The sequence below is a fragment of the Spea bombifrons genome, chromosome 12, assembly GCF_027358695.1.
Source record: "Spea bombifrons isolate aSpeBom1 chromosome 12, aSpeBom1.2.pri, whole genome shotgun sequence".
NCBI classification, from domain to species: domain Eukaryota; kingdom Metazoa; phylum Chordata; class Amphibia; order Anura; family Pelobatidae; genus Spea; species Spea bombifrons.
The window spans coordinates 18033276-18105364 of NC_071098.1; the positions used below are offsets into that span (position 1 = coordinate 18033276).

General features: G+C 41.4%; 1 protein-coding gene across 1 annotated transcript; it reads left to right on the top strand.

Moving 5' to 3' along the window:
* The first annotated feature begins 24452 nt into the window (after window positions 1-24452).
* LOC128469981 (trypsin-3-like) lies at window positions 24453-52922 on the top strand. The gene is made up of 5 exons (XM_053451798.1): window positions 24453-24555; window positions 36145-36304; window positions 36647-36906; window positions 51989-52125; window positions 52636-52922. Exons 1-5 carry the CDS (start codon window positions 24513-24515, stop codon window positions 52783-52785), a joined length of 750 nt encoding a protein of 249 aa, XP_053307773.1. The 5' UTR covers window positions 24453-24512; the 3' UTR covers window positions 52786-52922.
* The last annotated feature ends 19167 nt before the right edge of the window (window positions 52923-72089 follow it).

Here is a 72089-nt window from a genome sequence, read left to right on the forward strand (position 1 = left end):
TTAGGGCACCCTCTGTTAAACATGTAATCTCCACTTGCTATCTTAGTCTTGTTAACCAATTGTTATACCCTTGCTCCTGACCTCTGGACAGCCCTTCTCAACAGAAACCACAGACCACCTTTAGTAGCAGCACATATCAATAAACGAATACACCAAATTTGCATAATGGTCGGTGTGTATTGCCAAAAATGGAAAACAATCCTTCCCATATATGCCTAGATTTTACAAAAAATATGGCATATCATACATATGAAAAAAATGGGAAGCCTGGGTGATGTCCAGATACGCTGGTCACTCCTCCGTTCTTGCTTCGGTGGTGTGAATAGATTTAAAAAAATTAGACTTACACCTAAGCCTAGGTACAAGACTTTGAAGTTGACCCCTCTCTCGTTCTGTCCTTTTCCTCTGCTACCCTTTCCTTTTGTTTCCTCATTGTTCACTTTAGAGCATGAAAAATGATGCTCGAACATATTGTGAATGTGTCATACAAAATATCCAAATATTCCTTTGGTGTTACACACCTGCCCTATGACACTCTTGCCCTGTACCTAACTTTCCTCCTTTTTCCAGCATATGGAGAAAGACATCTTTCAAAAGGCTGAAAGGAAAGGTAAAAAGGAAAAAAAGATACAAAACCATCTCAGTAACCGACTCATCTGGGCCAGCAACCATGTAGGTAAGAAGCCCCATTTCGATTGTATATGACACTATTCGGACACCCCTAAGATGGTGTAACGCAAAATCCACTTGCCTAGAAAGACGAAGGTTCCAAAGGGGAGAAAACTGGATACTTAAGTACCTTGATGTTTGAGAGCATAACGCATACCTCTGACTTAACAACACCCATCTATGTGACCTTCATGCTAGCACATTTCTAGCTCCAGTTACTTGAACTAAAGCTGCACACATACTCTCAGACATGCTACAGAACATTGGGAGGGGCTGGGGAAGACCCGGCTGTCATGGTCCATATCGGTACCAATGACAAAGTCAGTGGAAAATGGAAGGTCCTAAAAAATGATTTCAGGGAATTAGGAGATAAACTGAAGAAAAGGACCTCCAAGGTAGTATTTTCAGAAATATTACCTGTGCCACACGCAACAGTAGAAAGGCAGCGGGAGATCAGGGAGGTAAATGCGTGGCTAAAGTCATGGTGTAGGAAGGAGGGTTTTGGCTTTCTAGAGCACTGGGCTGATTTTGCGCTTGGGTACAATCTTTATAGCGGTGATGGTCTGCTGTGCTAGGGGAGAGGATGGCTAGAAGGCTGGAGGGGTTTTTAAACTAGTGGTGGTGGGGGGGCACAGAGATCTTGAAAATGGAGATAGCGCAGAAAGGAGAGGGGCTTCAGATCAGAACAAGGGGGGGTGGAGATGGGGGAGGGGCAAGATCAGAACAGAGGAGGTATGTATCAATAAAAAGTCTCATAAAATTCAAGAGACTCAGGTTAATATTAAATGTATGCTTGCTAATGCAAGGAGCCTAAATAACAAAATGGGAGAACTAGAGGCAATAGCATACACTAAGCAATATGATATAATAGGCATAACAGAAACATGGAACAGAAACATGGTGGGATGAGACCCACTTAAAAGGTTATACGTTATATAGGAAGGACAAAAAAAGCAGGAAGGGAGGAGGAGTATGCTTGTATGTTAACAACGAGCTAAAGTCAAATATTAAGCATCTTGAAGGCGACAAGGGATCTGTGGAAGCTTTATGGGTAGATATCAACTTGGGGCAAAAAAAAAGGAAAATAACTACTGGTTGGGATATGTTATAAACCACCTAATGTTAATAATGATGAGGAAGAGCAGCTGTTAGAGCAAATTGAGAAAGCTGCACGTCTGGGTAACACGTTAATTATTGGAGATTTCAATTACCCAGATACAAAAATTGGGATAGAGGGACTAGTAGTTCTGCAAGAGGATTCAGGCTTTTGAGCCTGTTAAATGACACCTTCATGCCACAACTGGTACAAGCACCAACTAGAAAGGATACTTGTTTGGATCTGGTGATAACAAACAATGTTGATCTTGTGTCTGACATTCAAGTGGGGGAGCACTTGGGTAATAGTGATCACAATATGGTGTCTTTTGAAATAAACTCAAAAAAGAAATTGCCCATGAGGAATACTAAAACGTATAATTTTAAGAAGGCCAATTTCAATAAGATAATGGCAGCTTTACAACTTATTGACTAAGAAAATGGCTTTTACAGCATCTGAATCAGACGAATCAGAGGGATCCTATATAAGATATAAGGAAGCCAATAAAGCATGCAAAAAGGTGATTAGATGGGCTAAACTAGAAAATGAGAGGGTGATTGCCAAAGAGAGCAAAACTAACCCTAAAAAATTATTTAATAAAAGGAATGGAGAACTATAGTTATGAAGAAAGGTTAACTAATTTAAATCTGTTTAGTTTAGAAAAACTTCGCCTCAGAGGGGATATGATAACATTATATAAATATATTCGGGGCCAATACAAACCATTGTGTGGAAATCTGTTCATAAACAGGACTATGCATAGGACACGTGGTCATGCGTTTAGACTGGAAGAAAGGAGATTTAGACTAAAGCAGAGGAAAGGGTTTTTTACAGTAAGGACAATAAGGATGTGGAATTCTCTGCCTGCAGAGGTAGTTTTATCGGAGTCTGTACAGACGTTTAAACTGCAACAGGATATATTTATATATATATATTCAGGGATATAATCTTTAATTATGGGGAAACAGCTTATTGATCCAAGGAGAAATCTGACTGCCATTTTGGGGTAAAGAAGGATTTTTTTTCCCTGGTTAGTGCAAAATTGGAAAGAGCAAAACTGTATTTTTTTGGCCTTCTTTTGGATCAACAGCAACAAATTAACAGATATAGGAAAGGCTGAACTTGATGGACGCATGTCTTTTTTCAGCCTATATAACTATGTCACTATGTACAGAGGGCAGCAGAGCTTTATTTTGTGTAATAGCATCTGATGATGTATGCAGTGGCGGCCACAATTCACACACACCAGGCTCCATGTTTAGAGGTGAATTTATGCATACTAAGGATCTACCTAGCTTACAAACAAATGCATATACCATTATGCAATTCATGTGTATCGTTGTCATGGCTCAGGTAAGCAGGTCCGATAGGAGCCCAGTAGCAGGGGATATCTGAAGCTCTGTCTGTACCCTGCAATGCAAAGTGACAGACAGGTAAGTACAGAGAAGAGACTGAAGTCATACACAAGGCTGGTTTACAAGAAAAGACTATATTGATGAGTGTTGGAAGATCAGGTAATACATATAAGACTAGTTTATACAGCAGAGGACTGGAGACCTTCAGGCAGGGCATATGGCAGGAAGCCCTCTGGCAATAAGACGCAGACCGCGACAGTAACAGTAGGACACAGTCATGAAGCTAAATATGGTATCAAGGTGCAAGGTCAAAAACAAACCAGGTTGGTAACAGAAGGATGCAATCGAGAGAGAAAAATACAGGAAATTAAAGAGAATGGTCAAAAGCAACACAGATCAGAACCAGTAGAGAACATAAGAAGTTTTTAGCAGAAATACACGACCACGTACAGAGCCACAGCAGTAGCAAAGGCATTAACTGAGGTGCTGAGCAAGTATTTATAAAGAAAGGGTAACACCCAGGTAAGTAGGTGCAGCTTGTCAGGTGATATGATTTACAGGTTCTACAAACCAGAGAGTGGCCTCTAGAGGTTGCAAGTAAACATGAAATGTGTCACATAATTATCACATAGTCTAGGGCAGGGGCGTCCAACATGCAGCCCGCGGGCCGCACCTCGAACCCTGCTACAACAAGAGCCCTGCTACTTACCTGTGGGAGGGTCATTTGTACTGCACAGAGGAAGCGGAACCCAGCAGAGTTCACGTGACATCACATGACTCTGCTCCAGTCCTGCTTCCTCTGTTCAGTACCAGAGAACGCAGAGGGAGGCCGTGCCCCCTGCTGAAGTCTGTGAGTGGCATCGAGGAGCTGCAGTGCAGGTAAGGGGGTGGGGAGGGTGTTTGAATGAGTATGCGTGATTGAGGGAATGAATCTGTGAATGAATGAGTATATGAATGAATGAGTGTGTGTGTGATAGCATGGATGTGTAAGTGCTGGAACCTAGGCATGATGGGACTGTGATTGCTGTTAGCAATCACACTCCTATCATACCAAGTCAGCCAGGACATGCTGAAACATGGCTAGCTGCTCCCCTTGTGTATTGATGCTGCCAGCAGTATGGGGTCTGCAGATCACTTACAGCCACCCTGTACCAGCATGTACTGGCTGACTTGGCATGATAGGGGTGTGATTGCTAACAGCAATCACAGTCCCATCATGCCTAGGTTCCAGCATTTACTGGTTGGATGTGTAAGTGCTGGAACGTAGGCATGATGGGACTGTGATTGCTGTTAGCAATCACACTCCTATCATTACAAGTCAGCCAGTACATGCTGAAACCTAGCTAGATGCCCCCCTTGTGTATTGATGCTGCCAGAAGTGTGGGGTCTGCACATCACTTACAGCCACCCTGTACCAGCATGTACTGGCTGACTTGGCATGATAAGAGTGTGATTGTTCAATATGCCAAGTCATATTGGTAATTTTTTTTTGTCCAGTTGTGGTGTGTTACATACTTTTATTAAAAATGTGAGTTTTTATTGTTATTTTTAAAGATGGGGTCATTTTTGGTTTTGGCTAAGTGAACCGTGAATGTTTTGGTCCAGATTTTTCATTTTGGTGCATCCCTAGAATAAATAGAACTATTTCATTTGTAACTATCCTGAATTTGTAGTCACAACACTTTCTAGGCCCAGATATCAGTGAGAGGAAAAGTAAAGGTTTTGTGTCATTTACTTTATTTTAATCTGCATATTTTATCAATGGCCATATTTTCTCACAGTGAAAAATGAGTGCGGCCCGCGCACGTATACAATTCTGATGGCCCGCTGCAGAACAAACTGGTCTAGGGTGTCAGGCTGGAACCCTGACAAACATGCACAATGTATCTGTCCTCAGTGGCGTCTCCAGCTTTCATATTTAGAGGGGGGCACATGGGGGGCCAGGGACCAAAGTAGGGGGACAAATTAAAAAACGGTACATATACACTATGTATATATATATAGATATATATATATATACACACACACACACACGTTAGACGTGCATTTTTAACTACATAATATGCACTTATCTCTTTGAAGTAAAGACCGTGATTGAAATATGATTTCAAAATAACAGCTAAACTGGCAGTTATTTCTCATTCTTTAACCCCTTAACGACAATCCACGTACATGTACGGGGTTGCCGTGCAACGGGTTAACGACAATGCCCGTACATGTACGGGCTGCCGTTAAACAGCTGCATCGCCGCGATCGCGGCGTTTTCGCCGCGATCGGCGGCTTTGCAGCATCCACGGAAGCCTCCCAAGTGAGGCTGACCGTGGATCCGGGGAGGGCAGCCCTCGGCAGCCCTCCCCGGAAGAAAAATGGCCGCCGCCGCACCGATCATGAAAGATCGCGGCGGCGCCCGGCTAAAACAGCTTAGGAAGCGATCTGAATCGCTTCCTAAGCATAAATGGTGTTACTGACATGCCTCGATATCGAGGCATATCAGCAACACTAGCCCCCGACCCCCGATCACCTTGTGATTGCTCCGAAGAGCAACCACAAGTTCCATCCTATGAATGACGTTGCCGTCATTCACAGGATGGAATTAACAATAGATCTTAGTTCACAGAGGGTCTATCCAGACCCTCTTGTGAACTCTCGAGCTCCTCCTGCAGGTTGAATGCAGGTACTGCATCCAACCATGCAAGGTCAATGGAGCCCAGCTCACTAATGAGTGATTAGTAAAAAAAAAAATAAAAAAAAATTTAAAGAAAATTTTTTAAAAAATGTTTAAAAAAATAAAAATAATATGGTAACATATAAAAATCCCCACTGTCACCAAAAAAAAAAAAAAAAAATTAATAAGCAAGTCCTAAAATTCTTTATCTTTACAAAAATTCCAGCATGGAAAGAGTTAAAATATTGGCATTACAAATGCCCATAGGGTGTCTCGTATTAAAAAATGCATGAGTGGATGGGATAAATTGAATTGGCCGGGTTCAAAGGTGTCCCAAATATGGGACATGGGGGCAGTAGGATCAGATGTCTAAATGGCCAAAAAATACACACCTCACAAAGGCGGCCTTTTACCTCCCAAATAACCCAACAAACCCATGCATGTGGGGTATCACTGCGCTCAGGAGATGTTACTGAACACATATTGGGGTGTTGTTTGACACGGACATATACCAGGAGCGATAATTTTATACCTGAAGTACAACGTGTGTGGAAAAAAATACAAAAAAATTTACTACCATAAAGTTTCACAAAGGCTGGTGGTAAAATTAGTGCATGGAAAGGGTTAAATTACCAGCATGTGAAATACCTTGGGGTGTCTAGTTTTTAAAAATATATGACTTGATGGGGTAAATTGCATTGGCCGGCTTCAAAGATACCCGAAATGGCACATGGGGGGAAGAATTACCAGATTTGGAAAAAAAGGTTTTGAAATAGCAAAACGCTACCTGTACTTATTGCCCCATAACGTGCAGAAAAAAGCAAAAAAACATAAAAACATTGGGTATTTCTAAACTCAGGACAAATAGTAGAATCTATTTAGCAGGTTTTTTCATTCGTTTTTGCAGATGAGTAAAAGTTTTTTGTTTAAAAAGTGAGAAAAAGTAATTTTTTAACAAAAAATCCCCATATTTTATCATTTTTTTTATAGTAAATTAGATGATATGATAAAATTAATGGTATCTAAAGAAAGCCCTGTTTGTCCTGAAAAAAACAATATATAATATGTGTGGGAGCATGAAATGAGAAAGAAGAAAATCACAGCTAAACAGGAACACCGAAAAATGTTAAAATAGCCATTGTCCCACAATATACTACGAGTAATAACCCCTATTGTCCTTAAGGGGTTAATATTAGCCCCTGCTGACAATATATATAAATATTAGACCCTGCTGCCGATATATAGAAATATTACACCCTGCTTCTGATATATATTAATATTAACCCCTGCTGCGGATATATATTGATATTAGCCCCTGCTGCGGATATATACTTATATTATACCCTGCTGCCGATATACATAAAAATTATACCCTGCTGCCGATATATATTAATATTTGACCCTGCTACCAGTATATATTAATATTAGCCCCTACTGCCAATATATATTATTAGTCCCTGCAGCCAATATATATAAAATTAGCCCCTGCAGCCAATATATATTAATATTAGCCCCTGCTGCCGATATATATATAAATACTAGACCCTGCTGCCAATAAATATTAATATTAGCCCCTGCTGCCAATATGTTAATATTAGCTCCTGCTGCCAATATACCGTATTGGCTCGGATATAGGCCGCCCCCGTATATAGGCCGCACCCTAAAAGTTTGGTGCTTTTTTAAAGAAAACTTTTTTTTTCTTTAAAAAAGCACCAAAAAAAACATGCTGCCACTCTGTCCCCCCCCCGAGATATGCTGCCACTGTCCTCCCTCCCCGAGATATGCTACCACTGTCCTCCCCCCCGAGATATGCTGCCACTGTCCTCCTCCTCCCCCCCGAGATATGCTGCCACTGTCCTCCTCCTCCCCCCCCGAGATATGCTGCCACTGTCCTCCTCCCCCCCGAGATATGCTGCCACTGTCCCCCCCCGAGATATGCTGCCACGCGTATTGCGTAGATGTCCCCCGCTGGCCCCGCAAGACACCCGGGATTCTGCTCCGGTAAGTCGGGGGTGGGCAGAGGTAAAACGCATCGTGCGGACGGTCCGCACAATGCGCTTAGACAACCTCCCGTGCCGGCACCCCCCCCCGTGGGAAGTGCTGGCAGGGGAGGCTGTCTGAGCGTATTGGGGAGTAGGATGCAGGTCCCCTGCACCGCTGCGGGGGATCTGTATCCTAACCCCTCTGCCTGGCCTGCGCCCGGGACTGCATGTCCCGGGCGTCGGGCGCTAGACCCCGAATATAGGCCGCACCCCCACTTTAAAGACTTAAAGTGGGGGGAAAAAGTGCGGCCTATATTCGAGTCAATACGGTATATTAGCCCCTGCTGTCGATATATATATTAATATTAGCCCCTGCTGCTGATATATATTAATATTGGACCCTGCTGCCGATATATATAGTATTAGTCCCTGCTTCCTATATATATAAATATTTGCCCCTGCTGCAAATATATATATAAATATTAGACCCTGCTGCCAATATATTTTATAGTGAAAAAATTGGACCCTACCCAAGCATTTCCTTGGGCCCCGCTCAACGCTTCCTTGCATGCAATCACTCCCTCCGCTACCATACTAAAAAAAATATATATTTCCCACACTGACTGCAGATCAGGGGAAGACCGCGAGAGTCAGTCCTGCACCGTTACATTGAGAGGTCCTCGCCCCTGTAATCATCCCCAGAGTCCCTTTGTCCCCTCATTCACTAAACCATACCGCTCTTTTACTTACACCCTGTAGTTCAGGTATAGATCAAATAAACAACACATGGAAACAGCACATGCAACTGAATGAGATTAAAAAAAACTTGTATTTGCAGGTATACATAAATAATGTATGGAAACATAGCATTGCAGGTATAAACCAACAGAACACACAAACCCAGCATTGCAGGTATATATCAACTGGAAATCACATGTACACTCAGCACTGAAGGTTTAGATCAAATAATCAACACATGGAAACAGCACTCCAGGTATTGATCAACTGAATAAGACATGCAAATCCTATATTTGCAGGTAAACATAAATAATGTATGGAAATATAGCCGATACAGATGAACAGAATGACACAAAACCCAGCTTTGCAGATATAAATCAATTGGAAATTACATATAAACTCTGCATTAAAGGTATAGCTAAAACCCCCTAAATTACAGGCATAGATCACTGGTAGCACACCCCAAAGCCAGCCCTGGTGTCCACACTGCCCACATAGAACCTGACCAGCACCCAAATTACACATTGTGTCAACTTTGTCCCCAAACAGCTGAACGTACGCCATGTTTGTCCCATAAACACCTCTCCCTCCTAATCTATCCTATCTACCCCCTCTCCCTCCCAATCTATCCTATCTACCCCCTCTCCCTCCCAATCTATCCTATCTACCCCCCTCTCCCTCCCAATCTATCCTATCTACCCCCTCTCCCTCCCTATCTACCACATCTGCCTCCCTATCTACCACATCTGCCTCCCAATCTATCCTATGTACTCCCTCTCCCTCCCAATCTATCCTATGTACCCCCCTCTCCCTCCTAATCAATCATATCTACCCCCTATCCCTCCCAATCTATCCTATCTACCCCTTCTCCCTCCCAATCTATCCTATCTACCCCCTCTCCCTCCCAATCTATCCTATCTACCCCCTCTCCCTCCCAATCTATCCTATCTACCCCCTCTCCCTCCCAATCTATCCTATCTACCCCCTCTCCCTCCCAATCTATCCTATCTACCCCTTCTCCCTCCCACTCTATCCCCTCTCCCTCCCAATCTATCCCTATCTACCCCTTCTCACTTCCTATCTACCTCTTCTGACTTTCTAACCCCCTCCTAACTTTCTACCCCCCCCTCCCCTTTGAAGTTCACTTACCTTGAGCTTGTCCAGCGGTGAGATCGCGAGGTCTCTGTATCCCTGGTTCTGCCGGCTTCACTGCTGGGCGCCGGATATGACGACATATACCGGCGCTCGGCTTGAAATGCCGGCACTACGAACAAGGCAGAGGCCTCGCGGTCGCGGAGAAGAGTGAGAGGCGCCGAACAGTTGCTGAGAACTTATTCCTCAGCAACCGCTCGGCGCCTCTCACTCTCTCCTCCGGGTCTATTAAAAAAAAAAAAAAAAACGGCGTTTCAATTGGGGGGGCACACCGGGGGGCACAGCATGATGTAGGGGGGTCATGGCCCCCTCTGGCCCCCCCCTGCCGACGCCACTGTCTGTCCTAATGATGTAATAATGTAACTTCTTTACTAGCAGTGTTTGATGGTCGTCTGGAAACTGCCTTACCTGAGAGATTGAGCATAAAATCATAAAAGGTGGTACCTGACCCCTGCAAGATTAGCCGAAAAGGGAGGAGGAGGGTTGGGCCTATGCTGTTGCACACAACAGGGGTACGTGTTTCACATCTGGTGGGCATGCCTGAGAGCTTCCTCCCTGTGGAAAGGAATGTTTGAATTAATAAAGAAGGTCACTTATATTGAGCTCTTCTGGCAACCTTCCACTGACTGGCTACACCTTTTTCATGAATATATTCCGGGGTATCACCGGAAACTTATAATACATATCCTCATAGCAACCAAGCTGGTCCTGGTGAGAAAGTTGAGATCTACATGTGTCCCCTCGCAAGAGGAGGTTGTAGAACTTCTGGAATGTCATAGAGGTCTGGGACACACATCACACGCCTTATTGAACACTCTAAAATCTCAAGATGCAGTATGGAGAGAGAGGCTGATCAACAAGCAGAGTTATGTCTGGGATTATTGTCATACCACTTTATAAATCTTTCCATTGGGAAGTTCAGAGGATGCATACTTATTGGTGACATGGCTGTGAGGGTTAGATGTAGGCCATGGGAGCAAGGGGGCGACATTGTCTGACCTTTTGCGAGTTATTGCAAACATTAACACACAAGCATTCTGAATTGTGCAATTATGTTTTTTTATGTTTGATTCTTTTCACATATCGTTACACTGAAATACACTGAAAATTGAAATACACTAGTCAACCATAACATTATGACCACTCATAATAACACAGATTTTCTTGTTATCATGGAACCCATCAGGGTGGGATAAATTCGGCAGCAAGTGAACATTGTGTATTTTATGCAGCCTGTTAAACTAGGGGTGCTATTTGGGGAGCACAGTCTGTTGAAGGTCCATTTCATACCTTTGCCTAGTCACAGACTAGGTGTAAATGGATTTAATACAGATGGGGCTGGTGCTCAAGTAGGAGAGGATGGAGGGCTCTTGTCAAAGTCCCTTGGTTTCTTATACATCAAATTTTGACAAGAGCCCTCCATCCTCTCCTACTTGAGCACCAGCCCCATCTGTATTAAATCCATTTACACCTAGTCTGTGACTAGGCAAAGGTATGAAATGGACCTTCAACAGGCTGTGCTCCCCAAATAGCACCCCTAGTTTAACAGGCTGCATAAAATACACCCCCTGATTACCCATCTTGCTGCCAGGTTTACAGAGGCTTATACACCTGGAAGGAATATCTGTGTGGTTGAATCTCTGATGAAGTATAAGGAAAGGCTGGGGTTCAAACAATATACCATATTGGCCCAAATATAGGCCACCCTTTTTCCCCCACTTTAGGTCTTTAAAGTGGGGTTGTGGCCTATATTCGGGGTTTAGTGCAGGGATGCGCAGTTCTTATCACTTGACGCTGGGGACATGCAGTTTTTTTTTCATTTAGCCCTGTTGCGGGTAAGCAGCAGGGTTGGGATCCAGATCCCCGCAGCGCTGCAGAGGACCTGGCTCCTCCTCTCCGGCAGCCTGCGCAAACGTTCACTGGCTGCGGCGATGCACGTAGACAACCTCCGCTACCGGCACTTCAGCCTGTGCGTCTCCATCATAGAAGCCCTGGCTGAAGTGCCGGCAGTGGAGGTTGTCTGCGGGCATTGCACAGACGTCCACCGGCCGGCCCCACTAGACAGGGAGTCTGGGGGTGCATTGGTAAGGGGGGCAGAGTGGCACTTCTAGGGGGCATAAAGCATATCTAGGGGGACAGAGTGGCATATCTGTAAGTGGGGCGCATTATGAATTAAGGGGGACCTTAAAATGGCTATTGGTTTTCTGTCTGTATATAACATATGCTGACAAACTGATGGATACCAAAAATGTTAAAATACATATATTCCTGTTCATTAGATAAAATACTGTTTTACCATTCCACTAATGTGTATTTTTTCTTTAAAAGTATTTTTTCCTTTAAAATAGCACCAAACTTTAAGGGTGCGGCCTACATTCGGGTGCGGCCTATATGCGAGCCAATACGGTATCTCCAAGAGCTCAAGGTATGGAATGAAGGTGTATAAGCTTTGCAAGAGCGAGTCCGGGTATACTCAGGTCTTCCAGGTATACCGGAGAAAGGATAGCCTCCTTGACTCTGTAGGTTGCCCAGAACATCTGAGAACCACTGCCAAGATTGATAACTTCTACACGTGTCCCCTTGTTCAAGCATCTGTATTGTGTTGATACAGTAGGTTGTGGCACTATACTGTACAGAAAACTGCATAATTAAATACCATCATTTGAAATACCTTGGGCTGTCTAGTTTTCAAAAAATATGGTTTGATGGGAGTAAATTGAATTGACTGGCTTCAAAGATGTCCCAAATAGGGCATGGGAGCAGGATGACCAGATGTCAAAATGCCAGTTTGAAAAGTATGCACATCCTAAATGTGGACTTGTACACCCTAACAACCCAACAAACCTATGTTCGCACATGTTCACTTCATCAAATCTGGCACTCTTCGAAAAAAGTTTGGACATGCCTGCTCTATGGCTATATTTAACACAAGTTTCCCTGTAGTGACCCAGAGATCTGACACTTCACCAGAAGTCTTCAGACAAAACCCAGAGAGTTCCCAGGAATGCTTCTCGTACTGCAGTAGCAGTGGATGCATGGCTTTTTAATAACGCCCATTAGTACCCACAATTTAAAAAATAAATTGGGTCCATGCTTTGCTAAAAAAGAATTAGGGCTAGCAGCACAGAACTGCTGGGTGTAAAGGTTACATTGGGAGACATCATCTCCCAGAAGACATCATCTCCCAGAAAAAGCTGCATAAACTGCAAGGGGATAAATCCTGTTACATCAGTATTGGTGCCAGGAATTATAGTAAAAGAAGGGATAACTGGCCTATAACGATTAGGAAAACAGCATTCAGATCCAGATATGGGCACTTTGAATACTTAATAATGCCATACGGTCTGTGCAATGCCCCCCGCCACTTTCCATCACTTCATGAACAATGTTTTTAGAGATATATTGGATCAATTTGTCGTGGTCTATCTGGATATTTTAACCTACTTAGCTTCATTGTCGATGCACAGAGACCACTTTTCTAAGGTGCTGATGCGACTACAATAGAATAGGTTATACGCTAAACCCAAGAAATGTGTTTTTGAAACCCAATCGGTGGAGTTTTTGGGTTTTATTCTGTCCCCTACCAAGGTTGAAATGGACCCTAAGAAGATCACAACCCTCCTGCAATGGCCACCTCCCACAGACTGAAAGGGCGTCCAAAGGTTCGTGAGTTTTGCTAATTTCTATTGGAAATGTATCAGGAACTTCTCTAAGGTCATTCAACCCATCAGTCAAAAGAAAGTTCTGTTGGTCCGAAGCCACTCAAAGAGAATTCGACGTCCTAAAAGAGAGGTTCACCTCAGCACCTATATTGGCCCATCCAGTACCACAAAGACCATACGTACTCAAGGTGGATGCTTCTGACTCTGCGGTTGGAGCAGTCCTGTCCCAAAGGGATGATTCTGACAACCAACTTCATCCAGTTGACTTCTTCTCCTGGATGCTGACCCCCGTAGAAAGGAACTATGGCGTGGGAGAGAGAGAAATGCATGAAAATGGCCTTAGAAGAGTGGCGAAATTTTTGGAAGGTACCCTTTATCCCATCACTGTCTACACAGACCATAAAAATATGGAGTATTTCAGAACTGCCAAACGTTTGCAACCCAGACTTGCCAGATGGTCTCTGTTTTTCTCATGCTTTCAACTACATATAACATATAAACCAGGATCCCGTAATACCAAGGCCGACTCACTCTCACGCATGTTTGAAACACCCACATCGCATCCTCAGGAAGAGGACATCGTACTGAAACTGGGACATTTCTTGACTATCACACGATCCTTATGGGACGCCTTCCACCTTCATTCCTCATTCCTCAGATATGATCATTTCCGATACCCAAAACCTGCAATTGAAAGGAGGGTTCTACTATCATGATGATATGCTCTATGTTCCTCCTGAAGTACATCTTAAGGTGTTGCAGCATTGTCATGACACTCCTGCGGCTGGGCATGGGGGCATCACCCAAACCATTATAATACAAAGAACATTCTTGTGGCCTACCCTCAAGGAAGATGTCCAGCAGTTTGTACAATCCTGCAACATTGGCGCCAGGTCAAAGGACTCTCGTAACAAACCTGCTGGTCTTTTATGTCCACTGCCTGTCCCCGTGAAACCATGGTCTGAGATTTCCATGGATTTTATCACCAATCTACCTTCATCAAACCAATATGCCACTCTCATGGTAATGGTAGATAGATTCACAAAAATGGCTCATTTTATTCCAGCTAAACATCTGCCTACTGTGGACGAAACAGCTGAGTTCTTTGTGAAAGAGAGCTTCCGTTTACATAGATTACCGGAAAATATAGTGTCTGACAGAGGGGCTCAAGGATATGGAAAGCCTTTTGCGATGAATTACATATACAACATTCGTTATCCACTGCCTTTCATGAGTAATGGACAAACTCAACGTACGAACCAGACATTAGCGCAGTATCTCCATTGTTTCACCTCTCATCTGCAAGACGATTGGTGTCCACTCTTACCATTGGCGGAATTCGTATAACAATCACATCCATTCCACTACACGAAAGTCCCCCTTTTTCTCTAACTACGGTTTCCACCCTTCTATGCTCACACTTACTAAAGCTCAACAACAATACAAACTACATTCGGATAAACATTGTACCACTGCCCCCACTTACAGACTCGGAGACAAGGTGTGTCTGTCGACTAAGGGCAATGATTATATGGGTACTCTCCCCAGTAGCAGTTGAATTGACTTCTATGATGATTCACACTATTTTACATCTCTTCCAAAACCTTGGACCGTGAATCCTTTTCTTGGCAGCCATCCAGATCCTCCTGTCCTGTTGTCATTGACAACTCTGATAAGATACTGAATTCCGGAAGGTACAGAGGCTCTTCAATACCTCATACAATGGAGGCCTTACAAGGTTAATGATAATTCTTGGGAAGATGCTAGGGAGGCAAATGCTGATGAGTTGGTAAACCTGGTCCTTTGAGAGCTCTGAGGTCTCTCCTTAGGGGGGAGCCTGTCACAGTCTGTGTCACAGTCCGCAACGCAGCTGTTCACCAGAGTACCCATATCTAGCGGGTACTTGATCCTTACCTCCTCCGCTGCCTTCTCTCCCCGTCCTCCAAAAGTGTTGTGGTCCTCGCCGTGGACGGTCCTCTGAGTACCCACGTCTGGTGGGTGCTTGTGTTCCTCCGCCGCTGCTGTCCCTCCCAGTGCTCCAGGAGGTGGGCGCACACACCACGCCCCCTTCTTATCACATACTCCTGTGGAGGAGAAGGGACATACACAGCACTACATCATAGATTGGGGCGGGGCTTAGGACCGCGGCAAGTTTAAAAACTGAGCGCTGACTCTCATTCAGTGCTTGGCTGGGCTCACTACTCTTGCAGTAGTTTACCTACAATCCTTCTGTTGCTGATGCTTGCCTGTTTTTGACTATGTTGATCTCTCCATTCCTGACCCAGCTTGCCTGACCATCCTATTGAAGTTTGTTGCTGATATTTGCCTGTTTATGACTACAGTGAGGAAGATAGACAGATCTATAAAATTAGGCAGGAAGAGGCAAAGAAAGTTATAAAAACTGCCAAATCACAGGCAGAAGAGCGAATTGCCCTATCAGTAAAAAATGGAGATAAAACATTTTTTAGATATATAAATGAGAAAAGGAAAGTTAAACAAGGATTAGTTAGACTAAAAACAAAAGGCATATATGTAGAAGAGGATAAAGGTTTAGCTGACTGCCTCAATGAATATTTCTGTTCAGTTTTTACAGATGAGAATGAAGGAATGGGACCTCAGTTGGGAAAAAAGACTGAATCATTTGAAATATGTGAGTTTATCGAGGCGGAGGTTTTACTTCAGTTGTCTAAGGTAAAGACAAATAAGTCGATGGGGCCTGATGGGATACACCCCAAGTTATTAAAAGAGCTTGGGGGTGTACTAGCAAAACCGTTAACTGATATATTTAACGAATCATTGGTAACGGGAGTTGTCCCTGGGGATTGGAAAGTAGCGAATGTTGTGCCTATACACAAAAAAGGCAGTAGGGAGTGTAATATTGTCAAAAACTGCAGACACTCAGAGATGACTTTTAACAGCAACTTTCTTTATTTTGTTTCTTAACACCACCATATTCCTCCTTCCATGTCCCAGCTCCCAGCAAGCTAATCCTACACTTCCTGTTCCTGTCCAGAGTCCTCTTCCCTTAAAGGGAAAGAGATGCTTACTGTATGTTACATCACCCCCTTTTTTTAAAAAAAAACAAAAAACAAAAAAAACTTTTGAAACATAAACATTACAACATTACGATTATTGGAAGGTTAACAATCCCCAAATAGGATTTAAATTATCATTACTATGCCTCCTCAATTAATCTTGATGGGGCTCTTCTTTCCCTCACAGGATAGCGTCTTGTATGGCTGAGACCATCGTTTTCCAATGAACTATTTATGTCCGTTGGAGCATTACTGTGTGCAGTAACAGCTTCGCCGGTCTGATGTGGTTCAACAACATTTGCTGTAGGTATAGTTTTGAAGTGTGAAGCATTTCTAGTTATGGAGTGTCCATCTCGCTCCGCTGTAACCATGCTTCCTTTTCTGGCAGTTACATAGTATTCTGCTGGGTCATACACTGGAGTCGTCTTATTATGCGGCCTTTGACGTACAACAACTTTATCACCCCTGTGAAGAGAAGATGGCTGGGCATGACGTCTCTTGTCTGCATACCGTTTCATTTTCTCCTTGTTATGCATATCTGTTGATCTTACAGTAGATTTATCTGGTAGTGTATGTGTAGCCACATCAGGAATACGAATGCGAGGGGTTCTGTTAAAAAGTAGTTGTGCAGGAGCAGCATTAGTTGTTGAATGTGGTACATTTCTGTAGTTGCGCAGGAATCTGTACAGTGCCTGCTTCAATGGTATATGCTCCAAATGAGCTGCTTTAATTCTCTTCCCTAACGTGCGCATAAATCTTTCTACGATTCCATTTGCTTGTGGCCAGCAGGGTGTTATCTTTCTGTGAGTGAATCCAAGATATTCTGAAAATTGTACAAACGTATGGCTATTAAATGGAGGCCCATTATCCGTTTTGACTACTCTTGGAATGCCAAATGATGAGAAAATATTGTCTAATTCCGGTATGATACTAGAAGCTGAGGTTGACGTGATGAATGCAATTGCAGGAAATCTTGAATGTTCATCAATAGTCACCAAAATGTATTGACCATTAGGCAGCGGCCCATAGATATCAACTGCAATTTCCTCCCAGACAGTTTTAGGTAGAGGAGACATTTGTAAAGGTTCCGACTTTGAGGAATGGGTAACTAGCTGACATGTGGAGCAATGTTTTATAGTGTTTTCAACCAATTGATCCATGCTTGGAAACCATACTTTTTCCCGGAGAAGTTTTTTTGTACCCACAATTCCCAGATGGCCTTCATGAGCAATTTGTATCACTAAGTGGCGTAAAGCCTTAGGAACAACCAGCTTGGTGCCTCGGAGAATGAGACGCTCCTCTGTGACTGACAGCTCTGCCCTTACATTGGAGAATGATTTCAGTTCCTTGAGATTTATTTCAGGATCTGGAAATTTTGTTCTTTGAATTTCATGCCATTTTCCGTTCTGTAAGATGTGGATTAAGGCACACAGTGTCTTATCATTTGTAGTCGCCGCCACAAACTGAGCAGCTGAAAGTGCCTTTGGTATTGCATGAGTTGTGACAAAGTTGATATAGTCTTCAGTAGACCAATGAGTAGGTTGATTCACTTCTGTGGGATGTCTTGAAATGTAGTCAGCTGGATTACTGTATTTTCCAGGTCTATGAACAATTTTGTAATTATAGCCTTGTAGTCGCAGACCCCACCGTTCAATCCTTGCAGGCATTTTGGCTCGTGGATTTCCAAAAATGGTAAGTAAAGCCTGGTGGTCTGTTACAATGGTGAAAGGAGCTCCATAGAGAAACAGATGAAAATGCTCACATCCCCAGACAACTGCTAAGCTTTCTTTTTCAGGCTGAGAATATTTTTTTCTGTGCTAGTTAAGCTTTTACTGGCATAGGAAATAATGAATGGATCAGACTTGTTAGCTTTATATTGCACTAGGATAGCTCCCAGTCCCACTGGACTTGCATCCACAATCAATTCAGTGCGTAAATCTGGATCAAAATAAGCCATTGTTGTTGTCGAACAGAGTTCACTTTTAATAGCATCAAAAGAGACTTGGCATTCTTGAGACCATTTGAATTCACAGCTCTGTTTGGTGAGTTCTCGTAATGGTGCACTAATTGTGGAAAAGTTTTCAATGTATCTAGCACAGTAGCTGGACATGCCAAGAAAGGAACGAACTTCACTGACATTCTGAGGAACTGAGGCCATTTTGATTGCCTGTACCTTATTTGGATCAGGCTGCATTCCAGCTGCCGAGAAGATGTGACCATAGAACTCCAAGGAAGTTTTGTTAAATTCACATTTCTGTTTATTCAAGGTAAGACCCTGAGATGATAAACACTCAAAAACAGCACGTAATGCACAATTGTGTTCAACCTGGGTTCTACCAAATACTAGAATGTCATCACTGTAGTTGAAAACATTGGGAATATGATGAATTACATTCCTTATAGCATCTTGAAAGATTTCTGCAGCAGAACAAACCCCAAATGTTAACCGTTTATATCTTCTGAGGCCTAAATGTGTAGAGAATGTTGTCAGGTATCTGGATTCCGGGCTCAATTCCAGCTGATGGTAACCCTTATTAAGGTCCAGTCTGGAAAATACAGTTGCGCCATTTAGCAGATGGATAATGTCATTTATTGTGGGAGAGATGTGTCTTTCCCGCTGAATGGCAACGTTTGGAAGGCGCATGTCAACACAAAGTCTCACCTTGTCAGGAAATTTTGGTTTTGGAACTACCACAATTGGAGAAACCCATGGAGTGGGACCAGTGACACATTCAATGATGTCTTGCTCTTCTAAACTTTGGAGTTCTTCTTCTACTTTTTGTCTCAGATGAAATGGAATTCGCCGATGAGCTTGTGCAACTGGGCGAATGTTCTCATCCACATGAAGATGTACCTGAAAGTCTTTCAATTTTCCAAGGCCACTGAACAAAGGAGAAAATTCATTTAGCATATGTTGTACATCCTTGTCATCGGGATCAACTATCGTATGAACGATCTGGATGAGACCCAGGTTCATGGCGGTATGGTAACTAAGAAGACAGCCTCCAGATCCTTGTAAGATGTAAAAATTCGTCCTCTGACTTTTATCCTTGTAACTAATGTCAGCATCAAATTTTCCCATGGTAGGTAGTGGGGTTTGTGAACCGTATGGGAAGATTTTAGTGTGAACACTTTCCAGAACAGGCTTCAATTTCAATAGTTCATATGTGTCACTGTCTAAGATATTCACTGATGCTCCAGTGTCAATAGTAAATGCAATGTCAGTGCTGAATAAAGTGAGTGTAACACTAGGAGACTGTGCAGATTTACCAGTGGAAGTAATGAAAACATAGTCACCCGTCGTGGTGGAAATCTCCTCTGCCTCTTCATGCAACATTTGCACATTAGCTTTGTGTGCTGAGCTGAACGAAGTCTTGGTATTTGTTGATTTGCAGACAGCAGCAAAATGGTTCTCCTTCCCACATTTACTGCATGTTTGGCCTAAAGCTGGACATTTATTTATATGAGGAAAGTTCTTCCCACATCTGTAACATGTTTTATTCCGTTTTGTGCGGATGTCAGGTGTAATTTTATGTCGCATCTGATGCACATGTGAATCAGGTTCCTTTTCTATTGAAGCTGCTTGATAATCTACAATTTCTATGGCACGAGCCATTGTAAGAAGGTCAGGCAGAGTATAGTCTTGCTGTAATGCTTTGCGGCGTATAGTAGATGATGTGCAAGATACAATAACTTGTGTGATAATTTCATCATCAACATCAGCAAAAGCACATCCTTGGGCCAGGTCTTTTAAGCGTGTGACATATGTGTCCATGGATTCTTCTGGAAGTTGCTTAGTAATCCTAAATTTGTATCTCTCATATCTGATGTTCTGTCTAGGGTTGAAATAATCTGTTAAGGCTTTGGAGCAGCCACAGTATGTATCAGTATCTGCAGCAGATAGTGTGCTGAATATGTCATATACCTCTGTGCCAGCATAGTGTAGTAATAAAGCTCTTTTTCTTTTATCATCTTTTATGTCCATAGCATCCAGAAAGTTGTCAAATCTAGTAAGCCATTTCTTCCAGTTATGAGCCAGGTTATTAACATCAGTTGTATCAAACTTTGGGAACATGTGCAGGGAATCTGCCATCTTAGCTGTGCTCACCAGTGTGCAGCAGAACTTTGTCTGTGTGCAGCAGGTCTCCAATTCTTCTCCTCGTCGCCAATTGTAATATTGTCAAAAACTGCAGACACTCAGAGATGACTTTTAACAGCAACTTTCTTTATTTTGTTTCTTAACACCACCATATTCCTCCTTCCATGTCCCAGCTCCCAGCAAGCTAATCCTACACTTCCTGTTCCTGTCCAGAGTCCTCTTCCCTTAAAGGGAAAGAGATGCTTACTGTATGTTACAGGGAGGAGTCGGGCAACTACAGGCCAGTTAGTCTTACATCTGTAGTGGGAAAATTAATGGAAACCATGTTAAAGGAAAGGATTGTTGAACATCTGAAGTCACATGGCTTTCAAGATCAAAAACAACATGGGTTTTCCTCAGGAAGATCTTGCCAAACAAATCTTATTGATTTTTTTGATTGGGTGACTAAAGTAATTGATCAAGGTGGTGCAGTAGACATTGCGTATCTGGATTTCAGTAAGGCCTTTGACACTGTCCCACATAGAAGACTTATAAATAAACTGCAATCTCTGGGTTTAGATCCCAATGTTGTTGAATGGATTAAGGAGTGGCTGAGTGACAGAAAACAGAGGGTTGTAGTCAATGGCGTATATTCAGAACAAGGTCTTGTTACCAGTGGGATACCTCAGGGATCTGTACTTGGACCCATTCTCTTTAATATTTTCATTAGTGATATTGCAGATGGTGTTGATGGAAAGGTATGTTTATTTGCCGACGACACAAAAATTTGCAACAGGGTTGATGTTCCTGGAGGAAGAAGCCAAATGGCAAACGATCTAGGTAAGCTGGAAAAATGGTCAGAGCTGTGGCAATTGGCATTTAACGTGGATAAATGCAAAGTAATGCACCTGGGGCATAAAAACCCAAGGGCAGAGTATAGACTATTTGGTACTGTCCTAACCTCAACGTGTGAGGAAAGGGATTTACGGGTAATTATTTCTGAGGATTTAAAGGTAGGTAGACAATGCAGTAGAGCAGCAGGTAATGCTAGCAGAATGCTTGGTTGTATAGGGAGAGGTATTAGCAGTAGGAAGAGGGAAGTGCTCATGCCGCTGTACAGATCACTGGTGAGACCTCACTTGGAGTATTGTGTACAGTACTGGAGACCATATCTCCAGAAGGATATAGATTTGTTGGAGAAAGTGCAGAGAAGGGCTACTAAAATGGTTTATGGATTACAAAATAAACCTTACCAGGACAGGTTAAAGGATCTTAACCTATATAGCCTGGAAAAAAGACGGGACAGGGGGGATATGATAGAAACATTTAAATACTTAAAGGGAATCAACAAAGTAAAGGAAGAAAGTTTATTTAAAAGAAGAAATAAAACCGCAACAAGAGGACACAAGCATAAACTAGAGGGGCAAAGGTTTAATGGTAACATCAGAAAATATTACTTTACGGAAAGGGTAGTGGACGCATGGAATAGCCTCCCAGTGGAAGTGGTAGATGTTAATACAGTAAAGTCATTTAAGCAAGCATGGGATAGGCATAATGCCAAGCTAGATATAGGATAAGGGCAAGTACTAAAGGAGAGTACTCAGAGGTTGGGCAGACTGGATGGGCCTTCTGGCTCTTATCTGCCGTCACTTTCTATGTTTCTATGTTTCTATGTTGCCTTCTCCATTCCTAACCCGGGTTGCCTGACCATTCTACTGAGCTTTTTGCATTTTAGCTATTGCATGCAAACCCTGCATATTAGGTTCCTCATCTGATTCAATCGTAACATGTGCTAATGCATTTATCAACTTAATTTCATGAGCATTTGATTGGTTTTCCTCCGATTGTTTAACTTATTTTTCAATGTATTTAGCAACTTAATATTTATCAATAATTTATCAAAAATGTAAGGTATTAATTTTTTGGCTTATTAGTTTTTAGTAATTTATTTATGGGTTATCTTGAAAATAGATTTGTCAAATATGCAATACTATTAAAAACTTTTTCTATGAGTTATTACATACATTTTGTGAGCTATTTTTATTAATGATCTTTATGATGGGACACATTACGTAATTAGACTGTCTATAAAGCAAATGCAAAGGCAGATACATATAGAAATAACAAACATTATGAAGCCAAATATTAGGAAATGTTTAAAAAGGGGGTGGTATATTTATAGATACAAATAACAGACCAACCTAACAATGACCACCATTCCCTGGTACATTGAATTAGATAAGGTGGCAAGTAAGGTACTCAACAATCTGTAGCCAAGGACTGTCAACATAAAGGGAACCACAGAAAATAGTTTGTAGACCAATAGCTTCGCAGTTTGGAAATGTCTGTGATGGCACTGAAGATATTGTATGTATAAGAAGGGAAGCCTGAACATGGCATCACAGAGCCCACTCTTACAGAGCACAGTTTTTAGAATCTAGCCATGTATGATGGGCAATGTAGAGGAAGAAAAAAATAAAGCCTTAGGTTATGTAAGTATGTACCAAAAATTCAGTATGGCAATCTATGGCATACTGATGTAGACTTCTTTCTAACTGGTAGAAAATGCCTCAATATTAATCTGATTGGGTGTCAAAAAGAGGAGACTGTTGTCTCCAATCCTCTTCTTTGCAATCACTAACATGAGTGCACCCTGGGAATCCAATCAATGCTTATCCCAACTAACATTCAGGGATTCTGTATAGTGAGGTCACAAATGCTCGACTTTCTAAAACCTATTTTCCCTATTAAAAAAGAATGAAGAAAAAACACCCATCATTCTTAGCAGAACACTAAGAATGATGGTAGCTGTAGTCCTCAAAAGTGGGTGTGCCAGAGGTGTGAAGAGGTTGGCATACGCCTATGTATTTTCTAACAAGAATTTGTAACTTTAGCATAATTACAGAATTTAAGCCCATTGTGATCCTTATCTGGACTACATGTGCAGTTTACATATATCAACAATTACATCTGTTGGGTAAAATAACTAAGGGGGTTTTAAGAACATTATTCAGTTTAAGTTACTTTATCTATTTAGTTAGAGATTTATGTAGAAATAATCAAGGGAGATTCATAGAGAAATAGAAGTACAGAAACACTTCTTTTCCCAATGTATCCATCTGCATTACTGTGGCATCCTGGAGCACTTCTGCAACATGGAGGAGTCTCAGCACATACCATGAAGATAGCCTCTCCCCCATTCTCCCAGTGGGGAAGAGGTTGATCCTGTGTTGCACACTGAGGCTTCGCCCTGATGCAGAAGTGCTCCAGGAGGTTACAATAATGCAGATGGATCCATGGAACATGACAATGGACCAAAAATGAAACAAAAAATTTGTCCTAGGCCAAGGGATGCTGCATTGTCAGGGCTCCCTGATGTGCAGCTGTTCAATGGGATATATATATTTTACAAGGGATATTTATTCAAATATCCCTTGTAACAACCCATTTACACTAGAGCCTAGATGGCATGGACTCTACAGTGTATCTTGCCCAGCTTGTGCGTGCTTCTGAATGGAGTGCCGCAATATGATGATGTATTTCAATGCTCAGGACAGATGACGTGCAGCACCAAAAAGCTAAAATAAGATGAGGATAAAAAAATGGGATAAGATGAGAGAATCTAACCAAACTTTTTAAAATACCTTTTGTTTTTTACAAATAAATCACAAGTATTCCATAGGGATAATGACATCATTAACTTTGCTATTGTCTGAAAATGGAGCAGATCACATTTAAAAGGGTTAAATTGTCCAAAGGATGAATGCCAGTATTGCTTTTTATATTTAGTATGTTTTCCCTCATGTTCTGCCAAGTAAAATGTGTATCTTGCGTTCAGGAGTCAACTATCCAAGCTGAACTAACAAATGTACAATCTAACAGATACAGTGCAAATCTAAATCAGACTTTAGCCAACTTCTATGTGTCATGCTTAAATTGTTTGGGAACCACTACAGCTGCTTAGTGAAGATTGCTTACACAGAACAATGAACTAGGCTGATAAGAAACCAATAAATTCAGCCCCCGCGAAGCATTCCATGGTCTTCCAGTCCTCTCTAGCAAGGAAAGGCTAATTTCAACATGATATCTCTCTTTTACGTGTGGTTGCTCCTTGGGGCTGCAGGTAACAGAAGATGAAAAAGACTTCATTTTGTTTGTTTTTTATTTGAAATACTTAGGTATCTTATTTGTTTTCATTGCTACTGTTGCATTAAGATTGATAAAGCTTCTGCTTTATCCTAATCATATCTTAAACCACAGGCTTTTTATTAGATTAGGTGGATTACTATTCTTAGTCTGCACAAGCAAGGGAAAACTGTGTCTTACTTTACTTATTGCTTCTAACCAAAGGCTGAGGCAGCCAACATTTCTTCAGTTGTTGTTAGCATCATTTATCAATTTCATACATGGTTTGAACAAACTACTTTGTAGAATTACAACTCTGGTAATAGTCATCCAACATCTTGAAAGTGTGTCATATTTGAAGAAAACTGTGTCTGGCTAAATTATAATTTGTAGTTGACTAACCCATTATTAGCCTCTCCAGAGATTATGAGGGGCAAAGTACCCTCAACATGTTTAGAGAATTAAGCATTTAAAGTGATTGTGAGGACAACCAACTGACATGATGCCTGTTATGAGCTCCCCTCCACACGGTGTGTGGTGCAGCACTACTTCGTGACCCTACTATCCCACCTCAACGAGCAAGCCGACCCAAGTCAGAGCAGGAAGCAGGAAGGGACACAATTGAACAGCATGTCTTTCCAGTAAGTTCACATATATTAGACATTGCAACTCACAGGAGATCAGACCAAAATTGGTTATGATAGAGGTGTCACTCTAGTTAGATGTGTGATATAAATGTCAGTCATGATCCTACAGGATGAACTATGTTAAGTGCAGTTCACAAAGTGTACAGCCAATTGTGCACTATTAATCATTTATTTTTTTAAACAAAATATAAGTAAGTTGTGCAAAACTATAGAACTTTACAGTTAACTATGGCGTTTACAGTTAAAATAACCAATATGTGTATCCTGAAACCCAACTTCATGTGTACACCATGGCAGTGGCGTCGGCAGGGGGGCCATGGCCCCCCCCTACATCACGCTGTGCCCCCCGTGTGCCCCCCAATTGAAACACCATCCTTTTCTATTTGTGCTAGGAGCGCTGATTGACGTAGAGGAGAGAGAGGGGCACCAAGCGGTCACTCATTAATACGTTTTCAGTAACCACTCGGCGCCCCTCAGTCTCCTCCGCGAGGCCTTTAGCTTGGTTGCGGTGCTGGCGTTTCATGCTGAGCACCTGAATATGACATCATATACTGGCACTCAGCAGTGAAGCAGTGCGCACCACGGCAGAGCAGCAAGACAGAGGCCTTGCGCTCCTACTGCAGGACTTCTGCAAGGTAAGTGAACTACAAAGGGGGGAGAGGGCAGATAGTGAGAAAAGGGGGGTAGATAGTGAGAAAAGGGAGGAGAGGTAGCTAGTGAGAAAGGGGGTAGGAAGAATATTGCAATAAATAAAGAGTGAGAATGAGTGAAGGAATGGATGAATTAATGTGTGGCTGCATTGTGTGAATGAATGACAAAATGAATGAATTAATGTGTGCATGAATTGTGTGAATGAGAGAGAATGAAATAAATAATGTTTGGATGAATTGTATGAATGAGTGAGAGAATGACTGAATGTGTGTATGAATTTTGTGAATGAGTGAGAGTATGAATTAATGTGTAGATGAATTGTGTGAATGAGTGAGAGAATAAATGAATTTGTGAAGATACATTAATGAATATGTGTAAATGATTTGTGTGAATGAGTGAGAGAATAAATGATTGTGTGATTAAATTGTGTGAATTATTGAGTGATTGTAAAAGTGTTTGTGTGTATCATAGATGTATAATTGATTTGTGGAAAGGCAGAGATGGCACAAGCTGGGTGTTTGAGCCTTGGGGCACAAGCGGGGTGTTTATGGGACAAAGATGGCACAGGCCGGGCTGTTTGGTGACAAAGTTGACTCATGCTGGGCTGTTTGGGGACGAAGATGGCAAGCCCTATGTGTGTAATCTGGCTGCTGGTCAGGTTCTATGTTGGCAATGTGGGCCCCAGGGTTGGCTTTGAGGTGTGCAACCTGTGATCTATGCCTGTAATTTAGGCGGTCTTATCTATACCTTTTTATGTGAATTCCAATTGATCTATACCTGCCAATACAGGGTTTGTATGTCTTATTCAGTTGACTAATACCTGCAGTGCCGTTTTCATGTGATCTATACCCTCAGTACTGAGTTTACATGTTTTCTAGTTAATCTATACGTGCAATGCTATCTTTCCATGCATTATTATTGTAAAACTGCAAATACAGGATTTGTATGTCTGATTCCGATTCAGTGTGGCAAATATTTTTTGTCTGGCTCTTGTTCTAACAAACAATGTTGATCTACTGTCAAACATTCAAGTAGGGGAGCACTTGGGTAATAGTGGGTAATATGGTGTCTTTTGAAATACTCAAAAATAAATTGCACATGGGCAGTGGCGTCTCCAGCTTTCATATTTAGGGGGGGCACATGGGGGGCCAGGGACCAAAGTAGGGGGGCCAATTATAAAACGGTACATATACACTATATATATATATATATATATATATATATATATATACACACACACACACACGTTAGACGTGCATTTTTAACTACATAATATGCACTTATCTCTTTGAAGTTAGCCCCTGCTGACAATATGTATAAATATTAGACCCTGCTGCCGATATATAGAAATATTACACCCTGCTTCTGAAATATATTAATATTAACCCCTGCTGGGGATATATGTTGATATTAGCCCCTGCTGCGGATATATACTTATATTATACCCTGCTGCTGATATACATAAAAATTATACCCTGCTGCTGATATATATAAATATTTGACCCTGCTACCAGTATATATTAATATTAGCCCCTACTGCCAATATATATAATTAGCCCCTGCAGCCAATATATATTAATATTAACCCCTGCTGCCGATATATATATAAATACTAGACCCTGCTGCCAATATGAATATAAATACTAGACCCTGCTGCCAATATATGTTAATATTAGCTCCTGCTGCCAATATATGTTAATATTAGCTCCTGCTGCCAATATATATTAGCCCCTGCTGCCGATATATATTAATATTAGCCCCTGCTGCTGGTATATATTAATATTGGACCCTGCTGCCGATATATATTAATATTAGACCCTGCTGTCGATATATATAGTATTGGTCCCTGCTTCCTATATATATTAATATTAGCCCCTGCTGCCAAAACATATATAAATATTTGCCCCTGCTGCCAATATATTTTATAGTGAAAAAATTGGACCCTATCCAAGCATTTCCTTGGGCCCCGCTCAACGCTTCCTTGCATGTAATCACTCCCTCCGCTACCACAACAAAAAAAAGAAATATTTCCCACACTGACTGCAGATCAGGGAAAGACCGTGAGACTCAGTCCTGCACCGTGACATTGAGAGGTCCTCTCCCCTGTAATCATCCCCAGAGTCCCTTTATCCCCTCATTCACTAAACCATACCGCTCTTTTACTTACACCCTGTAGTTCAGGTATAGATCAAAAAAACAACACATGGAAACAGCACATGCAACTAAATGAGATATAAAAAAAAACAACTTGTATTTGCAGGTATACATAAATAATGTATGGAAACATAGCATTGCAGTTATAAACCAACAGAACACACAAAGCCAGCATTGCAGGTATAGATCAACTGGAAATCACATGTACACTCAGCACTGAAGGTATAGATCAAATAAACAACACATGGAAACAGCACTCCAGGTATTGATCAACTGAATAAGACATACAAATCCTATATTTGCAGGTAAACATAAATAATGTATGGAAATATAGCCGATACAGATGAACAGAATGACACAAAACCCAGCTTTGCAGGTATATATCAATTGGAAATTACATATAAACTCTGCATTAAAGGTATAGATAAAACACCCTAAATTACAGGCATAGATCACTGGTCACAAACCCCAAAGCCAACCCTGGTGTCCACACTGCCCGCATAAAACCCAACCAGCACCCAAATTACCGTATTTGCTCGATTATAAGACGAGGTTTTTTTCAGAGCAAATGCTCTGAAAAATACCCCTCGTCTTCTAATCGGGGTCGTCTATTTGAGGTCTGATTAGGAGACTAAGATCCAGATCCCCCGCGCCGCTGCAGGGGACCTGGATCCTCCTGTCTCCCCCCCCCCATACACACACTTACCGGTGCTTCCTGCTGTGTTCCCGGGGCAGCGGGTTGACGTCTACGCGATCCGCGTAGACAACGTCCGCTGCAGCCGGAAGGAGGTGTGGCTAGCAGCGGGGGTTGTCTGCGTCCGTTGCATAGACCTTCCCCGACTGTCAGAGATCAGAGTTCCCCGCACCGGTGCGGGGAACTCTGATCTCTGACAGCCGGGGAAAGTATACGCGACGGACGCATACAAACCCCCGCTGCCAACTCCACCCCCATTCCGGCTGCAGCAGAAGGCGACGTCAACCCGCTGCCCCGGCTGGAAGCACCGGTAAGAGAGGGGGAGAGCGGGGGAAGGGGGGTGAGAAAGAGGGGGGAGAGAGTGAGTGTGTGTGTGTGTGTTAGTTAAATGGGGGTATAGGGTGTGTGTGTGTTAAATGGGGGCATAGGGCATTTCTGGAGGGGGCATTTAATAGAGCACTCTGCCTCCTGAAATGCCTTATACCTCCCTATATGCCACTCTGCCCCATAATATGCCTTTTAACCCCCTAAATGCCAGAGTGGCATATAGGGGTATAAGGCATTTCTGGAGGCAGAGTGCTCTATACAATGCCTTTTAACTCCCTTAATGCCACTCTGCCTCCTGAAATGCCTTATACCTCCCTATATGCCACTCTGCCCCATAATATGCATTTTAACCCCCTAAATGCCAGAATGGGATATAGGGGTATAAGGCATTTCTGGAGGCAGAGTGGCACATAGGGGGTCAAAAGGCATACCATGGGGCACAGTGGCATATAGAGGGTTAAAAGGCATATCATGGGCCACAGTGCCATATTGGAGTGGCAAGCCTGGGGGCAGATGTGCGTAACTGGGGGACAGGTTGGAAAATACAAGAAATAAAAACAAAAAAAATATTTTTCTCAATCATAGCTTTTATTAAAAAAAATAGTTTACATGAATTAACATTTACTGGTAAAACTTTTTTCCTTTGGGGTCGTCTTATATTCAGGCTTTTTCTTTTTTTCCTAAGTTAATATTCAGATTTTGGGGGGTCGTCTTATAATCAAATACGGTACATATTGTGTCAACTTTGTCCCCAAACAGCTGAACGTACGCCAAGTTTGTCCCATAAACACCTCTCCCTCCTAATCTATCCTATCTACCCCCTCTCCCTCCCAATCTATCCTATCTACCCCCTCTCCCTCCCTATCTACCACCTCTGCCTCCCTATATACCTACTCTCCCTCCCAATCTATCCTATTTACCCCCCTCTCCCTCCCAATCTATCCTATCTACCCCCTCTCCCTCCCAATCTATCCTATTTACCCCCTCTCCCTCCCAATCTATCCTATCTACCCCCTCTCCCTCCCAATCTATCCCATCTACCCCCTCTCTATCTATCCCATCTACCCCCTCTCCCTCCCAATCTATCCCATCTACCCCCATCTCCCTCCCTATCTATCATATCCATCCCATCTATCCCATCTACCCCCTCTCCCTCCCAATCTATCCTATCTATCCCCTCTCCCTCCCAATCTATACCTATCTACCCCTTCTCACTTCCTATCTACCTCTTCTGACTCTCTAACCCCCTCCTAACTTTCTACCCCCCTTTGAAGTTCACTTACCTTGGGCTTGTCCAGCGGTGAGATCGCGAGGTCTCTGTATCCCTGGTTCTGCAATCTGCGCGGCTTCACTGCCGGGCGCCGGATATGACGACATATACCGGCACCCGGCTTGAAATGCCGGCACTGCGACCAAGGCAGAGGCCTCGCGGTCGCGGAGAAGAGTGAGAGGCGCCGAACGGTTGCTGAGAACTTAATCCTCAGCGACCGCTCGGCGCCTCTCTTTCTCTCCTCCGGGTCTATTAAAAAAAAAGCCGGCGTTTCAATTGGGGGGGCACACCGGGGGGCACAGCATGATGTTGGGGGGGCCATGGCCCCCTCTGGCCCACCCCTGCCGACGCCACTGCACATGGGGAATACTAAAACATATAATTTTAAAGGGGCCAATTCCAATAAGATAAGGGCAGCTTTACAACATATTAACTGGCATAAACTTTTTAGTGATAAAAACACTGAGGGAAATTGAGTATCTTCAAACAAATATTAGAAAGGTACACTTCTCAGTATGTACCATTGGGTAATAAATATAAAAGAAACAGATTGAAACCAATATGGCTTAGTGGGGAAGTAAACCAAGAAATTAAAAAAAAGAAAGGGGCTTTTAAAGCATTTAAATCAGACAAATCAGAGGCATCCTATATAATGAAGCCAATAATGCATGCAAAAAGGTGATTAGATGGGCTAAACTAGAAAATGAGAAAGTGATAACTAAAGAAAGTTAATGTTAACAAAGCTCATGGGTCTGAAGGTATTCACCCATGAGTACCTAAACAGCTAAGTCTGGAAATAAGTGAATCCCGGTTTCTAATCTTCCAGGATTCTTTTCTTTCAGGAATTGTACCAGAGGATTGGAGGAAGGCAGATGTGGTTCCTATATTCTAAAAGGGTTCAAACTCTTTGCCTGGAAATTATAGACCTGTGAGATTAACTTCTGTGGCTGGGAAAGTATTTGAAGGGTTATCAATGTATAATATTCAGGAATTCAGTGTTATCAGCATGGTTTTATGAAACATAGGTAATGTCAAACTAATTTAATTGCACTCTATGAAGAAGTAAGTAGAAGTGTAGATCAGGGTGTTGCAGTGGATGTAATCTACTTAGATTTTGCCAAGGAGTTTGACAAGGTTCCACACCGTTAGTTTTCAAACTGAAAGAAATTGGTCTAGATGCAAATTCTTGTTCTTGGGTTGAACATTGGCTTAGTGATAGAGTACAGAGCGTTGTTATAAATGGTAAATTTTTAAGCTGGACAAAAGTGGTAAGTGGTGTCCCTCAGGGTTCTGTTCTGGGACCAGTTTTATTCAACATATTTCTAAATGACCAATAGATGTTGAAAGTCATGTTTCCGTGTTTGCAGATGACACTAAGCTCTGTAAACTAATACAATGTCAGCAGGATATTACTTTGCTGCAGAGGGATTTTGATAGACTGGGCGACTGGGCACACAAATGGCAGATGGAATTTAACGTAGATAAATGCAAAGTTATGCACTTCGAGATAAGGAATCCACAAGCAACTTACACCCTAAATGGTAGTGAATTAGGGATAACAACAAACGAGAAGGATTTAGGTATTGTTATAGACAACAAATAGGACACAATGTGCAATGTCAGTCAGCAGTTGCTAAGGCCAGTAAGGGCGTCAATTTGCGGGATAAAAATATAATTTTGCCTCTTTATAAATCAATGGTAAGACCACACCTTGAATATGCTGTGCAATTTTGGGCACCTATTCTAAAGGCAGTTATAGCACTGGAAAAGGTTCAGAGGCGGGCTACAACATTAATAAAAGGAATGGAACACTTTAGTTATGAAGAAAGGTTAATTAATTTAAATCTGTCTGGTTTAGAAAAACGGCGCCTCAGAGGGGATATGATCGCATTATATAAATATATTTGGGGCCAATACTAACCATTGTATGGAAATCTATTCATAAAGATGACTATTTGTAGGACATGTGGTCACGCATTTTGACTGGAAGAAAGGAGATTTAGTCTCAGGCAAAAGAAAGGGTTTTTTACAGGAAAGACAATAAGGATGTGGAATTCTCTGCCTGCAGAGGTAATTTTATCGGAGTCCATACAGACATTTAAACAGCAACTGGATGAATACTTGCAAAAACATAAATTTTCTTCCCTAGTTTGTGCAAAATTGGAAAGAGCCACAACTGGGTTTTTTTTTACCTTCTTTTAGATCAACAGCAAGAAATTAACAGATATGGAAAAGGCTGAACTTGATGGACACATGTCTTTTTTTCAGCCTATGTAACATATTGCCAAAACAATTATATGCTAATAGCTGTGGTGACAGCAGTCCACCTTCCAGCCAAAATATTTTATAAAACCATGTTATTAAACCAGGAAACAATTTCTCAAAACAAAACTCAAAAAACTATGGTAATTTACAGGATCTATTTTAAAATATTACTTTTATTGGAGTAAATTAATTTAATGCATATAAGCGGCAACTCAGTAGCCGCTTTGGCATACCCTTGAAGAAAGGTTAAAAAGTATGAAAAAGAAGCATGAAAAATGTAATATCACGAAAGACAACACTGACAACTGTGGTTATTGGTTGTTTTCTACTCAAAGATTACAGTGGTCCAGTTATGTTACTTTACTGGTCCTCATTGGTTTATACCTACCATATTTATAGGCAATGTCTCCTAGAAAGTATTGTTTGTTCATATTCAGTGATACATTTGTACTCCATAGGCATTGACCTCAATAGGATTTCTGTATGGATCCAATTTATTTAAAGATCTTTGTTACTTTTGGGATTATGAATATTTAGGCTCTAGCAACACTTCTTTCCACATCTACATGCAAGGCACACATTTTAAATTCTGTCAAGGGTATTGCAGTGTTTATGTATCCTTACTGTACATTCAATGGTGAAAACAACTGGTTAATGCCAAACGTAATTTTCACATGGGGCGAGCAAACTTCATTTTGCAGAACTTTATCGTATATTTTGCCACTTTTTGGCATTTCCGTTTTTAATGTATCAATAGATTCAATTATAAGTACTTAGTATCTAAATGGAAGGAGGTTTCCTACCACTCTGCCCCAAATCTCCACACTTACCTGCCACTTCTGATCTCTTAGTAATCAAATAATCTAACTTGATTCTCTTGCTGTCGGTGACATGACCAGGTGCTGGTACGTGATGTGATGTACATAGTTACATAGTACATAAGGTTGAAAAAAGACCTAGTTCAATCAAGTTCAACCCTTCTACCTAACCTTCCTATTCTTGATCCAAAAGAAGGCAGCAAACCCTAATCAAGCTACTTTGAGTTCTGCCATCAGGGGAATAAAATACTTCTTGACTCCAAGAGGCAATCGGATTTCTCCTTGGATCAAGAAGCTCTAAAATATTAATTCTATTTATAGCCCTGTATGTCATGCCTTTCTAAAAAAATATCCAGACCCCTTTTCAAGGCATCTAATGTATTTGATAACACCACCTCCCTTGGCAGTGAATTCCATACCTTTATTGTCCTTACTGTAAAGAATCCCTTCCTTTGTCGTCTATGAAATCTCCGCTCTTCCAGTCTCAGAGGGGGACCTCTTGTTCTTTGTATATTTCTGTTAATAAACAGGTCACGGAAGAGCTCTTTATCTTGGCCCTGCATATATTTATATTATGTTATTATATCCCCTCTAAGACGCCGTTTTTCTAGTGTATATAATTATATTATACGTTTTTTTGGTCTCTCTTCATAACTAGTATCTCCCAATCCCCTTATTAATTTTTGCACTTTTTCTAATTCCATAATGTCCTTTTTAAGGACCGGTGCCCAGAACTGTACCGCATATTCAAGGTGAGGTCTTACCATTGACCTGTAAAGAGGCAAGATATTATCCTCCTCCCGTGAATCAAAACCTCTTTTTATGCATGCCAAAACCTTATTGGTCCTTGCAGCTGCTTGCTGGCATTCCGCACTGTTGTCAAGTCTATTGTCTACCATTCCTTCTCATTCGTAGTTTTCCCCAAGGATATTGCATTTATAGAATAGGTTGCATTATTATTATTTTTACCATAATGCATAACTTTGCATTTCTCTATGTTCAACCTCATCTGCCACTTGCATGCCCAGTCCCCAACTCGGTCTAAATCTTCCTGCAAAGAAGAAACATCCAGATTAGTCTGAATTACCCTGCCTAATTTTGTGTCATGAGCAAAAACTGTGTCATGGCTCTCAATGCAGCTTGGGAAATCATTAATAAATAAATTAAAAAGAAGAGGACCCAGGACAGACCCCTGAGGCCTCCACTTAATACCTGTGTGCAGTTTGAAAAACATCCATTCACAACAACTCTCTGCATTCTATCTTTTAGCCGATTTCCGATCCAAAACGCAGACATTTGCCCCTAAGCCTATTTCTATAGAATACAGGTGCCTGGTCATGTGATATGCCATACCAGCACCCGGTTAGGTGACATTGTGTACCAGCGCCCAGTTATGTGATGTCTCTTACCGAAAGCAAGAAAAGCAACATAAATGTTTTGACTATTAAGATGTCCGATAAGGAGGTGAATGTAGGTGGTGAGGGGGCAAATTCAGGGAATGAGGACACAAAAGGGGCAGTTGGGGAGATGCTTGGGAGGTAAAAGGGCTGAGGTATCATGCCCACTATGTCAAGTTCAAAAAAATAACCCCTGTGGCGCATGAGAACTGGTTGCTGCTGTCTGACACTACAGCGGTTAAAGAATCTTTACAGCACAACAGCCTCTAGGACGTATGCACAGCCAACATGTTAACTGGGGTAAAAACGTTTCAACTTTAAATGCAAATATCGGTTGTGCTTTCAATAAACACATTCTCTGGTCACTGTGTAATATACACAGGATAAGGAGCAAAGCAATGTGATCAGGTTTTAGACAAGGGCAAGTATGTGTGCTTGATTGGAACATTGATAGGTCAATAACCAACTGTGCCACCCCAATTTAATATCTATAAAATTAGAGAGTAATTAAATTATAATTTAACCCTTGCTTGTCTATAGAGGAGTATAATTCATATACAAATGGCAATTTACAATTTATTTTTTTGTTACAGGTACTGAAATCGTAAATTGTCATTTGCATTTTAATTATGCTACTCAGATGTTTACATTCTACTTAATGGAAGGAATATTGAAGATTAGTTTTAGAGTGATATGAAGTAGGAATATTCAGTATAGAAATCCCTTTTCCATGGTAAACCATAGCTTGTTTTGTCTTTTCTGTATGTAACCTCTTGTACCCAGTCTTTGTATGTTTCTGAGGAGGCTCTTTTTGCCAATATATAACAAGCAGCATTTGTTACATTTATTGGAGCCTGGGTGTACTCACTTTGAGCCTTAACCACATTTTCTGAGAATGCTGCCAAAAATGCTAAGTACAGCAATGTGTGAGAAGGACAGTTATACAGGAGGCCAATGATGAAGTCTTTACCCAAAGGTAGCTCTACTTCAAATAACTTCAAAACCTTCCTCAAGATTAGAGATCAACAAACTCCAGGTCGTTTGCAGGACGTCTGAAGCACTTGCCAGGCCACCATCAATTGGAGTATGCTCAGCCCCTGATCTTCTGAAGGGGCATGGTGAGGCGGGTGCACAGCACCCAGGTGCCCATGGAGCCCAGTAGGGTCAAATAATATGCATCACATAATCCTTCGGTAGTAGAAAGACAGCATTGTAGCAGCTGGCATTGGGGGTGCTAGCTGCAGTGGAGACTCCATGAGGTAAGAGAGGGAGTAGGGTTAGAGTCAGCGTGTGTAGTGTTATATGTGTGGGTAATATAATAAATCAAGATCTGTAAGTGAAACCTATGGCATACTTTATTGCAGCCACTGCTCCTCTTGAAGATGATAAGATTATCGGAGGCTATGAGTGCTCTCGCAATTCTCAGCCTTGGCAGGTGTATTTCACCTACAATGGTCAACGTTGGTGTGGTGGGTCTCTGATCAATTCACGGTGGATCATCTCAGCTGCTCATTGTTACAAGCAGTAAGTACATTACATTGCGGAAAATTTAATAGTCCATCCAGTGGACTCAACAAGTGATCTGATTTTTTTTTTAGTTTTTAATGTATAACCTACTAGATTGCAATGTGATCTCTGATTAATGACCCTTTAGATCACTGATTATTGGTCGGTCTAATCAATAGTCTGTGACCTAATCTGATCATCCCTAATGGTAATCCTATACACTAACTTTAATCTAATCCTAACATTTAACCCTACCTAACATTATCACTAACAGTGCCTCAGCGCTACCTCTTACGCTATCCCCTAACCCAGCTCACAAAAACCTGTTATGCGGATTACATGTTTTTATCTACAATACAGGCCCAAATACCTGATAGCTCATCTGGGAGAACATGATATTTCCAAAGAAGAAGGGACAGAGCAACATATCCAGGTGGAAAAAGCATACCAATACTTCTATTACAACGAATACTATATGGAGCATGATTTTATGATGGTCAAACTGGTGGAGCCTGCACAATTTAACCAATACGTACAGCCCATTAAAGTTGCAAGTAGCTGCCCGGCGGAGGGAAGTCTGTGTTTAGTATCTGGGTGGGGCAATCTCCAAACATCTGGAGGTAAGTGGCAACTGGCTTTCCTATTGCTTTTACAGACTCAAAGTTAGTGGCATGAACAGTTCTACAAGTAGACATGGGTGTCTGGAATGGGGGGGGCTAAAGGGAGCACTTGCCCCTACTGGAGCAGCATCACCAGAGGTATGGTTTAGTGAATGAAGAGACAAAGGGACTCTGGGGATGATTAGGTGGGAGAGGACCTCTCAATGTCATGGTAGATTCAGAAAGAGGGAAGACTGCTCTGACTCTCACAGTCTTCCCCTAATTTACGGTCAGTGTGGAAATTTTTCTTTTGGTGTGGTAACGGAAAGGGAGTGATTGCCTGCTCGGGAGCGTGGAGCAGGGCCCAAGGAAATGCTTTTCTGGGGTCCAATTTTTTCAATATAAAATATATTGGCAGCAGGGGCTACTGATAATATATATTGGGAGCAGGGGCTACTATTAATATATATTGGGAGCAGGGGCTAATGTTAATATATATTGGCAGCAGAGTGTAGCGTTTTATAATTGCCCCCCCCCCCACTTGGGTCCCTGTCCCCCTATGTTCCCCCCCTAAATATGAAAGCTGGAGATGTCATTGTATTTTAGTCGACCCACTGGTGATTTGTATGTATGACTTTGTGCTAGCTTGCCTATTATACTATACCTATAAGCAATGCTTATTTTGACATCCTTACTATACTCAGTTTTTTTTTTACTATATTTTTTATTTCTTTTATATTAAGAAGATAAGAGAAAGTTACAAATAACATCTACTTAGAAAAGTAAAGTAGAGGTTTTAGCCGTATTAGTCCAGTGGTGTCAATATCAAATAACAGATGGAATAAGTATCTCGTGATAATACCTTTTTTATTTGACTAACAGAATTTTGGAATGACAAGCTTTCGGAAGCTCTTCTCCCTTTCTCAAGTCTAAAACATTTCTGAGCAAAATGACACATAGAATTCAATGTTGTGTGGCAGGGGAGGGGGGCTTACTACCCAGATCTGATAAGGGAGGGTGAGATGTTGTAAAAGTATGTGTCCCTCCAGAGGGTCATACATTTTCTGAGTAGGGAATTTTGAGGGGGGGGGATTAGCACTGCTGAAGATAAATTGACAAAAAAAAATAAGATGCTAGTGCTCACATATTGGGGATAGGAATGCAGTGATGAATATAGGGGTGGTAATGTACATGTCTACACATTTGTCATATATACAGGTAAATATAGATGAACATGGTGCACTTAACAGTACATATAGCAGGTGGGGGGGTGTGTAAAACCTGTGTAGTGGGACAGGAAACCCAAATCGGCATTGAGTCCTCTATTCTTGCTGTTAAATAGTTGAATCATTCTGACTTCAAAAGTTTGTCTTTCTTTGGTATTACTGAAGTCCCCTTTCAGTACTTTGATTTTTAGGTCCTTGATTGAATGGTCATTTTGGGTGAAATGGTGTCCCACAGGAGTGCAGTAGGAATTTTCCTTGTGGTGTTTAATGGAATGTCTGTGCATGTTCATTCTGCCATTTAATTGCTGGCTGGTTTCTCCAATGTAGCATCCTAGGTCACATTTAGTGCATTGTATCAGATACACTACATTGCTAGATGTGCAGGAATATGATCCTTTAATATTGTAGGTCTTGCTGTTGTGGGTGGCTATGTTGTCTGCGCATATGTGTTGGCACAGTTTGCAGCGGGGCCTTTTGCACGGTGTGGTCCCTTTTTCTTTATTCATTCTGTCAGTGGGTAGTTTCCGGTTAATACATTTTTGTTGCAGGTTTGGGGTTGTCTGAAGGCCAAAATGGGGGTTTCAGGGAAGATGTTTTTTAGTGTCTCATCTTCTGCTAGCATTGGCTGTAGGTCTTTGATTACTTTCCGTATTTCTTCAAGCGCTGGGTTATAGGTGACTACAAGTGGTACACGTGTAGAGATTCTTTTTTCTCTATATTGTAGCAGGTGTGTGCGTGGAACTTTGAGAGCAGAGTTGATTTGTTTGTTGATAGGCTACAAATCAAAAACTTTCTGTTTCATAGATTTGGAGAGGTCGTTTAGATGCAGGTTGCAGTCGTTGGGGTCAGAGCATATTCGATGGTACCTGGTTGCTTGGCTGTGGATGATGCCCCGTTTAGTATGGGAGGGGTGAAAGCCAGATTTGTGGAGATAGCTGCATCTGTCTGTAGTTTTCTGTAAAGAGAGGTATGGGTTGTACCATTGGTACAGCTTACTGTAGTGTCCAGAAAATTTACGGATTTTGTGGAGTACTCCATTTTTAGTTTAATTTTTTTTTTTTAATAATCTTTATTTTCTTCTATAAAAAAAGAAACATTCGAAAGTTACATACAACAAACAAACGTATGTATATTATACAATAAAGGAGATACACACAGAAAAACATTCCATTGGCCTATTATTATTCCTCATTAATGTCTGATATACCGTATCACCGTTACTTATACATATAAAAAAAAAAAACAGAAGAAAAAAGAAAAAAAAAATAGATAATGGGAATGAAGCTGAAATAGGAGGTAAGTTTATAAATGTGTAGAGCTGCAGCCAGAATTCACATTATTTATTTTTTGGAGACATGATTCCCAGACTTGAGTTCTTTTAAAGGTTTATCCATAGAGTGTCTAGGTTTCTAGTTCTTTTTCATTGATTTTTTCTCTAAAGGATTGTAATAGGTTTTTATATTCCAAGGTCGGATCAAGTTTAGCTTTAGTGGCTAATTTATAGTAAGAAATATATAGTTAATTTAGTGGTTGATCATACTTCAATCTCAACTTTTTTTTAATTTTGATGAAGTATCCTCTTATGACCGCCTTATAGGCGCACCATCTAATAGCATGGGTTGTTTGGCCTATCTTATTTTCTAAGAAAAAATTCTTAGACATCTCCGAAATATAATTTCTATTCTCCTCCGAGTAAAGAATAGAGTCATCTAAACGCCATGTCTTATATAAAAAGTGAGACCTCCTTTTCCATAGTGACTTGGAATTTTAATGGGAACTCAAACTGAAACCATTCGGGTAAGATATTCTCTAATACTTTATTTTTACCCTTAATTTGTGTTAATATATCTTTATCTTTTAAGGGCCAAATAAGTTTTTTAAGCTGCTAGTTTCACATGAATTCTGTTCTATTATATACCAAGTCTCCCGTTTAGATAGAACCTGACAACTTTTAGCAATATGGTATATGATGCTAGCGTCGTATAATTGTTTTATTTGAGGGAAGCCCATTCCTCCATCTCTAAATCGAGCACCCATCAACCTACTGGTGATTCTAGGTTTCTTCCCTTTCTTAAGAGCATTTATTCGACCCCACCACGAAAGTTCTACTCTGCGCCATTCTCTGATGGATTCATTTGTTGATCTTAATAGGCGAAGAAAGTTTTTTTCAACGATGTTTTCAGTTCTTATAGGAATAATGATTCCAAGATGTTCAAATTCCTTAGCATTTATATTTAAAGCATAACAATCAAATAGAGTCTTCATAACTTGACAGTTAATGTTTTTTGCTTGGGCTATAGTCTTATTTAGATTGAGTTTATAATTCAAAACTAAACTACATTTTTCTACTTCAGTATGAAATATTTTATTGAAGTTATTGGATTGCATAACGAGATGACCACATCGTCTGCATATATTGAAATTTTAAATTCCTCATGATTGATCCTAATAACCGTTATGTCCTGATTTTTCCTTACTCTATTAGCAAAGGATTCCAGTGTAAGAATATATAAGATAGGAGACAAGGGGCAGCCTTGTCTGGTGCCGTTTTGGAGATTAAACCAACTGGAGCAGAGCCCATGGCCGACGACTCGTGCACTGGGGTTTGAGTAGAGAGAACAAATAGCATTGTAAAGCCAACCAGTGATTCCGAATGATCTAAGTGTGGCTTTCAGAAACTCTCAGCTGACCCTATCAAACGCTTTCTCTGCGTCTAATGAAAGGGTCAGGAGGGAGTAGCCCGCCTTTTCTGCATGGTCTAATTCGTCTATCAGACATCTAATATTATTGGTAGCGTCTCTGCCTGGTACAAAACCCACCTGATCTTGATAAATTAAGGTATTCAGCATAGGTTTTAACCTTTCTGCCAGTATCGCAGAGAACAATTTAATATCGACGTTGATTAGAGAAATGGGTCGATAGCTTTTTAGATCTTCTGGGTTCTTATTTCCTTTAGAATTGGAAGTATATTTGCCTGCAGAATCTCTTTTGGGCATATGCCCACTTTCGAAATGTCCTCATACATGGCCAACAGTTGGTCCATTATATCTATTTTTAGGGTTTTATAGAAAAAGTTGGTGAATCTATCCAGACCTGGAGTTTTATATTTTTGAAGTTTGTCTATTATATTGCTTAATTCTTTTTTCTCAATTGGTCTATACAATATTTATTTTTGATCGTTTGATATTACTGGCAAACTTGCCAATTCCAAACACTCCTCTATTATTGTATCACTAGTTTTTGTTGGGATACTATAGAGTTTTTCATAGTATGATCTAAAGCTCCCTGCCACATCTTCCGGCGTTAGTCGACTGCTGCCATCTAAGACAATTTTAGATATTTTATTGTTAGCCCTTTTCTTTTTAAGCTGGTTGGTCAATATTTTGTCTGGTCTATTGCTTTTATGGTAATTTCTCACTCTGAGTTTATCCATAGAGTGTCTAGTTTTTTCTAGTTCTTTTTCATTGATTTTTTCTCTAAAGGATTGTAATAGGTTTTTATATTCCAAGGTCGGATCAAGTTTAGCTTTAGAGGCTAATTTATAGTAAGAAATATATAGTTAATTTAGTGGTTGATCATACTTCAATCTCAACTTTTTTTTAATTTTGATGAAGTATCCTCTTATGACCGCCTTATAGGCGCACCATCTAATAGCATGGGTTGTTTGGCCTATCTTATTTTCTAAGAAAAAATTCTTAAACATCTCCGAAATATAATTTCTATTCTCCTCCGAGTAAAGAATAGAGTCATCTAAACGCCATGTCTTATATAAAAAGGGATCCCACCTGTCTTTTAAATCAAACAGAATATAACTATGATCTGACCAGACATTCTCTCTCATAGTTATTTGTTCCAGTTGGTTTAATGCTTTATCATCCCCAAAGATTATGTCAATTCTAGAAAAGGTGTTGTGTACTTTCGAAAGATGTCTTTTGTTGTGGGATGTTTTAGTCTCCATAGATCATAGAGATTTGCTCTTTGTATCATTTAACTAAAGGATTTAGCTCTAAATTTTGCAATAGACTTATGTTTACCTACTTCTTTATCCATTTTGTCTTTATCCATCAATAATGTTGGGTGGTGTGGTGTGGTACCGACTAACTGCTTGAATTAAATCCAATAAAAAAAGTCTCCAGTTTATCATTTGAATAAGTCTCTGTAATGTTTCTAAAGCGCAAATTGTATCTGCGTGAACGGTCCTCCAGACCTGATATTTTGGTTTCCAAGGCTTGATGTTTTTTTTTCTAGATTTCCAATAGCCTCTGTTATAGTTTTTGCTGTTTCTCCAATAGATCATATTTAGTTTCTATTTTTATGATTTTTTCTGTCAAGATAGCATTGTCAGCCTTAATTTCTTTAGTTAATTCCAGCTTTTGTCCAGGGCCTGAGCTCTTTTTTTAAATTTTAAAAAAAGATCTTTTGAAGGTGTGAAAGGGGTTCTGTATTTGGGAAATAGATATTTACTAACATGTATTTTACATCATTTATTGTGCCCACCCATATAAGGTAACATCCTTCTTTATCTTGTTCAAGGTAGTTCAGTTTGATTTGTAACTTATTTGAGAACGTAATTGCTACTCCTCTCTTTTTCTTGTCTAACATTGAGGCTTGGTAAGTATGTGGATATAATGAACCTCCCCCATCTAATTTTATCAATATTCATCCAGTGTGTCTCTTGAAAAAAAGCAACATCAATCTTCTCCTTGTGTAGGCATGCATATACTCTATTTCGTTTGATCGGCGAGTTCAGCCCCTGAGTGTTAACTGAGATGCATTTGACCCCCATTTATATGGAGGTACTTATCGATATTTTCTCGACCTACTACAGGGGCTATAACTCGTCTATGATCAAAAACAGTCTTCACTGACCTCAAATAATTCAGCTCCATACACATATAAACACATTAAAACATACAAAAAAACATACCAAAAAAAATTTCTCAACATATGTGAATAGGGCACATGTATCTTAAAGATAAAGAAATTATCTAGATACATACTTAAGTTCATAATGAACTAAAAGGAGGAGATTAAAGGGGGACCCATTTGATGGTATTATTGCAGAGATAGACTTTTAGTTCTCTCCGTCAGTATACCGTAATGAAAGGAAGAAAAAAGAAAACGCACTGATGTATCAAAATATAGATAAAAATCTTGGGACTAGCCCTTGGCGACATGATAGTATGTTATATTAAAGAAGGAATTTTATTTAAAATTAAAGCTATCTATGCCGGTCCTTATTGAAACCCCAAACATAAACGTTAATATATAATCACGGATTAGTGAGAGGCAGATAAAATCTCATAGCCTCTAAGATCAAAGTACACATCTTTATATTGTATAGCCTCAAGATAAGGTTGAGTAAAGCAACTCATTTAAACCTGTGTCTTAAAACTTGATAGGAATGATGATGCAGTATGGTGATGATCCTCCAATATACCTCTGTTTAAATATTTATAAAGGTGCTATATGACGAATTTACTGGTGACTGTGAAAACATAAAGATTATATTGAAGTGCTATCTTACACCTATATAGGGAAACAAAAATAATAAAAAAGGAGAGTCACCATTCTCCAAACTCCGTGATATATCATGTTATTATATGCTCATAAAATAGTGAGAAACATTCACCAAGCCATCTAAAAAAAGGAGTTTTATGAGAAAAGTTATAACATAAGTTCATGTTATAGTGTTAAAGTGCAAAATCTCAAGAAAAAATTATAGGACAATTATCGTCACATATTTCTGTGCTTAAAGTAATTAAAAAGCAAGCCTATCTTTATGAAAGGGAAATCTCTATTAATTATGAACCTTATACTCTATATTACCGCACGACCGTGAAGAGAGAGGTCTTTATATAGTCCTCAGACATAAACAATAACATGTAATCATAATTAGGTAAGAGGCAATTAAATCATCATAATCTCTATGCTCAAAATAGACATAGTGTACAACTTCAAGATAAGCTTAGTAGACAACCAGTTTAAACACGTCTTAAAGCGTAGTAGCTATTATAATACAGTAATGAATCAGTCATCATAGGCACTTCACTACACATCTGCAAATGTGCCCTTTGTATCTTAAAGCTTGTAGCAGAAAAAAGAGAAAAAACAAACAAACAAAAAAAACTTTAAGTACTTAAATTCTTGTGTTGCTACTCTAAAAAGAAAGAATTGTGTCAGAAGTGGTAGGTTTCTGTTATAGTAATATGATTTAAAGTCACAAACAATTAGATAACCATAGACGGTCATCAAATATACCTCTAATTAATTATAAGATTATTATGTGTTGGTTTGCTAATACATGTGGAACGAGATAGTTAAGTTAAAGTGCTACCTTAAAAAATTGCGTGACCATAGAGTAGTGAAGAGCATTCACTGAACCATCTAAATACTTTTTATAAAGATGTGAATTCCTGTTGTCAATAAGAGTTAGAGAACGCTTATTACCAAATTCGCTAGTTAAGATAATTATAAAAAATAATATAAAGCAGGCATGAGAGAGTTCTCTTTTAATTATAAACCATGTAAAACTGTGTTAGAGTGCTGCCGTGGATAAACAAGAGGGAAGAAAAAATAAATAAATAAATACATATATAAATAAATAAATAAATAAATGGATAGATAGTATATATATATTATATGTTTATCTTTTTTATCCAGTCCCTCAATATAAAGGGATCTGTGAATGACTCAACCGAGTCTTTCCAGTAAACTCTTACAGCTCTAGGAAAGGTCCATATGTATCTAATATTCTTATCCCGAAGGACTTTTAAGTCTTGTTGGAAAGATCGACTCCAGGCCCTTGTTAAAGGGGATAGACCTGCAAAGATTTGAATTTCTACGAATCTTGGATCAGTTGAGGTTTTAGTCCTTCTTGTTTTTAATATATTCTCTTTCCACTGCAAAGAAGAAAAACAGGCAATGACGTCTCTAGGGATATTTTCTGGTAGATCTTTTAGTTTCCTCAAACGGTGGCATCTATCAATAATGTTGGGTGGTGTGGTACCGACTAACTGCATATCTTGAAGACTTTTCAGGTCTTACAGGGCTTGTTGATGTGTCTTCCATAGATGACATTGACTCACGGTGAGAATAATCTAAAGACTCTTTTAAATGTCTAGGACAGAAAAAAGATGTGGCTCCTCTGTTGGTTTTAGAGTCTTTCTTATCTTTTTCTCTGCTTTTAGATATCTGTTGTTTTGGAGGCATGTTTAGCACATAAAGCTGCCTTTATAGATGAAAGTACTTAAGATAGTGCCGGTTAACTACTGATTCCCAGTTATTGAATTATTGAGTTTAAGAATGTATAGTCCACAGGTTGCACCAAAAAACAATATATATATATGAAGAAAAAAAAAAAGACAAAAAGGATTAATAGATAGCCGTATGATATCTATATATATGAATTCAAAGCAGGGTACTGTGAATGTCGGCAAGAAATCTGACGACACCAGTTCAATGAGTTGAGTAAGCAAGAGCTTCTTTATTCAAGTGCGCACAGGGGAGAGTCCAGTTCGCAGACTTCTCTCCCCTCCTTAATTTTCTAACAATATATAGGCAAAGAAGCGCAAACAGTTATTAGCATATTGTCTAGCCGTCTGTTGGTATATTTACTTTGATTTGCTGACACACACGGTTTAAAGAGGTCAAGAAAAAATAGCCCCCCCCCAGACATGTGCAATCTTTACTTACAGAAGGTCAAGAAAGGGACAACTTGTCCTTTGTCGTGGCGGACTCTGATTCTTTTGCAACAAGGCACTTAGAGCAAAGAAAACATACGAAAACATACCATATGTACACATTCTTCCGAGACACAAACAAGACATAAGTAAACTAAGAAATGAGGTAGACAGGTGATTGTAGTGTTATCTTATCAATAAGCAATGAGGTAAAGATCATTGTGCTGACATCCAGAATCAGCAAAATTCAACTTCCACAGTACTTATCTGCAGCCCCTTGGTATACCAGGCATCCTCCGGCGGGTCTTTATAGAGTGAATATGGAGCTAAAAAGCTCTATTTTCTTTCCAATTCTGTTGAAATGTATTAGCCGTTGCCGTGTAGAAGGCTGAAGCCCTGGTCGATATAGGAAACTAAAAAGCCAAAATTCAGCCTCGGACGACTCTGCTTTGATTCTGCGGTTAATCAGAGCCTGGAGATCGCCACGTCAAGCTTACGTGTGCTGTAAAGTTCCTCGGCATATCCCGGTCAGTGTAGCCGATTCGGTAAACGCCACGTAAGGGGGGGGATGCCTGTGTGGCTTATCCCCTAGTCGGACCCGGAGTGCGGCTTCATTTTGGCGCCATCTCTGCGGGCAGCTCACGCCGCATGGATACCCCTCGGCTCCTCCTCCTGGAGCGTGCAGCGTCACGTCTTCACGTGTCGCCACGCCCCCATCCCCCTGACAAATTCCATTTTTAGTTTAATTAACGGGTGGAATGAGTTAAAAGAGTCATGGAATTGTTTCAGTTTTTCCTCACTTTCGGTCCAAATGATGATGTCATCGATGTATCTGTAGTATTTGTGTGGTTTGGTGTCCTGTGTTTCAAGGAATCTCTCTTCTAGGTCAGCCATGAAAAGGTTGGCATATTGGGGTGCCATTTTTGTCCCCATAGCCGTCCCCATGATTTGTAGGTAGATATAATTGTTGAAAGTAAAACTAATTCATCCACACACATAACTATGTGTGAGGATGAATTTTACCAGTTCTGTGATGATTTGGGGGTTGTATTTTTGGTTGTTAGAGCCTGAGAAAAAATGTGAACAGGCTTTAATGCCATCTTTATGCGGAATGCTGCTGTACAGGGATTCCACATCCATGGTTACTAGGATGGTGTTAGCAGGGAGGTTGGTCATTTGGTTGAGTTTGTTGAGGAAGTCAGTGGTGTCTTTTATGAAGCTGTTTGTGTTGATGACAAGAGGTTTTAGGGTGTTTTCAACCAGCCCTGAGATCTGTTCTGTGAGTGTGTCCATACCTGTAATTATAGGTCTGCCTGGATTACCTCCTTTGTAGATTTTGAGAAGCATGTAGAATGTACCCATGCAGGGATTGGTTGGTATAAGTAATTTCAGTTCTGGCTGTAGCCCCTTAGGGAAAGATTTGATGAGCTCCTTGAGTTGCACAGTGTATTCTTTGGTGGGGTCAGCGCACAATTTTTTGTAATATATGCCATCTGACAATTGTCTGTCTCCCTCTTTTATGTAGTCCTGGGTGTTCATAATCACTTTTGCTCCTCCCTTGTCTGCTGGTTTGATGGTGATAGAGGGATTATTTTGCAGAGAATAGTTTAGTATCAACATTAATTAAAGAAATGGGGCAGTAACTTTTTAAGTCCTCAGGATTCTTATCTTTTTTTAATATTGGAAGAATATTTGCTTGCAATAATTCTTTTGGGCATAGTCCTGTAGTTGCTATTTCTTCATACAAACCCATTGGTTTATTACGTAGGCTTTGAAGGTCCTATAAAATAGGTTGGTAAAACCATCTGGACCGGGTGATTTTTGTTTCTCCAATTTATCTATTACATAGCTTAATTTTGTTTTCTCTTTTATGTAGCCATTCTTTTTGTTCCTCTGATATAATTGGCAAATCTGCCGAATTTAGATATTCCTCCATGTCGCTTGCTCTCTTTGGGATACTGTACAGTTTTTCGTAAAAGGCCCTAAAATTCTCTGAAACATCCTCTGGGGTCATATAAATATTATCCTCTGTCACGATCTTAGTTATCCTTTCCTTGGCCCTTTTCTTTTTTAATAGATTACTCATTAATTTATCTGGTCTATTACATTTATAGTGATATTTTAATCTCAATTTATCCATATAGTATTCTTCTCTAGTTCTTTTTGATTTATTTTTTCTCTGAGGAGCTGCAGTTCCTCTTTGTGTTCTTCTGTAGGTTCTGATTTAGCTTTTTTCGCTGACTTATAATAGGTCAAATATAGCTCATTCAGTGATTGCTAGTTGTTCTCATTTGTTTTTTTATTTTAATCAAAAGACCTCTCACAAAAGCCTTATAGGCACACCATCTAGTTGCCTGTGATGTATGATCGATTTTATTTTCTTTAAAAAACATTTTTGTCCTCTCTGAAATATAATGTCTATTCTCCTCTGAATACAAAATAATAGCATCCAAGCGTCATGTCGTACATGGGAGGGGACCCCATTTATCTTTTTACTCAAAAAGGATAATACTGTGATCTGACCAATAATTCTCTCTTATCGATATACTTATTAGTGTATTAAATGATTTTTCATCACCAAAAATATAATCAATCCTAGAGAACGTATTATGAACCTTCGAGAAATGTGTATAATCTCTTAACGTTGGATTTTTTATTCTCCATAAATCGTAATGGTTCGCTTTTAGTATTATGTTTCGAAATGTTTTGGCTCTTTTTTTTTTTTTTTTTTTGTTGATTAACTTATTTTTACCAACTTCTTTGTCCAGCTGATCATATATAATACAGTTAACGTCTCCGGCCATGATGAGTATCCCTGTCTTTACTTTTTCTACTCTGTCCAAAATATTTTGAAGATGAGACAGGGGTGACATATTTGGGAAATAAATATTTACCAGAGTGTGATTAACCTCATTTATTTTACCGACCCATATTAAGTAGCGACCTTCTATATCTTGATCTATATGTTTTGTCTGTATATGAATATTACTAGAGAAAATAATCGCAACTCCTCTTTTTTTGTTTTCTTTCAGCAATACATGGTAAATGTAGGGGTATAATTTGCCTCCCCATCTCAATTTATCTTTAGTACATCAATGAGTTTCTTGGAGGAATGCCACATCTATCCTCTCCTTTCGCAAACAGGCATATACTCTGATTAACCCCATGGGCTGAATCCCACTCTTCATTACGAAAGACTACCTCACCTCCATATCCTAACACCCCAGTTCCATCTCCAACATAATCATTCACAAATAAACATATAAAACATTCACAAACAGGGGTGTACCTAGAGTATTTGGCACCCGGGGCGGATCCTGTAAGTGGCAACCCCCCCCAATGTAAAGACATCTACAAAATTATGTTGGCAAGAATATTTATTGCACCAATTTGTAAACTGTATGTCAACTGTAAACAACAAGAAATCTGAAAAAATAAATTAATAACTTATAAGTAAAATAAACACGTATAAATAACATTTACTGAACATATAATAGTGCTTTCTTTAATAACCCTCCAAAAAAAACAGCGTCCACATTGCCCACATAGAACCTGACCAGCACCCAAATTACACACACATAGGACGTGCCATCTTTGCCCCCAAACAGCCCAGCATGAGTCAGCATTGTTCCCAAACAGCCGAGTGTACGCCATCTTTGTCCCATAAACACGCTACCTGTGCCATCTTTGTCCCATAAACACCCTGCCTGTGTCATTTTTGTCCCATAAACACCCTGCTTATACCATCTTTGCCTTTTTGACAGATCAACTATACACCTATGATTAACACAAACACTTTTACAGTCACTCACTAATTCACTTTCATTCACACAATAATTTATTCTTTCACAAAAATTATTTACACATATTCATTAATTCTCTCACTCATTCACACAATTCATCCACACATTAATCCATTCATTTTCGCTCTCTCATTCTGACTCTTTATTTCAATATTCTTGCTACCCTCCTTTCTCCCTATCTACCCATTCTCACCCCCTTCTCACTCCCTTCTCCCTATCTACACCCTATCCCCCCGTCTCACTCCCTTTTCCCTATCTACCCCCTCCTAACTATCTACCCTCTCCCCCCTTTGAAGTTCACTTACCTTTCAGGAGTCCTGCGGTGGGGGTGCAAGGCCTCTGTCTCCCAGCTCTGCCACTTTATGGAACAGCATAGAGTGATGGGAGTTATGATGTACTTTAGAGCATAATTATATAATGAAAAAGACATTGGAAATGGTACAGCATAACACCCATCACTCTCACACACTTACCAATCCACACTTACCAATCCACACATACCAATCCACACATACCAATCCACAGATTCCACACATACCAATCCACACTTACCAATCCACACATACCAATCCACAGATTCCACACATACCAATCCACACTTAGCAATCCACATTGACCAATCCACAGATTCCACACATACCAATCCACACATACCAATCCACAGATTCCACACTTACCAATCCACATTTACCAATCCACAGATTCCACACATACCAATCCACAGATTCCACACATACCAATCCACATTTACCAATCCATATTTACCAATCCACACGGACGGAGGTGGGCGCGACTTCAGTGTTGTGCATCTGACAACAAATCCCGGCGCACAGCAGCAGTTGCCGCGCGGATCGCGAGGGAGCCGTATCCGAGGGAGCCGGAGGTCTGTTAAAGACCTCGGATACCGCTCCCTTGCGAGCCTTCTCCTCCAGCGGCGGACATTACTGTCCGTCTCTGGAGGGGTGCCGGGTGCTGGCAAGTTGGCACCCATCTGATAACCGGCACCCGGTGTGGACCGCCCCCCGCTAGGTACGCTACTGTTCACAAATAAACATATAAAAAATTAAACATATAAGACAAGAATTTCTCAACATAGATAACACTGACATATGTATCTCTTGGATATTATAAAAAATATCTTGGTACATTCTTAAGTTCTAATTGAACAAAAAGGGGGAGTACTTCAGGGATCTTATTAGTTGTTATAGTGGCAGAATCTGGGTCTACGTTTACAAAAAAAAAAAAATTAAGTGATCTGAGTGTTAAGTACGTGTATGTTGGATATAGGTCTTTCATGGGCCTAATAGATTGGCCATTTTATAAAGTGTTAGGAGAGTTGCACCACCCTTAAGAAATCCCCATTATAAGAAGCCCTGTCTGCAGCAAGCCCAATGTATAACTTATGGGCAATCTCAAATACCGGTACTCACACAAATGCAATTAAATAGACAGTTTAAGGTCTCTGATAGACCCACTAGATAAACTGCCCTTCTCCTCCATGGTCTGAAAATTCTTACAACCAGTGGCATTTTTCATACATGGGCATGGGGGTCTGAACAGTCCTCTGCTCGGAGCACTAAACCAGTTGACCGGTGGTAATTATATGAGACAATGAGATGCATTTGAAGGGGGATGCTGTGAAAACTTAAAGGGACAAGAAACCTATCATATACAATAAACTGCATATGATGGTTAATCAAGGTTAAATAACTATACACATGTGTGGATGTTTTGCACACACACACACACACAGTTTTGCATTCCAGCCTTGAAGAGGTTAAATCCACACAGTTGAGCATTATGCTAGTGAACTATTATTTTTGTCTGGGGGAGGGGGCATTTGAAATAAATTTGTCTTAATGAAATCTAACTGAACAAAATGTGTCAATCACTGCAACAAATATTAGTGTTTATTATGTCCCTAAAAGATATATATCTCCTGGTCTGCAGGAGGCAAAAATATCCTGGAAGACTAAGGGATATCAATTTACAGCGCTTGGAGGAAACACAGGGGATGTTATAGAAGCATTTAATACATAAATACATTTAACAAACTACAAGAGGGAAGTAAGATTCAATGGAAGAGAAATCTTAGAGAAAGAGGTCATAATTTGAAATTAGAGGACCAAAGGCTTAAATGCAATGTAAAGGCCTGTTTAGTGAGTGGTTGGTAGATAAATGGAACAGTCTTCCAGCAGAAGTGTTAGAGACCAATAGAGTGAGGGAATTTAAAAGTGCATGGGATAGGCAAAAAGCTATCTCGAATCTAAGATGAGACTTAGACTAAGGTCTTTACGTCATGATGCTCTCCAATCAAATTTTAACCATTATTAAAACCATGGGCTGTTACTTTGTGTAAATATTCTGTGTAAGTAGAGTTTTTTTCTTACAGTGCAGTATGCCGACGCCCTGCAGTGTCTAGATCTTCCCATTCTGTCTGAGGCCAGCTGTAAAAGTTCATATCCTTATCAGATCACCAGTGAAATGTTTTGTGCTGGTTTTCAGGAAGGTGGAAAAGACTCATGTCAGGCAAGTAGACCGGAAAATGCTTCCAACTATAAACTATCCAGATATAAACACACGCACATATATTAGACATAAGTAAATTCTACTACTCTCACACCAGATCCTAAGAATACAAACGGTGATGGGCACCAACCTGTTATGTGTTTTTAATTATTTTTAGCAACAACATTGCATTTTAAAATAATTACCAATAACAAAAGTTATGGTGGGTAAAGGTGATGGAAAACCCTTCCACTTAAAATCAAGGGGGTAGTAGAAGCATTATTAAACACTCATCTACAGACACCAGAAGGCTTGTTTTTTCCCTCAGAAATCTCATGGTGCTGCCACAAACACAAAGGATTCTGGGTAGGCACATGCAATGCAGATGTGGTTGTGGCAGCACCATGAGATTTCTGAGGGAAAAAACAAGCCTTCTGGCTTGTCTGGTGTCTGTAGATGAGAATAATTACTGCATTGAATTAAATAACCTTGTATGAAACATCATTTTATATCTAAGTCTTTTCTCCTCAGGGGGATTCTGGAGGGCCATTGGTGTGTGATGGAAAGCTCTATGGCGTAGTATCGTGGGGAAAGGGCTGTGCCCAGAAAGGTTATCCAGGAGTATACACAAAAGTTTGCAGCTATGTAGATTGGGTGAAGCATGTCATTGACAATTACTGAAGAACATCAAAAGAATAAATGTTGTGCAGCATTGATGCAACTACTATATATCTGTGTCCAGACACTAATATTTTGTGATTGCTATTCGCAACATAAGAAATTATCTTTTATAAATAAAACATACATGAGGATTTCTAGCTTTTTTGAAAAGACACTTTCAGTACTAGTACGGCAATACCGTTTCTTTAAAAAAAAATATATATAACCACAGGGATAGGGTAGAGACTTGTGCTCATTTACACCTAACCGGCTCTCGACCTATGACTCCCGGCAGTCCAGCCATGATCGCAAGGCAAACTACCACCAAAACGAGCACGAAGAGTCCGTTTTTTTGTTCGTTCTGAAGGAACGTAGAACACAATACAGTGCTGGCAAAACATAGGCGAAGACGAAGACTCACAACCACAAAGAATCGAAGATTCTTCTTCGTGATCGTCTTCATTTTCGCCACGCAACCGCCAAAATGTCAAACAGGAGTGAGCTGATCCTCGTCTGTCCAATCAGCTCGCTCTTGTGACGTCACGCTAAGGTTCTCGTCCAATGCCTGTGCTGCTGTTTTTTTAATTCTGAAACCGCCTTTATAAGACCAGAGCTTGCCTGAGAGATCCATTCATTTTTCGGTGTGACTGCTTTGGCAACACTGCTGTGCTGCATCTGAGCGTTACAGAGAGAGATAGTTCTGTTCTGTGTGAGACTGGTTAGCTTCAGCCTGCCATTTCTCACAGTGTACTCTTCCTCACTTCAGTTCTACTGAATTAATAAAATTATTAATTCAGTAGAACTGAACAGAGGAAGAGTACACTGTGAGAAATGGCAGGCTGAGGCTTTTTTAATTAAATTTTTTTTCAGTGCTTCTGTCTGTCATCAACTGTGTAGTGCTGTTGAGTTGACAATGCACCCAGTGCCTCACTGGCACTGGGGTGCCCTTGCCCTGGGCTGGCACTGCCCACTGCCTGTCCTGTCTTCACTTAGATAAATTAAATAATAGAATTTATAAATAATAATTTAATAGAATATATAATAATTTAATACATTATAAAATTTTATATGTATATATATGTCAGTCATATATATACTATAGTTATAGTTAGTATATTAGTGTAGAGTGTACTGTAGACATTCAAGACATCTACTAGTGTCTAATCTAAAATCAGTAATATTATAAAATTAATTTTAGCTAGCTTAATAATTAATTAGCTATAAATAAAATTAACTACTACGAGCTTATAGTTCAGCTAATCTTATTAGTACTGGTGCTGCAGCTCTTTAGTTTGTGCTTTGTTTTTTTATTATTTATTTTATTTCATTTGTTTTGCTCACCTCAGTCCATCAGTGCCACTTAATATTAATTAATAAATCATATAGTGAATCTGATTTAACCTCACTTTAGCTTAGTGGGCTTGAGAGCGTCTGCCTAGCGTTAGACTTAGAATAGTAAGGAATATAGCTTTAGGCTTAGCCTAGTAGTAGGCTAGGCTCTTAGGCCCGTGTAAATTCAAATTAAAAATAAAATACTGCTAGTTAATATAAATAGTTAATCTTGAGTTAATAATTTAAATAACTTGAGCACTTTGGCAGATTGCACACAACAGCACAGTGCAATTGTGCATAGTTTTACTTTTTCAGCAGTAGCACTGAAGAGCACTTCCTCTAATTTTTTTGTCTTTAATTTTCTTTTCCGTTTGTTTTTAATTTTTTTATAGTTTTAAACACTACACTACACACACAACACATTTGAAATGGATCCTCCTTTTGGGACTAAGGAGGGACAAGCTCCATCCACCACCACCACCACCAGTTCTAAGATGCAGCCTTTGCGTCAGTCTAGTCGGCCAAGTAGGCCAAGCTCTCGCTTATAATTTGGGGAAGCATTGCTTGAAGGATCATCAAGTAAAGGAAAGGCACCAAAAGCAGGCAGTAGTAGTGCTGCTAGGCCCACAAGCTCTATGGTTTTTTACGGAAAGCCTAAAGCACCAGAAGCAGGTTCAAAGTTAAAGGGTAGCACAACTAGTACTTCTACTAGCCCAGTGAGTAAAAAGAAGTGCCTTTTGCCCCAAGCAGCATCTTCCCCATCCACAAGCAGCATGCAAGGTACCAAGCAGAGCCAAATAAGCAGCAAGACTCAGAGGGGTTTTCCCAAACCAAAGCGATCTCATTCCTTCGTAGGAAAAATCACCACCACCACCTCTACCATCACTAGTGCTGCGCCTACTGTTCCCACCGGTACCGTCACGCCATGTCCTCCTAGTACCTCTAGCAAGCCAAGCTAGTCCTTACAATATTTTTGTAAAGACAGTTAGAGAGAGGGCTACACATAGTGGAACTCCACCTAGCGAGGTACCAGAGGAGCCTGAGACCAAGTGCAGAGTCTGTTCTTCCTGCTTGCACTACTACTAGTCACAATATCAGTCTTAGCTCCAGCCTAGCAGGAATTCCATTTGATCTGGCTAATGAAGAACTAGACTATGAGCCAGAGGAAGTAGAGGAGATGAGTGGTCAGGAATCAGATTCCTCAGGGAGCAGTGTACAAATGACTAGTGCACAATTTTCCCCTGAGCCTCCACCTTCTCCGCTACGATCATCACCACCACCAGCAGCAAAACCTACCAAATCTGGTAGAATTAAAACAATTAGCAGTCCCACTATGGCCAGTACTGGTAGTACCACCAGTGCCACCACCACTAGTTCTGCCGCTGTTCATCCACCCTGAGCACTAGAAGTAGCACCCAAGGCACACTCCAAGGCTATGCGCGCCCCAATTTGGGAGCACTTTGAAAATGTTGAAGAAGCTATGCAAAGTGCAAACATTCTGGGAGGCTAATAAGCAGAGGGAAAGTGTCTGGCCATTTTACCAGTACTAGCATGAAGCATCACCTCACCACTCAACACAACGCTGTGCTATTGGGGAAAGATGCAGAAGTAAAACGTAGTGCAGGCAGCATAGCTGGTGGCCGTGGCACTACAACAACAACTAATACCATCTCCAGAGAGAGTGGAAAAAACCCAACAGCTGCTTCTGAGCCAATAGCAGCAGCAGCTAGTGCTGGCAGCCAGAGACCAAGGCAAGGCAGGTTGGAGCACTGCATGTCCAGCCCACACTGGAACAATTTGTGGCATTCCACTCCAAGAGGTCAATGTCCAAACAGCAGGCCAATAAAGTAACGCGACTTATTGGTCAGTTCATTGCTGTTGGAGGGGCATCCTTCTCCATGATTGAAGGGGAGCCTTTCAAACAATTGATGGCGGCTGTGGCTCCACAATACACAGTTCCGTCACGTTTCACTTTCAGTAGGAACATTGTCCCCTCATTGTATCGGTCCTGTGTTTCAGCAGTGAAAGAGGAGCTTTCCAAGGCTGCTGGTCAGTCTGTTCATTTCATAACAGATTTGTGGAGTGCACCTAGTGGGCAGCATGCCTTTCTTTCTTTGACAGCACACTGGTGGCAGCCCGGTGTGACTAAAGAAGCTGCTGCAGCAGGCTACCGATCATTCCTTCTCCATGCAGAAGTGATGGATGAAAAGCACACTTCCCAAAATATTCTGCATGCAATGAGGAAAATGTTTAGCCTTTGGGTGGGAGCAGAGGCGGGCACCAATGTTGAAGTTGGTTTTGTGGTAACTGACGGAGGTGCCAATATGGTGAAAGCGCTGCGAGATGGTCATATTGTTGGTGTGCGCTGTGCAGCCCACATCATCCATCTTGTAGTGAAGGCAGCAATGTCAGAAGGAACTAATGTAGCAGCAGTAGTTCTGTCCCGCTCCAGAAAGATCGCTGGGCACTTTCACCATAGTGTTAAGGCTAGCCAACTTTTGAGGGAAGAGCAAGAGAGGTCAGGTCTTCCCGTACACTGCCTACGACAGGATGTCAGTACGCGGTGGAACTCTACTTTAGAGATGCTGGAGAGGATTTTGGAGCAGCAGAGGGCAATCCATAATCTTGCCTCAGAGCATAATATTGGGATTACATCTCCATTGAATAGAGAGGATTGGACAGTGATCGCCCAGCCAGTGGCAGTCCTTAAACCATTCAGGGATGCCACTGAAAATTTAAGCTCAAACACTGCCAGTCTGGCCCAGGTAATCCCAGTGTTCTCCCATCTAGGCAGCAACATGGATGTGTTCCTTGAAAACCGTGAGGCTGTTCAAGGTGGCACTCTACATCCTGACGTAGCAGCCATAGTCAGGAAGCTGAAGGATCTGTTAAAAGTACACCTTCGCAAACGCATGAAAGAGAGTCCTGAAATGATGCTAGCTTGCCTTTGCGATCCTAGAATTAAGGGAAAGCTAGCAATGAAATTCAATGTTCTCAGTAGCTACCGGGAGCAATTGGTTAACAAGGTGCGTGACTGGCAGCGTAAAATGGGAATGCTGTCCGAGGAGGGAGAGGTGCAGGTGGAGGAAGAGATGATGTTGTCTGCTACTCCTAGCAGCAGCATCAGCAGCAGTGCCACAAGCAGCACAATAGAACTGAGTGGAGCAGCTGCGTTTTGGGAAGAGGCACTTGGGAGTATAGTTGGACCATCTGACAGAGCTAGCAGCAGAAAGGAGAGTAGTGCTGCTGAAATGGTCAAACTTTACCTCTGAAGTTCCTTCTGCGCCTAATGTTGATCCTCTTAGCTACTGGGATGAAAAGAAGAGTGTGTGGCCTGCACTCTCATGGGTTGCGCAGCAGCTACTATCATGTCCGCCAACCACTGTTCAAAGTGAGCGCGTGTTTTCTATGACTGGAAACATACTGAGTCCACAGCGCTCACGCATGGCACCTCATCTGATGGAGCAGATTGCCTTTCTTAAATTCAATCTGCCCAAGTTGGGTTACCCAGCTCTTAGCTTGGAAAGTTAATTTTCTTTCTCTAATGTTCAAGGTAGTTTCTCCCCCTGGTTGCACGTGTTTGCGGTGTGGCAACGTCTGCTACCTCCGCCGGTGTAGCCAATTTACGCTAGGGCCTAGTGTCTGAGTTCTGTAAGTCCGCTCCCAAACGCCTAGGACTGACAGTCTTTGGATGCTTTCCTCTTGGGTGAAACAGATGAGCGGATCGTCAATTGCCCACTCATTCGCCTTTCCCAATGCTGCTGCTGCTGGTGGTGGTGCCAGCATCTTTTGCCAGTTCGCTTCCCGGCTGAAATCATGCCTCAAATGTCCAAAATGTTCAAGGTAGTTTCTCCCCCTGGTTGCTCTTGTTTGCGGTGTGGCAACGCCTGCTACCTCCGCCGGTGTAGCCAATTTACGCTAGGGCCTAGTGTCTGAGCTCTGGAAGTCCGCTCCCAAACGTCTAGGACTGACAGTGTTTGGATGCTTTGCCTTGGGGTGAAACAGGTGAGTGGGTCGCCAATTGCCCACTCATTCGCCTTTCCCAATGCTGCTGCTGCTGCTCCTGGTGGTGGTGCCAGCGTCTCTTCTCTGCCAGTTCGCTTCCTGGCTAGAGTCATGCCTCAAATGTCCTTAATGGTAAGGGTAGTTTCTCCCCCTGGCTGCCTCTGTTTGCGATGTGGCAACGCCTGCTACCTCCGCCAGAGTAGCCAGCTTACGCTAGGGCCTTGTGTCTGAGTTCTGTAAGTCCGCTCCCAAACGCCAAGGACTGACAGTGTTTGGATGCTTTGCCCTGGGGTGAAACAGGTGAGCAGGTCGCCAATTGCCCACTCACTCGCCTTTCCCAATGCTGCTGGTGGTGGTGCCAGCGTCTCTTCTCTGCCAGTTCGCTTCCTGGCTAGTGTCATGCCCAAAATGTCCCTAATGGTAAGGGTAGTTTCTCCCCCCTGCCTGCCTCTGTTTGCGGTGTGGCAACGCCTGCTACCTCCGCCGGAGTAGCCAGTTTACGCTAGGGCCTTGAGTCTGAGCTCTGGAAGTCCGCTCCCAAACGCCAAGGACTGACAGTTGTTTGGATGCTTTGCTCTGGAGTGAAACAGGTGAGCGGGTCGCCAATTGCCCACTCATTCACCTTTCCCAATGCTGCTGCTGGTGGTGGTGCCAGCGTCTCTTCTCTGCCAGTTCGCTTCCTGGCTAGTGTCATGCCAAAAATGTCCCTAATGGTAAGGGTAGTTTCTCCCCCTGGCTGCATCTGTTTGCGGTGTGGCAACGCCTGCTACCTCCGCCAGTGTAGCTAGCTTACGCTAGGGCCTTGTGTCTGAGCTCTGGAAGTCCGCTCCCAAACGCCAAGGACTGACAGTATTTGGATGCTTTGCTCTGGGGTGAAACAGGTGAGCGGGTCGCCAATTGCCCACTCATTCGCCTTTCCCAATGCTGCTGCTGGTGGTGGTGCCAGCGTCTCTTCTCTGACTGTTCGCTTCCTGGCTAGAGTCATGCCCAAAATGTCCCTAATGGTAAGGGTAGTTTCTCCCCCTTGGCAGCGTCTGTTTGCGGTGTGGCAACGCCTGCTACCTCCGCCGGAGTAGCCAGCTTACGCTAGGGCCTTGTGTCTGAGCTCTGGAAGTCCGCTGCCAAACGTCTAGGACTGACAGTTGTTTGGATGCTTTGCCCTTGGGTGAAACAGGTGAGTGGGTCGCCAATTGCCCACTGATTCGCCTTTTCCATTTCCTTTTCCATTTTTTTCCGTCTCATACACAACCTACCAAACATAACACATAACACATATAACACAGTGACATAACACACACACGTACAATTCACAAATCAGAAGGACCTTTCCTCCTGTTATTTGCCCTGGCCTTCGTTTCTACACTCACTAGCATTAATGCTATAACTCACTTCACCCTATAACATTTTTCCATCCACATACCTGCCAACAGACCCAACTTTTTCAAGGACAGTCCTGATTTTTTCCTGTCCCGTCAAATTTAGCTAAACTAGGTATGCTAGTGCACATAGGTATAGCTGGGTAGGGTAGCACTACAACATTAAATAAATATAATAAAGTAAATAATAAATATAACTTTAAAATAAAATTAAATAAACCCCTATTTTTTATAACACCCATTAAAATTAATTATTTAGAGATAATATATCTTTAACCAAAACAGTGCACTGCTAATACTCTTAAACATAACCGTACATTAACCCTAAGCTATTTTTAGTTCTTGTCCCACATTTTTTCCATTCGCATACCTGCCAACACACCCAACATTTTCGTGGACAGTCCTGCTTTTTTCCAGTCCTGTCCAGTAAAAGTTGGGTTGTTGCAAAGTATGCCATTATAAATAGGTAGCAAATGTTAGGCATGTATTTAAAAGTGGTCCAAAATCGATTTAAAAATGTAAAACAATCCCTATTCTTTTATTAAACATCTATGGATGTGTGACTGTGTATGATAAAAAGGAGGCCAAGTTTCATGGAGCATTTGTCTAGGTCTCAGACAAGACAACTGCTCGGAGGAACTTGGCCCTCAGTTTCGGGCAATGTGTATTGTGTACACCTCGGATAGCACCATGAAGGTACGTGTGTGGAACTCTATTGGTCGTTTCGGCAGGGGGCTCGCTTGCCATAAACGAATGAAGTGCATTCTGCAGTTCTGCAATTCATTTGTTGATGCCAGACCAGCCCCCTTCCGGCGACCAATAGAGTCGCACACACGTACCTTCACGGCGCGAACGCATCTGCTGCTGCTCCGATGTGTTCATAATCCCGTATTAACCCCTGCTACGCAGCCGGGAGAAAACGAAGATGAAACGAGCACGAAGAATGTCCACGAATATTCGCCCAAAAAGAAGACAGGAACGGGCGAATATTCGCGGAATACGAAGATTTTTTTTCCCCCGAAGACGAGCACGAAGACGAACACGAAGAGCCCCCTGGTGCCCAAGTCTAGTATATAATAAACTACAAACAAAAATTACACATATTTCTTAATGTATAAGTAACAGGTACAGTGCCCTTCACAAATATTGGCACACTTGGTAAATGTGAACAAAGTAACCTTTTGCTCTTTTCTTAAAAAAAAAAAACACAAAATGTGCTCTCTGCTCTGTTCTCATGGATATCAAACAATTGCAAACACAACACAAGTTTATTTAAAAAGTGAAATACCGCATTTGCTCGATTATAAGACGAGGCTTTTTTCAGAGCGAATGCTCTGAAAAATCCCTTGTCTTATATTCAAAAAGAGGTCTGACTATAAGACTAGAGATCCAGATCCCCCGCAGCGCTGCAGGGGGGACCTGGATCCTCCTCTCTGGTAACCTCCGCTGCTGCCAGCACTTCCTCTGGGGGCTTCTATGACGGAGCGCCGGCGCGATGTGACCTTCTGGTGCTCCATTATAGAAGTCCTGGAAGCAGCGGAGGTTGTCTGTGCGATATATCCACTTTGCAGTTTTTGGATATGTGATGAAGCAAAAAAGTTCTTGGTTTGTATTCAGCAATAGACCACATGCATGAGGAACTTTACTGGACCCATGTCTCATTTGAGACACACTAGAGGTCTCGTATTTCAAGTTAACCCCGTAAAACTATATATATTCTCTAAACACGCATCTCTTAAAGATTCCAACGACACTCTACTTGCCTTTCTAGGTGCAACCACAAATCTAAGGGAACACAGCATTTTGAGGTTCTGTTCTACTTTTTCACATGCCAGGCACATTTTGGGATGGGTGCTTCATACTGGGATACCTGGAACAAACAAAGAAACCACAACAAAATAATCTAACTTCTGTGTGAAAAAGAAAGTACACCCTCTTTGAATACTATGGTTTAACATATAAGGACGTAATAACAAACAAATGATCCTAAGCAGGTCTAGAAAATAGGTAAATACAACCTCAGATGAACAACAACACATGACTAGTGCATAGCCAAGTAACCTACCCCTTTACATACCCCCAAATCAGACACAACACACCTGAGTTGGATAGGGAAGGTCACAGCTTTACAAAGAGTTTACAAACAAAGAGTTATACATGTAGCTGAGTGGACAGAAAACCTATTTAACATATTAATGAAAACCGTAACTGCTCATAACCATCTGGCTATGGCTAACATTTAACCCTTGAAGATCTAGCCCAAACTCCACTAAACCAGCCAGACTATGATTAAGAGTCTAGCTGTCAGTCAACAGCCCAGAGGGCCCCCACCTTTGACCTATGACCTTACCTTCTGGCTAACTAATCCTGTCACACCCAAGTACCATACAGGGCTTAGATCATCTGCTTCTATCCACTCAATCCACAACTGTGACAATCGGGAAAAAAAACACCAAGACAAGGGAGGGCGGGTGAGCATCCTTAGTCATTTTCTTGCAACTGAGGCATTCCTCAGATGACTCACATACCGGTATATCCCCTAGTCAGACCCTGTGTCCCTTCCTTGACCCTGATCCCTTCCTGTAGCCCCACCTCAATAGAAACATAAACACCTTGCTCTGTCTGCCTAGCCCAGTCATGCTGCCCACGTGTCTGCAGGACTGCCTTGACAAATTCAAAAGTGATGACCCCCAGACAATTTAAAACAATATATACTTTGATCACAGAAGAAAATTAGTACACACCTTCTAAAGGTTGGCGAAATAAGAATAACTAATGGGGGTTCAGTAATTATAAGCAGGCATCCTCAGTTTGTCACCACCTAATTCAGCTGTCTAATTTCACCTATACCCTCTTCCATATATCTTATAGGATATTCTAAAGAAGCATACTTCCTTCCAGAGCACCAGACTTTTTTCACCAAAATACAGAAAACATTTAACCTCCTATAATCCATACTCCTCACATCCCAAGATTCCACAACATATTACACAACATGATTTATTCAACAAAAATAAAGCTAAACCGGAGAAGCCTTGTGTGAAAAACTAAGTACATTAAGATGTACATTAAGACTGATAAAATTACTTCAAGTTATTGCTGCTAAAGGTCGTTCTACAAGCTAAGGCTTGTAGAACGACCTTTAGCAGCAATAACTTGAAGTAATTTTATCAGTCTTTCACATTGTTGTGGAGGAATATTGACCTACTCCTTTACCATGTTGAGTTTGTTCATTGAGGTTTGCGGACATTTGTCTATGTACAACTCTCTTAAAGTCCAGCCACAGCATTTCAATTTAGTTGAGGTCTGGACTTTGACTGAGCCATTGCAACAACTTGATTCTTTTGTTTTTCAGCCATTCTGTTGTAGATGTGGTTGTGTGCTTGGGACCATTGTCCTGCTACATGACCCAATTTGGCCAAGCTTTAGCTGTTGGACAGATGGCCTCATCTTGGGCTCTAGAATACTGGTATACAGAGGAGTTCATGGTCTCAACTCAATGACTCAATGACTGCAAGGTTCTCAGGTCCCGTGGCTGCAAAACAAGCCTAAATCATCACCTCTCTACTACAATGCTTGACAGTTGGTATCAGGTGTTTGTGCTGATATGCCATGTGCATTATGGCAAAACATCTTCACTTTGGTATCGTTTGTCTAAGAAGTCTCGTAGTTTGTTCAGTGGCAACTTTGCAAAGCCGTACTGCTATGTTCTTTTTAACAAGAAGAGGTTTTCTCCTGACCACCCTCTAATTGTACTGTCATGAACTTTAACATTTAACACGCTAACAGAAGCCTGTAGAGTCTGAGACATAACTCTTGGGTTTTTTGCATTTCTCTGAACATGGCAAGGTGTGACCTTGAGGTGAATTTGCTGGGATATCCACTCCTGTGAAGATTGTCTTGAATGCTTTCCACTTTTGAAAAATCTTGATAGGCAGCCACAATTGCTTTTCGAAGATCATTGTTAATGCACCAAAATGAAAATTCTGGACCCAAACCGAAAAGCCAGCATTCACTTGGCTGAAGCCGAAAATGACCCCCCTACCTTTAAAAATAAATAAATAAACCACACTTTTATTAAAAGTAAGTAGCACGCCGGAATTGGACAAAAAAAAACCAACAACACTGATATACATACCGTATTTGCTCGATTATAAGACAAGGTTTTTCTCAGAGCAAGTGCTCTTATATTCGATGTCCTCGTATGGGGGGGTATAAGGCATATCTGTGGGGAACATGTGCATAACTGGTGGCAGGCTGACAAATAAAAACAAAACATGCATTTTTCTTAATCATAGTTTTTATTAAGTATGACAAAATAGTTTACATGTGAATTAATATTTATTAGTAAAACATATTGCCTATTGGGTAGTCTTATATTCAGGCTTTTTTTTCTAAATTAATATTCAATTTTGGGGGGGGTCATCTTCTAATCAAGCAAATACGATATATATATATATATATATACATATATATATATATATATATATATATATATAAAATTGTTAACAGCAATCACACTCCTATTATGCCCATGTTCTAGCATGTACTGGTTGCCTGGGCATGATAGGAGTGTGATTGCTGTTTTATATATATATATATATATTATATATATATATATATATATATATATATAACAGCAATCACACTCCTATCATGCCCAGGCAACCAGTACATGCTAGAACATGGGCATAATAGGAGTGAGATTGCTGTTAAATATATATATATATATATATATATATATATATATATATACATATGTGAATTTTTCTGTCCAATTTTGGTATGTTACTTACTTTAATAAACCCCCAAAAATCAACAACAATATTATAACACAACAATCACACTCCTATCATGCCAAGTCAGCCAGTACATGCTGGAATCTGGGTATACCTGGTGTGACAAACCCTGTAACATAGGGGTCATAAGCACAGTCCTCTTGGGCAGTCAGAGTCGGGAACACCAGCTTGTTGCTTTATTTTAACTCAAACCATAAAAAGAAAACCTAGCTCCCAATTGGAGCCCTCTCTAATTGAACTACGCTGGTCCAGACTGACCAGCCTAATCACCCACTAACTCAACCTCCCAGCCAGACCCAGCTACGCCAGCCTCTGGACAGCACACAAAATGTCCAGGCAGGTATTGCCTCACTTGGCACAGGGATGGTCTTCTTGTTCAGGGCTTCTCCTTGCCCTGCGAGCTCAAGGAAACTTCCTCTTCCCCCAACAGTCTCTCTGATTATCAGGCTCCGGGGTTTTTTAAATGTCCAGCACCTGTGCCTGATGCCGGTTCCATAGGAATCCCGGACCGGATCCTGCAGACTTCTAGCCTCCTGGAAAAGCCGACATGGCTCCAATTGCTCCATCCCAGGGACCCATATTTACGCTCTGGATAGCACCTGTACCCAAATGCCACACTAAGCATCTCCCTGGGGTTAACACTGTCACACTGGGCATAGGAGTGTGATTGCTGTTAGCAATCATGTATATTTAATATAGCAATCACACTCCTATCATGCACAGGCAGCCAATACATGCTGAAACCTGGCTAGCTGCCCCCTTGTGTATTGATGCTGCCAGCAGTATGGGGTCTGCACGCACACACACACACACACTCATTCATAAACATTTATTCACTTATTCATATACTCATTCATTCACAGATACTAATCATTCATATATACACATTAATTCCCTCAATCACGCATACTCGTTCATATACCCTCCCCCCAACCCCTTACCTGGACTGCAGATCTCTCGCTCGCAGACTTTTGGAGGAGCCCTCTTTGTGAACAGCTTTTTTGTCCCGCCCAGTGGAAGCAGGAACGGAGCAGGGTCATGTGACATGCATTCACGTGACTCTGCTGGGTTCCTGCTTCCCCTGGCCGGTGCAAGAGACGCTGCTCGCACAGAGTTTTCGAGCAATGCACAGGTAGGCAGCCTAGCCCCCGCAGATGATTATTTTTCAGCCGTTTGTGGGGGTTTTTTCGTCATTTTGCTGGTAATGCCCTTTTTGGACGATATATTTTGGCCACCGGTATATTGGTGTATCCCTAGTTTTTCCTCCTTGGCAATGTGTTAACAAAGACCTGAATGCCCCAGATTAGCAAAGTGCTAAGTTTTTATAGGTGGCCCCACTTGCTGGTGATCAATAATCAATGGTGTTTGATTAGCAGCACGTATCTGCTACTTAGCATTAATTCCTATGGAAGCAGTAAGGGTGTAATTAATATGTCATGTGTGTTGTTCATCTGAGGTTGCTTTAAGTTTTAGACCTGCTAAGGAACAGATGATTGTTATTTCCTGATATGTAAAACCATAGAATATAAAGAGGGTATACTTTCTTGTTTGCATAACTGTAAATACCACACATGTTGTATGTTTGCATTACACGGTCACAAGAGACCCCCAAATCATGAGGCACTACCAGGGCCGGACTGGCCCACCGGCAGACGCACATTAAAAACAGCCGCTGAGCAGCTGCGAGCGGGATTGAAAGCGGCACCCAGGCCGCCTCCTCCCGTCAACGCCACCGCCTAATGAAGTTAAAGGGGCCGGCCTGCACACACCGTGGCGCGGTGCATGCAGGCCGGCCCCTTTTACTTCATGAATGACGGCGTCCACCCGCTGCCCTCGCCAAAAGTAGTAGTAAGTCGGGGGGAGTGTTATATGGGGGGTGTTAGGGATATTAATGAGACAAAATCGGCAAAACCAATATTTTATCACACACGCAAAATAACGACGCTACCAAATATTGTAGTACCACATCCACAATATTAATTTAGGGAGATACCCTATATTTTATCTCCGATCCTAAATCCTTTCAGATCGCCGAAAATTATAATTCAAATTAGATATATATCACAACGATAATCAATCAAAAATATTATTTATTGTGAAGGCAATTTATAAAATCTATATATAAGTCACACAGTGCAGAATACAAAATACAAAGTTCTTAAACATGTCAAATTGCAGTATATCCAAATACGGTATATTATCGAAAGTTATCAATATGAATTAATACTTTATGAGTCTAACACACACAATTAATTTCCATCCCACTCAGCAACCAAAAATGATAATAATCAAGGCGGTAATAAAAAGATCACTAACTCTATTATATTAGTTTAACTAATATGACAAATTAAAATAATTTAATAATGTCTAAGAGTATTTAGTGAAATTCCCAATAGATGCAAATAATGTCAAACTTCATCTACAGGTAAAAATACCTTTTCATTATTGTTATTATCACGGGTTATGAGCTGCAGTCTCACAAGCCGTCATATACAATAATGCAATATAGTACTTCCCAGAAACAGGGAATTCTATACGAAGAAGACAAAATTCACCTCTATTTAGAATAATAAAACAATTATATTTACCACCACTTGTTGCCGTTGTCCAACTGGTCCTTGTAGAAGTTAATCCAGGTTCAGTGGCAAGAAATTAAGTGGAAAGAAATATAACTTACTAAAAGTTATATAGGTTGGGACTCAAAGTATTTCTAAGAGTAAGATTATGGTGTCAGGATCTTGAGATTCCAATTCTTTGGGGTAAATTAAATGAGTCCGTCAGGGTCTGTCTGTTTCAGGGTGCATTTTTCAGGTCAGCCTTTTAGGTTCCGTTTTTTTTTAAGGTCCCTAAATTATTCAAGACATAAACTTTAAAGACATAGCTTATTATCATAGCCTCCACCTCTTGATTGGAATTTTCCAATCATAACGGTGGGTTTTACCCATTATAATTAGGACTTCCACTCATTTTTACATCCTTGTAATTTCTTAATTTACCAGCGAGAGACGCTCTGGTCTAAGAAATAACTTAAGACCATTACATATGTGTTAGGAATTCATTCATGGTCACCCTTATCTTTAGATGTTACCTCCTAGGTAGTAAATCAGGTCTTTGTAGTCACCCATATCTCCAGATGTTGCCTCCTAGGTAGTAAATTAGGTTTTGGTGGTCTTACGACGTATCCCCCATTCCAATTTACATTCCTAAGGATATGCAGTGTCTACTCCTTAACTTTCTCATGGAAGATAACATTAATTGGATCATATATACGCTGAAACATCATTATACATGAATACTCCTTTGTTCTCAATTATAGAGGGAACAAGGACAAAAAGAAATAATCACTACATGATTAAATAAAATAAAATGGCTCTGACTCCATTTTGTGCTCATGTAAATACAGAATATATAGAATACATGTTTTCTAGCATAAAATATCTGACAGGGGCTTAAGGCTTTTCTGGAGGCAGAGTGCCCCATGATATGCCTTTTAACCCCCTTTATGCCACTCTGCCTCTAGATATGTCTTTTAGCCCCCTTTATGCCACTCTTCCACTAGAAAGGCCTTTTAACCCCCTATATGCCACTCTGCTTCCAGAAATGCCTTTTAACCTCCTGTATGCCACTATGTGCCATGATATGCCCCGGCATATAGGGGTATAAGGCATTTCTGGAGGCAGAGTGGCATATAGGGGGTTAAAAGGCATTTATGGAGGAAGAGTGGCATAAAGGGGTTTAAAAGGCATATCATATCATATTCCTTAAGGAAATCAAGGAATGGATTACAGCAAGACAGGGGAAGTCATGTAGCTCCGCAGCCTGGATGGGGCCTGACACATAACATTTTATTAGTTAACAAAAATGTTAATTAAAGATATAAAGGCCTTCTTTAGCAACTCTATTGACTCTAAAAAGGTGTTGTAACATTATGTTCTAAGTACTGTATGTGCCCAATTATAGGCCGCACTCCCCCCCCCCATTTAATGTCTTTAAAGTGGGGGTGTGACCTATAATCGGGGTTTAGCGCAGGGATGTGCAATTCGTATAGCCCGACACCCGGGCCATGCAGTTCCGGCAGCCGGGCAGGTGTTTTTTTTTTGTATCTTTTAGCCCTGCTGCGCTGCAGGGTACCTGGATCCTCCTCTCTGGCAGCTGGTGGACCTCTGCACAATGCAGACAATTCCCGCTGCTGCCTGCACTTCCACCAAGGGTTCTATGAAGGAGCGCCGGCGTTACATGACCTTCCATTTCTCCACCAGAGAAGCCCCAGCAGAAGTACTGGCCAGCAGCAGTGGAGGTTGTCTGAGCGCTTCACACAGACATTTACCAGCTGCCAGAGATGAGGATCCCCCACAGCGCTGCAGGGGACCTGGATCCTCCTCTCTTGGTGAACGTCTGTGCGATGCGCGCAGACAACTTCCGCTGCTGCAGGCACTTCCCCCAGGACTTCTATGATGGAGAGCCGGCATAGAATGCCCGGCGGAAATGGTGAACAGCAACAGAGGTTGTCCTGGCTGTCCCCACTAGACACCAGAGAGTCTGGGAATGCATTGGTAAGTCGGGTGGGAGACATAAAGTATATCAGGGGAGCAGAGTGGCATATCAGGGGGCATAAAGCATATCAGAGGCGCAGAGTGGCATATCTGGGGGGCAGAGTGGTATATATGGGGAGCAGAGGGGCACATCTATGAGTAAGGTGCATTATGAATTAAGGGGTGGTCCTTAAAATGCTATTGGTTTTCCATATTTCTGGTTTTATATAACATATGTTTACTAACTGCAAAATAGATACCAAAAATTCTTAAAATACATGTATTCCTGTTCATTAAATAATATACTGTTTTACCATTTTCTTTAAAAGTATTTTTTTCTTTAAAATAGCACCAAACTTTAAGGGTGCGGCCTATAATCGGGTGCGGCCTATAATAGAGTATGTACTGTTTGCAGTGACGGAGGAGAGGGGATAGAGAGTGCAGACGTATGCTGGTCAAGATCAAGACTGTTGAAGTGAAGTATACATTTGCATGCTACTAATTTCCTGGCACAGGTCATAAAAGTGCTGGCAGACTTCAGAGAGGGAAACTTAATTTTAGGAAGGGATTTTAACACCCCGCTGAAGTTAAAACATGACACTTCTTCTGGATTGTCTCGGGCAGAGCCGGCCTTAGGTGTTCTGGCGCCCTGTGCGGACTACTCCTCTGGCGCCCCCCCATCCCAAAAAAAGAAAGGAATAAAAACTTGTAACAAAACCCCAATCACTATATACTACGCCAAACATTGATGTGGTGTAGGCCTACCACTTCATTGTCTGGCTTAGTAGTAGGGATGCACCGAAACGAATTCTGGGCTGAAACCGAAAGTGCAGCATTTACCTGGCCAAAACCGAATATGACCCCCCCACACCATAAAGAAATCTAACACTTTTATTTAAAGTAAGTAACACACCAAAATAGGACAAAACAATTAAATAACGATATATATATATATATATATATATATATATATATATATATATATATATATGTATATGATTAACAGCAATCACATTCCTATCATGCCCAGGCATACCCAGATTCCAGGATGTACTCGCAGACTTGGCATGATAGGAGTATGATTGCCCTATCTACCCCTTCTCACTCCCTTCTGCCCTATCTACCCCTTCTCACTCCCTTCTCCCTATCTACCCCCTTTCCCCTGCCTCACTCCCTTCTCCCTATCTACCCCCTCCTAACTATCTACCCTTTCCCTCTTTGAAGTTCACTTACCTTTCAGGAGTCCTGCGGTGGGGGTGCAAAACCTCTGCCTCCCAGCTCTGCCACTGTATGGAACAGTATAGAGTGATGGGAGTTATGATGTACTTTTAGAGCATAATTAGAACATGAAAAAGACATTGGAAATGGTACAGCATAACACCCATCACTCTCACACATTTACCAATCCACACATACACCAATCCACACGTATACCAATCCACACGTATACCAATCCACACGTATACCAATCCACACACATACCAATCCACATGTATACCAATCCACACGTATACCAACCCACACGTATACCAATCCACACGTATACACTAATCCACACATATATACCAATCCACACACATACCAATCCACACATACTAATCCACACGTACACTAATCCACACATATACCAATCCACACATATACAAATCCACACATATATACCAATCCACACATATATACCAATCCACACATATATACCAATCCACACATATATACCAATCCACACACATATATGCCAATCCACACATATACAAATCCACACATATATACCAATCCACACATATATACCAATCCACACACATATATGCCAATCCACACATATATACCAATCCACACACATATATACCAATCCACACACATATGTGCCAATCCACACATATATACCAATCCACACATATATACCAATCCACACATATACACCAATCCACACATATACTCATGCACACATATACCAATCCACACATACTAATCCACACATACCAATCCACTCTCACTGAATGCTTTCCTACCTTTCCTCTTTTCTCCTTACAGCTTCTTTTCCTCCTCTTCGCTCCTCTTCTTCAGTTCTTCTGTCCTCTCTGTCTTCTTCCGGGTCAGAGGGCACGGACAGCGGTGGGCGCGGCTTCAGTGTTGTGCCCCGGGATCTCACAACAAACCCCGGCGCACAGCAGCTGTTCCCGCGCGGATCACAAGGGAGCGATATCGGAGGTCTTTAACAGACCTCCGGCTCCCTTGAGTGATTTTAAGCCGGGTTCAAGGGAGATCCTTGAACCGGCTTAAAATCACTCAAGGGAGCCGGAGGTCTGTTAAAGACCTCCGATACCGCTCCCTTGCGAGCCTGCCCCTCCAGCGGCGGACATTACTGTCCGTCTCTGGAGGGGTGCCGGGTGCCCCCCCCCCCCGCTAGGTACGCTACTGGCGGCAGCGGACCCCGCGGCGGCGGCGGACCCCGCGGCGGCGCCCCCTGGAGTGTGGCGCCCTGTGCGGTCGCACAGGTCGCACACCCCAAAGGCCGGCCCTGGTCTCGGGTGCGCGTCAGTTCTCTCAATAAAATAAAACATTTGCCCGACATGCACCTAGTGATCACTGCATACAGAGAATAAATGCCCATATCATGATGGTTCCCTCCTACTTACTTTAAGGAAAACCTCCTGCTACCATGGTTGGCAAAAAAACCTCCCTTCTAGAGGGACAGTCCTTGGTCAATCACACAATCACAGCCATAATTACAGCTATCTCTAAGGAGTGAGCTATTGACCAATCTCCTTTTTAACACTGATGACAAAATGGCTCAAGCATTGTCAATAAGTGCACATCCTCTGCCATGTGCATTGTAACCAATTTGGCTTTGTCCAGGGGTGAGAGGCAAAGGAAAAAGCCACCTGGGCTTTGGGCCATGCATGTTGCTCATGGGAAGGGCCAGCACTATCTCCTTTTATCTACTGATGCTGAAAAAGTATTTGACAGGGTGCCGTGGCCCTGCCTCTGGGCGACCCTTTCACAGATGGGTCTAGGATGCAACATTTGTGGACTAAGCCTTATATGCGTCACCTATGGCAAGGATTAGGGTAAACGGCACCCCCTCCCGCCATTGGTGCCCCTATCACCACTCCTTTTTGGTCTTTCATTTGAGCCTTTTTTGGAAACGACCTGACAGATTCTGGAAGTACATGGGCTGATGGTTGGCAGTCAACACACGATTGCGGCGTACGCGGACAATTTTTTTGATTCTTTGTGACTCAACCCAAAATTTTGCTGCCACTGGTTCTGAATGAGTTCAA

Coding starts and splice junctions, on each gene's coding strand:
- LOC128469981 (XM_053451798.1), top strand. CDS start 24,513: ATGATATCTCTCTTTTACGTGTGGTTGCTCCTTGGGGCTGCAG. Junction 36,907..51,988: donor CAATCTCCAAACATCTGGAG/GTAAGTGGCAAC, acceptor TTTTTCTTACAG/TGCAGTATGCCGACGCCCTG. Junction 52,126..52,635: donor GTGGAAAAGACTCATGTCAG/GCAAGTAGACCG, acceptor TTTTCTCCTCAG/GGGGATTCTGGAGGGCCATT.